Source organism: Impatiens glandulifera, chromosome 1 (assembly GCF_907164915.1).
Source record: "Impatiens glandulifera chromosome 1, dImpGla2.1, whole genome shotgun sequence".
In the NCBI taxonomy this organism is placed as follows: Eukaryota; Viridiplantae; Streptophyta; class Magnoliopsida; order Ericales; family Balsaminaceae; genus Impatiens; species Impatiens glandulifera.
In genome coordinates this window covers 81,582,579-81,654,667 of record NC_061862.1, presented here as the reverse complement: position 1 = coordinate 81,654,667, position 72,089 = coordinate 81,582,579, and the positions used below count along the sequence as shown (strand labels likewise).

Genomic DNA, 72,089 nt, shown 5'->3' with positions numbered 1-72,089 from the left:
GTCAAAATCGAAGGTTTATTTGAAAATCTTCGGTTTTTACCCTTCCCCATACTTAGAAAAAAATCTAATTTTTTTAATGTAAGGTCAAAACCGAAGGTTTATTTGAAAACCTTCGGTTTTTACCCTTCCCCATACTTAGAAAAAAATCTAATTTTTTTAATGTAAGGTCAAAACCGAAGGTTTATTTGAAAACCTTCGGTTTTTACCCTTCCCCATACTTAGAAAAAAATCTAATTTGAAATAATGTAAGGACAAAACCGAAGGGTTATTTGAAAACCTTCGGTTTTTACCTCAATATTTAAAAAATAAGGGTCAAAATCGAAGGTTTTCAAATAAACTTTCGGTTTTGGCAATGCGGTTTTTTTTTTATAAAAAATATGAAAAGTCAACAAAAACATATTAAACCAATCCAAACAAACATAATAACAATAATTCATAAATATTAAAACATAACTGTCATAAACCAATAATAAATCCATAATAAATCTACAAATTAATTATTAGATGGGGTGGAAGGAGCGGGTGGTTGATTCAGTCGACTCCTCAACAAGACAAGTTCTTGTTCGAGATTCTCTAATCTCTGAGACATTTCGGCCCGGTCCGCTTTGATTTCACTGAGCAAACGACCTCTTTCGGCATCCCTTAGTCGGATTTGTTCCATTTCCAGCGTCATCTTTCTGACCTCTTCCTCACGTGCCGCAATTTCTGATTGTGTTATCAGATTCTGGTAACACGGATGCAGTTTCTCCGGTGTACGCCGAAGTCTCTTCCATGTCGAATCATCACCGATATCCTAAATGCATTTCAGATATATGTATATATATATATTCATCAAACAAAAAAACGTAAACTAACATAAATCTAGATCTATAATATATGTATATACAAACTTAAGAAAAATCTAAATCTTACAATAAACAAAACAAAAAAACCAAATCAAACAAATTACCTGAAGAGAGGAGAAGAACCCGCGGCTTGGAGGAGGCAGGCGGCGGTGAAGGCGGAAGAGAGAGAAAGGAGAGAAGCGGAATGAAAAAGAGAAGGGTTATGGTTTGTATTTATAGAGGTTGAGGCCGAAGGTTTTCATAAAACTTTCGGTTTTGATATTAGTCAAAACCGAGGGTTTATTATAAAACCTTCGGAAAAACCAATTTCAAAAATTTGAATATTTTTTAATGAGCAAAACCGAAGGTTCTTTGTAAAACTTTCGGAAATGAAATTTTCAAAAAAGGCAAAACAGAAGGGTCTTTGAACAACCTTCGCAATTAAAAAACCAAGGGATTTCAAAACCGAAGGTTTTTCCTAAAACCTTCGCAAATAACCCACACCCAACACTTAGATTTTTTTTGGGTTTTTTGGGAAGGTAAAAACCGAAAGTTCTTTGTAGAACTTTCGGTAATAATTAATTAACCCGAAGGTTTTACACCCCACTCGGAATCTATTTTTAATCCCGAAGGATTTGTTCCTCTCGGGAGTATTTAGGAGAGGTTTACAAAACCGTCGGGAATAACCGTCGGTAAAGGTCCTTTTTTTACCAGTGTAATTTAATCCAATTATTTTAGGAGTCGTAGTGCTTTGCTAGAAGCCAACTATGATTAATAGGGTAATACCTACAGCTATTATAATTGGGTCCTACGAGGTCACACATATATGGTTTACCAATAGATGAAATGAGAATGATTATATTACTAATATATTAGATATTAGTAATATATATTATTCCTTTTATTTTGAAATAAAAGAGTAACTTTGTGGATAAACAATATATTAGATATTGTTAAAGACGTTTAAGCAAGAAAGAAATAAATATATATATTGAGGATATATTTATGAAAGATAAAATTATAACATATTTTATTGTCATAAATATGTTACGGTTTATCAAAAAGGAAGGTGGAAGGTTTCTTACATGACAATTAAAAGGGAAATAAATTTTCCTAGGTGAGAAGGGCATTTAAAAGGATGATTATTCGATAATCAATAAAAAAAAAAAACTTCCCCATCCCCCTTTTTTCTATAGCTGGAGAGAAGTTCTTTAGAACAAAGGGTGCTCTTGATTCTGAAAGCAAGCAATCAGATTGTTTCCTTTGATTATCCTACGATCTAGCAATCGACGGTAACCGGATCTATTGGAACTCGTGTGGACCAAATAGAGGAGCAACAAGTGGGGCTCTGATCCTGATCCAGTCAACCAGATCTGTCAAATTCACGCATCAAAGGTATACCATTTCAAGCTGTATGTTTATTCTATCAGTTATGCTTTTATATCAATGATTAGTTATTTTAGATTAGATCTAAAATTTCCGCACATATACCTAATCAAAAACAACAATGGTATCAGAGCGAGGTTGCATAAACTGATAGAACTATTTGATGCAATCTGAATAATAATTTAACAAGTTAATGATTAATTATAATATGATGATATTATTCGTAATATACAGTTAATTGATCTTGTTATGAAATATAATAAGTTTTGTTTAGAATTAAAATATATAAATATGATTTATATTATTTACTTTTTCTCAAAAGTTAAGAAAAGAAAATGCAAGTTCAAGATTAATACTCTTGAAAGTTACTACATGTTGAACCTTGAAGGATAGTGATCCGTAGAAAAGATTACATGTTTTAATATACATTGTTTTGGTTTTATTTATAACTATTTTTTTTCACTTTTAAAATAAAACCAATGAAAGATTTTAGTTCCTAAAGAAATTGGGAAAATACCTTTCCACATCATAACCCAAGCAGTTTACGGTATTATTTTGGTTAGATGGGTTTCGCAAAAGCGATTGTGTCTTTCCTCTACTGTATACTCTTGAGGGTGAATCTATATAAGGGATTCATAAACATTGATATGGTTGTACCCAACAAGAGACCAATACCAAGTCTTGGATCTTGAGGTATAGGGATGACTCTAAATTGGATTTAGATTATCAACCAAGAATTATAAAGAAGTTATGATTAGTAAATATTGTTTACTTACCCTGAATATACAAGGTCTAAGGCAGTGCAAAAGTACGTTAGACTTTTATCAAATGGGATCTTGGAATCATTTTGTTCGGAAAGGAACTATAATAATTTGAATAAAATGCGCATTCACTCCTGTTAAATTGTTTATCACAAGTGTTTGCATTGTCAATACATAAACTAATTAAGTTGTATTTAAATAACATATTGTAGATAATGGCAAACGATAATTTGAAATTCTCCCTGCGCTCCATTATTGAGAAAAACAAGTTAAATGGGACTAATTTACTAGATTGGGAAAGGAATCTGAGGATAATTCTGAGGTCCGAGGGACGTGAGGACGTTCTTACTACCCCTATTCCAAAAGTGACTGATACCTCGTCTGACGAGGAGAAGGCAACAGCAACCCAATTGAAAACTGAGGCTTTACCTGTCACTTGCTTAATGCTTGCTGCAATGGAACCTGATTTGCAGAAGAGGTTTTTGAGTTCCGATGCTTATACCATCACAACTGAGCTGAAAACTCTGTTTCAGGATCAGGCAAGGATTGAACGATATGAAACTCACAAGTCTATACTTGATAGCAGACTTGTGAAAGGGAAACCCGTAAGTCCTCATGTGATTAGTCTAACTGGGCTGTTCAAGAGGATGGAAGATTTGGGGACCCCTTATGACCAAGAGTTGGCCACGGATATCGTTCTTAGATCCTTACACGATGGTTTTGCACCTTTTAGAATGCAATACCATATGAATGGACTAAAGCATGATCTAAATGAACTCCACAACCTGCTTAAAAATGCAGAAGGCAATATCACTGATGACAAGAGGAAGGAAGTTCTGAATGTCAATAGTGGGAAGGGTTTTAAGAAAATGGCTAAGAATAAAAACAATTACCAAAGAAAAGGTAAACAAGTTGCAAAACCCAAGGGTGATGAGAAGCCAAGAGTAGCTTCTGAACATGATTGTTTTTATTGTAAGGTCAAGGGTCACTGGAAGAGAAACTGTCCCAAATATCTTGAAGATAAGAAGAACGGAACTGTGAGTTCCACTTCAGGTATTTATGTTATTGATATAATGACAACCAATGTCCATACATTAGATAATGGTCCCACTTGGGTATTTGATACAACATGTGGTGTTCACATTATTTCAAATGTGCAGGGACTAAGAAATAGAAGGCGGGTGAAGAAAGGGGAGATAGACTTGCGCGTTGCAAATGGAGCAAGTGTTGCTGCACTTACTGTAGGAGTTTTTTGTCTGTCTCTACCTTCCGGTTTAACATTTGAACTTAATAATTGTTATCATGTTCCGTGTATTACCAAGAACCTTGTTTCGGTTGGTGCATTGCATTATGATGGTTTTGATTTTAACCTTAAGAATGGGTGTATTTCTGTTTCTAAGAATAATATTTTCTATGCAACTGCTCATATGAATAATGGGATTTTTGAAATAGATCTTAAATCAGAATTATATAACATAAATAACAAAAGACAAAAACCAAATAATTTGAGTGAAACCTATCTATGGCATTGTCGATTAGGTCACATTAGTATGAATCGCATGAAGAAGCTCCATAGAGATGGAATTTTAAAAGATATGGATTATGAATCCATTATAACATGTGAATCGTGTCTGATGGGTAAAATGACAAGGTCACCTTTCAAAAGAAATTTTGAAAGGGCTACTGAACTATTGAATATAATACATACTGATGTATGTGGGCCAATGAGTACAGAAGCTAAAGGTGGTTATAAGTACTTCATCACATTTACTGATGACATGAGTAGATATGGGTATGTTTACCTTATGTCACATAAATCAGAATCTTTTGAAAAGTTCAAAGAATTTCAATATGAAGTAGAGACTCAATGTGGCAAGAAAATCAAAGCACTTCGATCTGATCGTGGTGGTGAATACATGAGCCATGATTTTGATCATCATTTGAAAAATTGTGGTATAGTAACACAATTGTCAACCCCAGGAACACCACAGCTAAATGGTGTATCTGAAAGGAGAAACAGGACCTTGTTAGACATGGTCCGATCAATGATGAGTTTTGTCAATCTTCCGATTTCCTTCTGGGGATATGCCCTTACTACCGATGTACTGACACTAAATAGGACTCCGTCAAAAACTATAGACAAAACTCCATATGAGATATGGACTGGAAAAGTTCCAAAGTTGTCTTTTCTGAAAATATGGGGATGTGAAGCTTATGTAAAACGTTTACAGACAGATAAACTTGCCCCCAAGTCAGATAAATGTTTCTTTATAGGGTATCCAAAAGGAAGTTTTGGATATTATTTCTACAATCCAACACAGCAAAAGATATTCGTTGCAAGGGATAGTGTCTTTTTGGAAAGAGAGTTTCTTTCCAACAAGTCAAGTGGGAGAAATATTCATCTTGAATCATGTCAAAATGATGATGAGCAACAAACTCAACAACAAGATGACATGGATGATGTCATGGATGATGTCAATGATGAGATAAATACTTATGAAGGGATAAGGACTTAGATCATCCAAGAACCTGAACAAGAGGATCTACAAACTGTTGTGGATCATATTCCGGATTCAGTCGTTGAACAAGTTGAACCCACTCGTAGATCGGAAAGGCCAAGGGTTATGCCAAGACGTTATAATGATTTCATCTTAAATGCAAGCCTTGATGTTCTTATGTTAGAACATAATGAGCCTTCCACCTATAATCAAGCAATGATGGGTCCAGACTCCAATAAATGGCTTGAAGCCATGAGGTCCGAAATGGTTTCGATGTTTGAAAATCAAGTATGGGACTTGATAGATTTGCCAAATGGGGTCAAACCCATAGGGTGCAAATGGATCTTCAAACTCAAAAATGACAAAGATGGAAATAAATCTATTCACAAGGCAAGATTAGTTGCCAAAGGTTATAGACAAATTCATGGTATAGACTATGATGAGACATTTTCACCAGTTGTTATGATTAGATCCATTAGGATAATCCTAGCTATTGCTGCATATTATGACTAAGAGATATGGCAAATGGATGTCAAAACAGCCTTTCTAAATGGTTTTTTGGAAGAGGATGTGTACATGACACAACCTGAAGGTTTTGTAGATCCGAATTATGCTGGGAAGTATGTAAGCTCAAGAAGTCAATTTATGGACTTAAGCAAGCATCCAGGAGTTGGAACTTTCGATTTGATGAAAAGATCAAAGAGTTTGAATTCATTAGATGCGAAGAGGATCCTTGGTTCACAAAAGGTTTAGTGGGAGTAAGATAAATTTCCTAGTATTATATGTGGATTACATACTACTTATTGGGAATGACATTCCGATGCTAGAGTCCGTCAAAGAATGGCTGATGAAATGCTTCTCAATGAAAGACTTAGGAAATGCTGAGTACATTCTTGGAATCAAGATCTATAGAGATAGATCTAAAAGGCTACTTGGACTGAGTCAAGGAATTTATATTGATAAGATTCTTAAAAGATTCAAGATGCAAGATTCTAAAAAGGGATTTTTACCCGTTCAACATGGTGTATATCTCAGCAAGACGCAGTGTCCTAAAACATCTGATGAACTTGAGAAAATGAGCAAGATCCCTTATGCCTCTGCCATAGGATCTATCATGTATGCCATGGTATGTACACGTCCAGATGTTGCATATGCATTGAGCATGTGTAGCAGATACCAATCAAGTCCTGGAGAAGCACATTGGAGTGCAGCTAAGAATATCCTGAAGTACTTGAGAAGGACCAAGGATGATTTCTTAATATATGGGGGAGATGAAAAATTAATCGTATATGGCTATACTGATGCAAGTTTTCAGACTGACCGAGATGGCTTTGAGTCACAATCGGGTTATGTCTTCATCCTTAATGGAGGAGCTGTGAGCTGGAGAAGCTCCAAACAGGATACAGTAGCAGATTCTACAACAGAAGCTGAGTATATTGCTGCTAGTGAAGCAGCAAAAGAAGCTGTTTGGATAAGGAAATTTTTGGATGAACTCGGTGTTGTTCCTAGCATTTCAATGCCTATTGATATCTATTGTGACAACAATGGTGCCATAGCCCAGGCTAAGGAACCAAGTTCGAGCTCAAAATCCAGACATGTTATGAGGAAGTATCACCTTATTCGACACATCATTAATATGGGTGATATTAGGATGTATAAAGTGCATACAAATGACAACATTGCTGATCCATTGACCAAACCTATGCCTCGGCCCAAGCATGAGAGTCACACTAGGGCTAAGGGCCTCAAACATATTGGAGAATGGCTTTAAATTTTTTTTGTTTATGAGTATTAAACACTTGTTTAAGTTTGACTTGATGATTTTGAGATATATGATATTTCATATTTATTTATACATTGTTCTTAACAAATATTAAATAATATGTCCAAATAATTCATTATTAACAAATGGGATCACCTTAAGTGTTCTGGTGAATGAAACCCCATTAAGTGAAATGAAGTTTTGAATTATTAAAAGTCTATAGTTCGAAATCATCAAATGGACATAGATGATTTTATATGTTACTATATTGTATGCTGACTGATAGCATCAGGTTTCATGAGCTATAAGGACATAGAGATGTCTAGTCATATACATATATGTGTATAGATGATACATATAAGACTGACCTGCTTTAATACTCTTCAATATTATAGAGTTTTAAAATTAAACCATATTTAGTAGATTCCTCAGACATGAGTATGTTATGGTCTCACTGGATAATTAGTATTTCTTTGACATTGTTAAACGCTTTCCGTAAAAGGGAGTTATAAAGGCAATTGTTAGGATTGCTAAAAGTTGAGTGGGAGCCATAGTCATACAAGACTGGAATAGTCCTCCTATTTCGTGTATACTCCGATACATTGAAAAGGGAATGGTGTCTCGGCCACTTGAAGAGTGAGAACTGAAAATGCATGGCCATGCTCGGATGGATTATTTGAATCATCCGTTTTATTTACAGTTCGAACTCAGAGTTCAAGAAACATATTTGATAAAGGATATGGATGTCATCATATCATCGAATAAGACATTAAGAGACAAGGTATCTTATATTGCACACTTGTTTAAGGACAAGTGGGAGATTGAAGGAATTATGTCCTTTAATTCAATGTGCAATGACTAAATGTGAATAGGACAATTAAGAAAATTAATTTAATCCAATTATTTTAGGAGTCGTAGTGCTTTGCTAGAAGCCAACTATGATTAATAGGGTAATACCTACAGCTATTATAATTGGGTCCTACGAGGTCACACATATAGGGTTTACCAATAGATGAAATGAGAATGATTATATTACTAATATATTAGATATTAGTAATATATATTATTCCTTTTATTTTGAAATAAAAGAGTAACTTTGTGGATAAACAATATATTAGATATTGTTAAAGACGTTTAAGCAAGAAAGAAATAAATATATATATTGAGGATATATTTATGAAAGATAAAATTATAACATATTTTATTGTCATAAATATGTTACGGTTTATCAAAAAGGAAGGTGGAAGGTTTCTTACATGACAATTAAAAGGGAAATAAATTTTCCTAGGTGAGAAGGGCATTTAAAAGGATATGATTATTCGATAATCAATAAAAAAAAAAACTTCCCCATCCCCTTTTTTCTATAGCTGGAGAGAAGTTCTTTAGAACAAAGGGTGCTCTTGATTCTGAAAGCAAGCAATCAGATTGTTTCCTTTGGTTATCCTACGATCTAGCAATCGACGGTAACCGGATCTATTGGAACTCGTGTGGACCAAATAGAGGAGCAACAAGTGGGGCTCTGATCCTGATCCAGTCAACCAGATCTGTCAAATTCACGCATCAAAGGTATACCATTTCAAGCTGTATGTTTATTCTATCAGTTATGCTTTTATATCAATGATTAGGTATTTTAGATTAGATCTAAAATTTCCGCACATATACCTAATCAAAAACAACATATTAATATAAAAAAGAACGTGATGTTTGTGATTTGATGTGCGCGAATGAACATTAGAAACATTATTAATATAAAAGAGAACGCGATGTTTGTGATTTGATAGTAGGTATTTATTCTAGGAAATTTCTTAAGATAGTTTTATATATTTCTCGAGAAGGCAATACAATGCAAATGTAAAGATTAAATTAGAGTACAAGTCACGATCAATCTTCATAATCCTAGAATGTTAACGAAATGTCATTGTTCTATAAATAAATTATAAACGATAAATCTTGTTATAATTATTATCAAAGATTATGAGTTGTTGATAATAGTTTAAATGTTAATTTTAGCACATTTAATATATATATATATATATATATATATATATATATATATATATATATATATGCTTTTAAAATAAAAAAATATTGAGCCTAACTTGATTTTATAGGTATAATTTTAAATGTTTTAAAATCTAATATATATAGAAATATATTTGTTTAATATATTTTGAATTGCTTAATTTATAATTTAGTAAAAATTATGTTAAAAATATTATATTAAAATTTTAATATGTTTCTGCATTTTTTTTTATATAAAACCAAAACTATTAAAACAATTTATATCAACTATATTTTATATATAGAATCACATAATGGATGATTATGTACTTAGAAATTTCAATTTGATTGAGTATGCATTTTTGGATGTGATTTTTGAATATGGTCTAGGAACCCAACTTTTATCTTTTCTAATTTTGTTTTATTTTTATATAGAATTTATGTAAAATAATCATATAATAATGTTTACGAATTGATGAATATGTGAAGGTCTATCAAGATCGAGATAAAACTGTGTAAGAATGTGAAATTTAAATTTATAATAATAATAATAAAATCATTCATGCATCTTATATAAGTTAGACCAAAATAATTATTGTGACTGAGAGAATTAATGTATTGAAAAAATTAATCAAACTTTGTTAGTAAAAATTGAATGATTGTATGAATGGTATAATTGTCTTTCATTTTGATAAAATTTATAAAAATAAATAAATATTTTTTAAAAGATTAAAATAACTCTATCTAATAGGACTAGAATGATTTTTTTCATCCATCCACAAATTATTTGATTTCTCTCTCATAATATTTATTATATTTATTAGTTTCTATCTCCTAATTAATTTATATATTATTTTCTCTCAAACCAAATTTTTATAGCTAATTCATATATATATATATATATATATATATATATATATATATATATATATATATATATATATATATATATTTATTGAAATAATCAATAAATTTTAAAAATAGAAATTTAATTTAAATATATTAAAATAATATGTATTTATTAAATATTTTAAAAATACAATTATCTTATATATAATAATAAGTATTTTTAATTATCAGTTATATAAATTATATATGTATACACCAAATTACAAATATATATTAAAGTGGTATAGTGGTTAAAGTGTTTATGGTACATAATTCAAGTCCGAATGAAATGGTTTAGAGTTTGTTAATTTGACTGAAGTAAAAGTGTAAAGTCACGAGATTAAAGATCAATTTAGGTGAATACATATATAATGAGATGGTTAGTTAGTTGAAGTGAGGATAAGTAAGTCGGGTTGTTTAATATAAAATGTGTGAGAAGATGAGTTGTTAGACCGAAGTGAAAGTAAAGTCTCGAAAGGAGAGGTCGATTGAGATTGATGGATAAAAATGTGGAATGCGATGATTGGTTAATCGAAGTAAGTAAGGTCATGCAATGAGAGGTCGATTGGGGGATTGATGGACCAAAATGGGAATAAACGAGATTTATAATATTGGTGATGGTTGATTTGGACCGAAATGAAAGTGTAAGGTATGAGAGATCGATTAGGGTGGATAAATGTGGAATAAGATGATTAGTTTATCGAATTGAGGATAAAATGACTAGGTTGTATATTATAAAATATGTGAGGAGATGGGTCATGAGATAAAAGGTCAGTTGAAGATTGATGGAAAAGTGTTGGAGATGGTTGATTTGACCGAAGTGAAAGTGTAAGGTCACAGATGAAAGGTCGATTATTGGGGTAGATAAATGTGAAATGAGATGATGGTTAGCCGAAGTGAGGATAAGAAGGTTGTGTTGTATATTGTAAAATATGTTAGGAAATTGGTTGTTCGACGAAGTTAAAATAAGGTCTTGAAATGAAAGGTTGATTGTGAATTGGAGGATAAATGTGGAATGAGATGGTTAATTAGTCAAAGTTAAAGTAAGGTAATGAGATGAGATGTCGATTTGGGTGGATAAATGTGCAATGAGATGTATTGTTAGCCGAAGTGAGGATAAGAATGTTGAGTTGTATATTATAAAATATGTGAGAAAATAAGTTATTTGACAAAGTGAAAGTAAGATTTATTAAGAATTTTAAACATTGAATAAATATTTTAATATTATTATAATTTTATTTATTTAAATTTTTTTTGTTTATATTTGTATCAATGTGCATCGCACGGGAATCCTCCTCGTTAGGGACAGACCCAGGATTTAGAACTGGGTGGGCTTGAAAAACAATTATGATGGTGTAACCCTCAGAAATAGGCTCCCATTCGTAGCTTAGCAGGTGTCGCGGACACATGACATTACGAGGGAATACATTGCGGGGTGACTCGAGGTTCAATGCGTTTCAACCTTTGTTTGCGTGTCAAACTTCTTTTAAAAGAAAAAATTATTTTAAAAGATTTTTAAATGATGTCTAGGAGTTGTGGAATTAATTATGTAAAAAAAAATTAATTTTATTCAAATTTTAATAATCTAGGGGACAAATAACAATTTGATTGAACCCGGTTTAAATTAATATAACTAATTTAAAAGATTATTTATTTGAAATCAGAGTCGCCAAATGATTTTATGAAAATTAATAAAATGATACTTGTATAAACTTATTTATATCAAAATTTATGTAAGGGGTTCGTATTTTGGTTACGCTTGGGAAAGAGCTTTCGCACTATGTCCTCCGCGCCCGTTAAATGATGGTTTTAAAATTTTTAAAATAAGCAAAGTCTGGCTATTTAAAATTTATTTATAACATTCAATTTCTTTAATTAGTAGTCTAGGGGTCCTAAACAAGGATATATTTAGATTGCGTAAATAATTGTACAAAATTATTTAGAAGGGCGTTACTACGATTGCGTTGATATATTACTAAGTAAAAACCCTGAAAAATATTAAAAAAAGTGTTAGAATTTAAAAATAAATTCCAAACATAGCCTTAGCCAAAATATTGGTTTAAGAAATATCCCAAAAATAATTTAATATCATTTTCTGACCTTTTGGAATTATTTGAAAATGGATTCGAGGTTCAAAATTACAAAAATAATTTTGGATTTTAAAAAGTGGAACCAAACAGGCTTAATGACCGGAGTCCTAGGGTCTGGGTTCTCTTTTAAGGATCTGGGCTCGGACGGGCTCGGTCTAGACCGGGGTGGTCTGGACTAAGGCTTGGGCGCATGGATCTTTGGATCCGAAGGGCTCGTTCCTAGGTTTGGGAGGCTCGGTACCAAACTCGGACTACTCAATCCTAGGCTTGGGCTAGGTAGTTCTCGGTCCTAGGGTTAAAGGTACTCGGTCCTAGGTTATGATACAACTTGTTCATAGATTAGAAAAATTGGTCCTAGGCTAGTTCTCGGTCCTAGGTCTATGATATCAATCTTAAGGCTCGATCCTTTCTCAAGAACACCGGTCATCGTCCCCGGTCCTAGTTCAAGAACATCGGTCCTTAGTCTCGATCTTGACTCAAGAACACTGTTCCTTGGTGTCGGTTCAGACCGAAGATTCTCGGTCCTATTTCTCGGTCCCAGTCCAGAACCGAGTGTTCTTCATTTGGTATGAATAAATTGCAGGTCTCAAAACTTTTGATTCAAGTTATGGAATCATGATTTGTAAGCTACAGTTAGTTCATATGATTATGAAGAACAAAAGCCCTAACATAAATCACGATCATTGGATCTTTACAAAGATCAATTTTTAAAAATCATTTTTTTGGTAAAAATTTAGGATCTTTCAAATTATGTCATTTCAAAGTCTGATTTTTGTTCCATTAACTTTAAAATGATGAATATAGTTAAACACAACCAAAATAAGAACATCATTTCAACAATTTTTGAAGATGAAATCAAAACTTAAAAATTTTAAAAACACAATTTGATCAAACATGTTCAAAATGATGTTATAGTCATTGGGAATTCATCCCAATATGTTTATAAAACATGTTAGTAACTATTTGAATAAAATTCAAAATTAAAACTTAAGAACATGAATTTTTAAAAATTCAATTTTTCAAATTGGTTTTTTAAAATATTTGATTCAAGTTGATTTAATCTGATTTCTTTCAACAGAAAGTTCAAATATGATACAGGGAATGATTATAAACAAAGAAATCGTATAACCAAGCCCTATAACAGATCAAACCGATCAAACTTGAAAATTTTGAAAAAATTCAAATTTTCAATCACAAGTTGAATTATAGATGTTCTGGATTCATACCAACAGCTAGAGAACACTCCTTAGATGTGTTGGAAGCTTTCTAGAAGCCTGGATCAAAGCGAGGACCGCCGAAGATGATTTTCACAAAAACCACTTCTTGGCTGAATTTGATAACTTTAATTCAGTGTGTATTATTCGTGAATTGTTTGATGATTTGATATAGGGGAGTAAGAGAGTATTTACATTCGAACTATGGCGGCTAAGGTGATCGAATTCAAGTCGAATTTGATCTTTGTCACCCAAAATCCTATCCAAATCATGGTAGCCTAGTTCTAAGGCGAGGTGTTCAACCTAGCTATAGCTATAGGCTATTGTAGACGATGACGAGGGGACGATAAAAGAGAAAAAAAATCAAGGGATAAGGTGGAGAAATGAATGCGTTAGCCCTTCTAGAAGAATGGCGCCGACGAGTCGCAATTCCGGCGAAGAAGACGACCCAAAACAACGTTGTTTCGTGGCGTTGTTAGGCGTTCCGTCAGGTTTGTTAGCGATTAGGCTAACGGGGTTAGCTTATCCCGTTAGTTGATCCGGTGGAGTAGCCACGCACTAACTTCGTTACAGCGGGCTGTGTGGCGCGCTTCTTGGCGTAGAATGATGTCTGGGTGCTCATCTGATGGATGTTGATGCAAAAATTAAACATAATTTCTACTACACTGGATTATAAGATTTATTTTTTATTTTTATATAAAAGGGTTATTTGTAATCTATTTTTAATCCCTTTCTTTTGTTTTTCTTCACCAAAAAATTTACAAAAAATATTTCTAGAATTATAATAAAAATCATGTTCATATTTTTATTTTTATTGGTATTTTGGGAATTTTGAAGTATTTATTTATTGTTTGAAGTCATGAACTATACATAATTCATGATTAAATTCTAATCAAATAATTTTAACCCCTTCTTGAGTTTAATTTGGGTAAAATAAATATAATATTTTAACCTCAAATTTTTTGATTTTTTGAATAATTTTCCTAATTAGGGTTTAATCATCACAACAATTAACCCTTAATTTGGTTTAATTCTTTCTTTGGGTTATTTTGAATTTAAAATTTTAAAATATTATTTTAATATTATTAAAAATAATAATATTATTTATAAAATACGGTAAGTCAAATTTTCATGCTTATCTATAAATTTAAAAAAATAACAAAAACATTTTAGATAGAGCAAGTAGAGAAAAATAAATTTTACTATATTTTAATAATTAAATAAATAAATTATGAATTATATTGATTTTTTTTTAAAAAATGATTGTGATGTCACATTTTAACATTAAATAATAATAATAATAATAATAATAATAAAAACTGGAGTCCATCAGAGTATATTTATATGTTTTGGAATGATAAGTACCATAAAACGTAATTTTAATTAAAAAAGAGAAAAAAATAATTAATTAAATTAAAAATATATATATATATATATATTATACAATTTTAAAATATATACTAAAGAGTATATTCTATTTATTATATAATCCATATATTTCACAATTATATATATAACGTTTTTAAAATTCTGCATATAATGTTCCTTTATTTAAAAAATATAACATGTTTTAATATAATAAGTATTCAATATAATATAATATATATATATATATATATATATATTACCCATTAATTTAAGTAATTTTATTTCTTTTTCCATTATAAATTAAAATAATATCTAATAATAAAAGATAATGGTATGTCTTCTATATTTATCATTCCAACATATATTATATATTACGAAACAACCTTTGAACTTTTAGATATTATTTATGCCACGTTATCATCATCTTTTGTTTTGTTCAACCTTATTATTATAGGGCACGGACAAACATATTTAGAGCTTGTTTGATTTTGTGTTCATAAAGATTTTTTTTTTTTTTAAATAATAAAAATTAATAGTTTATTTGAGAACTTTATGATAATTTTTAAAATTACAATTTTAAAAGAATAATGTAAAAACATTTTAATTAATAATAATATTACAGATAAATGTTTTAGAAAAAAAAATCTTAACAAAACTCATTATTATATATTTTTTTTTTTGGGTATCAAAAGAGCTCTAAACCGCTCTAATTCAGCAATGATATTGTATTCCTTGTCAGAAGCGGCGGTGCTTTAGCAATTGAATAGCTATCATATGTAAATTGTATTTCTCTTCTGACACATTAAAATAATATATTTCTTTTTATCTTATCCTCTAAGAAATAGCTAGCTAGCACTATTTCATGTACAGTTTCAATCCACAATCCTCATCATTTTCTCATATTCTTTGATCTAAAGTTGAAAACGAAGTGATGGAATATGAAACTGGAGATCATGATCAGTATCGAGTGAAGATGGAATGGGAAGTAGGTCTTCCCACCACTCACGACGAGCTAATACCTTTATCTCAGTGCTTGATTTCTTCAGAGCTGGCGTCGGCTTCCGGCATAGTACCAGAGCCGTCGCAAGATACCTTGGCGAGTCTCCGGTCACAGTCACAACCGTTGTCTCCGTCGTCGAATAATTTCGATTTCATACTCTTAGAGGATCAAAGGACGTCAAAGAATTGCGTAACTGTGGGAGGAGACGACGAGGACGACGACGACGACGTGGATTTTCCATGGGAGGATGATTCGGAGTTGATGAAACGGAGGAAGATGAGGAATATCAACGACGCCCGTTTGCGACTAGTTTGGACCTCAGAGCTTCACAAGAGATTCATAGACGTGGTGACTCATTTAGGTATAAAAGAGGCAGTTCCAAAGACTATTATGAAGTTAATGAATGTGAAAAGTTTAACTTGCGAGAATGTCTCGATTCATCTTCTAAAGTATAGATTGTTTATGGTAAAGATGAATGGACTTTCCAACAAGATGAAAAGGCTATCCATCCACGAGTCTTCTTCTTCAGATCATTTGTTTGGTTTAGTGCCACGGGAGTCCAGTGGACAGGAGAAATTGAATGTTACAAGTCTACAGCAAATGATGTCAATGACTAAGTTATGCTTAGGACATGCTCATGGAAATCTTTGAATGCACAAGAAATAATCCCTAATTAAAAAGGGTTTAAATATATAGTATCCATACTGTAATACCACTTTAAGACAGTCACTTAATTAGTTAAGTTTGTATTATCTATGTTATAATTGTTATATTTACAGAAAACTATTTTATTTTTTTATGATATCACAAATTCACATTTTCTGAATTGTTTTTCCTTTTTCATACAGTTGAAATTGTCCTTCCATCAGCCTCTTATTATTGATATAAAAACTTTAATTATTTTACTTAAAAACTATAGTGCTTGTACGAATGTAGAGGCGGTTGCATATGGTCATCAACTTTAGAGCAAGAATTTTTGCCAAAAACATCTTTAAGAGTTGTTGAATCAATTGTAACTCGTTTCCAATAACCATCTTATTCTCCAATTACCTACCTACTAGTCCAACCATTTGTTATGATTTATCTTTTAGTTTATGATTAATTATAACATACACCAACAAGTTTTAAACAACTTTATAACCGAATAAATCCAATTTTGATCCTAGTGAAAATGGAACAATTTAATGTCTAGAAATGTTTGATTATAAACTCCTTAATTAATGGATTATAATATTATTTTCATGTGAATTAAAGACTAAAAAATGTCTTCCAAATTTCTTTGGGCAGTTTTAAATATGAATTCATAATGCAAGGCAGAAAAGTATAAATTTTCAATAATAAGCATAAATACTCGTAAAGGCAATGGTTGCGGAATCGGCCCATAAAGAAGTGAGAGCTAGCTTTCAACATTTTTTTTTAATAAAACCAAATATTCAATTTGGTATTATTAATTTATTATATACGTTGTTTATTAGAATATTAATTAATTTATTTAAAAGGAGATAAATAGAGTTGATACAAACATTGTGAATGATAGAAATTAAAGAGAAACATAGCTCATAATAAACAACAATAGGGGTAAAACTCTATAGAATCGTACATGAGATTTTTCATGTCATACGGCTCCTCGTTCTATTCTTTCGAAGTCATCGGATCCTTTTTTCAAATAAGATCTTCTGCTACCAAATCCTCTATTCCCCTATTTGGACCAATCATAATGTAACATTATTATTTTATTATTAAATCAAACTTTGAGTTAAAATGAAGAGAGAGATTCGAACCCGGATTTAATTCCGGTTTTCAATGTAAAATTGAATGAAGCGAGGCATTGTTTAATGAAGCTTGTTTCATTTGACTCCGTAAATAAAACACATTAATTATTTTATATTCTATATAATTATATATTAAATATAATTATAATATAAAAACATATTTATAATTTTATTTATGATGTATTTAAATTAAGAGGAGTGATAGAGAGAGGAATTTTATAAGGGAATTTGGTGAGGGAATGACTTGGCATCACCTTCATTGGTTGGAAAATATAAAAGTGGGAGGAAAGAGAAAAAATAGTGAAATTATTTGATTTTTTCAGATAAGATTATGGCAAGTCATTCCCTCCTCTAATCATTTTCTTTAAATTATTTTGTATTATTTTTGTTATAATTTATATAATTATATATATACAAATATAAAAACATAATTATTTTGTGAGATAATTAAATTAATTTTTATTAATTATTAATTATTAATTATTTTATTTGTGATATAACATACTAATTATTTTATAATTTATATAGTTATAAATTTATTTGTGATATATTTAAATTAATTTATAAAAATCATTTCATAATTTATATAATTATATATTAAATATATATATATATCTTTAAATTTATATTTAAGATATTTAAATTAATTTATTTAAATTAATTTATAATTTATATAATTATATATTAAATATATATAAAAACATAAAACCATTAACACGTTAATGCAAAACTGTAAAAACATTCATGTCTTCTACTAAATAATTAAAAAGGGTGAAACAAACGCTAACTAGTTAAGCAAACTTCACTAGGTATTTATAGGCTTTTGAGTGAAACAAGCGCTACCTAGTGAAGAGTGAAACAAGCGCTACCTAGTGAAGTTTTCTTCACTACGTTTTTACAGCGCATATATGAGTGAAACAAACGCTACCTAGTGATGTTTGCTTTATTTCTATTTACATAACTAATAGGAGTAAAACAAGCGCTACCTAATGATCCTTGCTTCATTTCTATTTACAACACTAAAGTAATAATTTAAATAAATAGAATTTTTTGATGCACTCCCACTATTTACTTTATCTCTCATCGATTTTCAAACCCTAGCACGGATCTTCTCCACTACAATCTTCTCGCAAAATGGCATTTGATGGGGGTGGCGTCGAATGTTCTTTGTGGTATTGGGATGATGTTAATGGAACATTGGATCCCTTAAAGTGTGTAGCAATTTGTTGTTGTGCATATGCGATTTCTCTATTAGAAATCGTCCGTCGAGTTTTTGTCTTTTTTTGCAGATCCGGGTTAACTAGATCTGCAAGAGAGTGTTCATCTTTTTTTAATTGTCTTCTCAAAGTGTCTGGATGTAGCCGTCTATTAATCATGTAAAACCCTAAATGATCTTTTCGTATTTCTTAACAGGTACAATGTCGACTTTATTTAACAAATATTGCGATAAAAACACTTCATATCATTCATTATTCATCAACAATTATTACTACTGATAACGAATAATAATATATTTGGACCCTTGAATCCCTTGAAGCGGGTAGCTAATTGCTGTTGGATATCTACGATTTCTCTGATACAAATTATTCGTCAAGTTTTTGTATTCTTTCTACAAATTTGTTTACAATATAGACGATTTTTTTCCAGTTTTACCTAGGATTGTGCAAAAAAAAAACGGAAAAACGGAAAACCGGTAACCCAACCGAACCGATAGTTAACCAGTTTCATTTTAACGGTTTATTGGTTAACTGGTTTTAGCGGTTTTGGTTAACCGGTTTTTTACCGGTTAAACGGTTCGGTTTTTAGTTTACCTATTTTTTAACGGTTTAACCGGTAATAATTTAATTATATATATATTTTATAATTTGTATTAGTTATTTTAAAAATAATATTTAATAATCTATAATTTTTTTTATTTTAAAATTTTAAATTATAATTTTTAATGAATTATTTTTTAAAAACACTATAATTTATATAAAAAAATTTACAAATATAAATTAAAAACAATATAAAATAATTTCATTAAAATATGTAAAATTGTTTTTATAACTATACAATAACTTAAAATTATAAGTTAATTCAAAATCAAAATAACTATAAAATATATTATATTATTACAATAAAATAATTTATTATAACATATTTCTAAATATATTAATAAAATATATTATAATAATAATATAATATATTATAATATAGACAAAAAAGAATAGAGAATAATATAATAGGAAAATGCAAATAATAATTTAAAAAAAAAATCATTTCAAAATTTATTACTTAACTTAAAAAATTGAATTATCGGTTCATGGTTAACCGGTTAACCGGCCGGTTAAACACCCTAGTTTTACCGATAGTTGACCGGGGATGGGACATGGATTATATTTGTGTCCCCGCCCGAACACTAAAAACACAATTAAATATATAACATTACTATTATATTTATTTATTCATCATATTTTATAAAAAAATTTAAGTCTATTTTTTATAATAATATAAATATTTAATATATATAATATAAAAAATTTAGTTATATAATTTTATTAATGATTTGTTTTTAAGAATATGATATAACGATGCTCAAATCGAACGAGACGAGTATGATAGTAAAAATAAATCTTCAAAATAGAATGAGGCGGGGATGATAAACGCAATCCCGCACAATCCGCCCAATTGTTATCCCTATCATCGAATCTTTCAACTCATGTCTAAATTACTAAAATAACCTTTTCATAATTTTCTTTAAGGGGAGTCTTTTCACACACCAAAATAACAACTCTCACTGTTTAGTTTTTTTTTTTTTTGGTTATTTTTAAAATCATTTTTTCTAAACACGAACTTTATAAAATAAGTATATAATAATCTAAAGTTTACATAAGTTAATAAACTTATACTAACAACTTATAATAACTAAATAACCGCCTATTTATTTTTCTTCGTCCTCTCCACTAAAGAAAAACACAGTAAATTAAACAAATTTCACCTTGACAATTGCGTCGAACTGATATATAGCCCAATATTTGAGTCATTTACTTATTTCAACAATCAACCATCATTTTTGCTCGCTCTTCATCAACTCAATCATCCAATAAACTAATACTAAAGAAACTTAGCCCATCAGATTTATTATTAATTGAGCATGTAATTTTTCAGACAGTCTATTTGTGTTCATCAACATCTCAACTTAATGCAACTGATCCCTTGGCAGAGGTCTGCTTCCTGCAGCTTTATGAGAAGAAGTGTTAACTGATGATTCATATAGGTTTGCAGAATGAACATATTCATAAAAATAAACAAAATTTATTTTCTAAATATACTATTAACATAGTTTCCTCAGCCAATTCATTATTTAGAAAGGTGGTACATAAAACATATTCACACCAAAAAGGAATAACCACATTATTAATTCCCATCTACACTCTTTAGAAACACACAAGCTAGTTGATCTCTTAATGGGGAGATCTCCTCAAAGATAGGAAGCCGCCTCCACCTGAAACTCGCAGAGTACTTATCAACTATATCTCCACCTACAAAGCCCAATTCGCTAGTCAACAAATCCGTGGCTTGAGCCGAATCGATCTCCAACAGCAACTCCTCAGCCCGACTTCTAATCTTGATTAAATCACTACCAGCCAACCTTCCAATGACAACATCTTCAAGAATGGACCGAGCTTCGTCAAACCGCGCTTTCTTGATCAAGCAATGAGCCAAGATGCATGCCTTACTGGAATCAGGATCAACCATCTGGGTTTTCTTGTACACAACCTCAGCTACTATGTAATTCCCTTTTTGCATGTATGCCCATCCTAAATTTCCCTGAAAACTTAACAAAATCAGATTGAATTTTTACTTTGAAAAGTAAAAATTGTCCTATGTACTTTTACCAATAATCTTGAAGTCTCTTGCTTGACTGAAACCTGGATTCTCTTGCCATGAGATTTAGCAGATTTTGTGGGTTTTCCATTGAAAGTCTCACCATTATAAATCATCCTATGTTTATGTCTCAACATGGCTATTTGCTCATCAACTTTCCCACATTTCTGCATTATTATATATATAGTTTAGGTATAAATGAAGGCATTAAAGATTGTATATAATTAATTAATTACGTACCTTGTACAAATCAATGAGGACATTGCCAATTGAATGTTGGGATTGTTTGGGGCAAAGAAGTCTAAAGGACTTTACAGCTTCAATGGCTTCTTCAGTTCGATCCAATTGATTCATCACAACTGCCATATCTTTTAGTGCACTTTCCACTTTGTCTCCTTCATTTATTACCTTCCAAAACCATACTATTGCTCCTTCTAAGTCCTTCTCCACCACCTATGCAAATTGCAAACAAAACCCAATTAAGTGAAGTATATATATTCAAATCCCGGCAAAGTTGTAAACGAAACAAATTCGATAAACATCATCTTAACAGAATATTTAAGATTTGCATTCAATTGAATAACACTTACTAAACCATAAAATTGTTAGAATAGAGAGCTTAGTCACCAACATATGAGTTCTTTTACCCAAAAACTTTTCAACCACTCAATAAAAAAGAATAAAATTGTTATTGGTGAATGTTAAAAATAATAATGACAATTTACATAAGAATCAAAGGATTAATTTAAAAATTACAATAAAAATATAAATTAAAATTTTCTAATGTTAAAGTTGTTATATAGATTGTATCACCTCAAGTTGTGCACATAACACTTGAAATGAAACCGAAAACATTAAATATTATCTATGAAATATAAATAATGATTTTTTTTTACATAATTATCTTACGAGTTAGCTTTATATTGACACTGACACGAATTATGGTAAACTATCGGTAAAATATTTTTTTAAAAGTAAAATACCTGTAAAATTAAGATTTTAAGCAACATAATTAACTATTATGATTGACCCTATTGTTGTTTGTGAATGAATTATATATACTGTAATAATCTTAGAGATTAAGAACTTTATGTCAAAATAGTGTCGAGAATGATGTGTCAACACGTGATTAATCTTGAAAAATTAAATTTCTCTCATATTGTTGTTGCAATGTAATCACCCACAATAACTCCTTACCAGCTTCAGTTGCTGCAATGTATTCTGTTTCTGTTGTTGACAAAGCCACACATTTCTGCAACTTGGATTGCCATGACACGGCTCCCCCTACAAAAGTAAACACATAACCCAAAGTGGATTTTCTGTGATCTAGATCTCCAGCCATATCAGCATCTGTGTAACCTTCTAACACAGTTTAACCATTTCCAAAACTCAAACACAAATTGTAAGTGCCTCTTAGATATCTAAGAATCCACTTCACTGCTTCCCAATATTGTTTTCCTGGATTAGAGAGGAACCTACTTACCACACCGACTGCATGCGCTATATCTGGCCTAGTGCAAACCATTGCATACATCAAACTCCCTATAGTTGAGGAGTATGGAACACTAGACATTTTATCATTTTATTTCTCTGTTGATGGACACATCTTCTTGCTCAATTTAAAATGGATAGGAAGTGGACAACTTACTTCCTTTGTTTCTTGCATGTTGAATCTTTCAAGCACCCTTTCAATGTACTTCTCTTGTGACAACCAAAGTCTCATAGCCTTTCTATCACGAGTAATTTGTATTCCAATATCTGACGTGCTTGACCCATGTCCTTCATGTCAAATGTCTTGGACATCTCCTTCTTCAACATGGCTATTATCTGAGCATCATGTCCTACAATCAACATATCATCAACATAAAGTAAAAGGATTAGAAACTTTCCATTAGAAAATCTGTTGAAATAAACACACAGATCTACCTTGGTTCTCTGGTACCCATGACTCATCATAAAAGAGTCAAATTTCTTGTACCACTGTCTCGGAGCTTGTTTCAAACCGTATAGACTCTTCTTCAATTTGTAAACCATGTTCTCCTTTTCTTTCACTTCAAATCCCTCTAGTTGCACCATGTAGATCTCTTCTTCCAAGTTACCATGAAGAACTGCAGTTTTTACATCAAGTTGCTCAAGCTCAAGGTCTAAGTTAACTACTAGACCTAACAGTGTACGAATGGAAGTCATCTTTACCACTGGTGAGAAAATATCCTCAAAGTCGATGCCCTGTTTCTATCCAAAACCCTTTACAACAAGTCGAGCTTTGTACTTCACAATTTCTCCATTTTCATCTCTCTTTAGCTTGAATACCCATTTGTTTCTCAATGCCTTTCGGCCCTTAGGAAGTTCCACCAGCTCATATATGCCCATCTCTTGCAATGACTTTATCTCATCTTTCATTGCATTCTGCCACTTAACTTTGTCTTTATGAACTTGTGCCTCCTGAAAACTTTTTGGCTTTCCTTCTTCTGTCAATAGTGTATACTCTGAAGAAGGGTACCTTTTAGAAGGTTGGTGCTCTCTTTCAGACCTTCTTAATGGGGGCTCTTCTGGCTCCTCTTGATGATGTTGCCCCCTGCTCAGGAACATCATAAACAGTCTCATCATCATTACTACCATTCATGTCAGTGGTTTCCTCAATGACTTCTTCATTATGTTCATCTTCATCGGTTACTGTTGACTGTACATGTAAAGGAATTGATATGAGTTCTATGGACTTATCAACTTTCTCTAACTTCTCAATGATTTCTGGATTTATCCCAATCCGACCCTCGAAGAACACAACATCTCTGCATCTAACAATTCTTTTCTTTTCTGGATCCCATAATCTGTACCCAAATTCCTCATTTCCATACCCAAGGAAAATACATGGAATTACTTTATCATCTAACTTGGATCTTTGCTCATTTGAAATATGCACATATGCTTTGCATCCAAACACCCTTAGATGCGAGTATGAAATATTTTTCTTAGACCATACTCTTTCTGGTATTTCAAACTTTAAAGGAACAGAGGGTGACCTGTTTATGAGACAGCAAGTTGTGCAAACTGTTTCTGCCCAAAACTGTTTTGGCAACTTTGTCATTTTCAGCATGCATCTCACCTTTTTCTACAATTGTGCGATCCATTCTCTCAGCCACACCATTGTGTTGTGGAGTTTCAGGCACTGTTTTCTCATGTCGAATTCCATATTTTACACAATATGCTTTAAACTCCTTGGAGGTATACTCTCCCCCGTTATCAAAGCGAAGACATTTCAGTTTATTGTCTGTCTCTCTTTCTACCATGACATGGAACTCTTGAAAGTTATTAAATACCTGGTCTTTCGTTCTCATGACATAAACCCACACCTTTCTAGATGCATCATCAATAAATGCTAGAAAATATCGATTGTCACCCAATGACTCCTCCTCAAAAGGACCACACACATCAGAATAAATCAAGTCTGTTGGGTTGAAATTTTTAATTGATTTAAAAATAACTTAACAATTTTGATTTAATGATTGATGAAATAGTTTTTGGATAAAACTAAGTTCAATAATTGTTAGTTATATCAAATATATAAATATATATTTAGATATCAACATCTTATATTGTGTAGTGGTAAGCATGCCTGCCTGTCATACAAGTGACCTGGGTTCGAATTTCACCAGGTGCAGAATTAATAATTAGAGTTTTGTTAATTTGCAGGCACAACTGAAAGTCAACGCGGAGTTAGACCGATTTTATGAAAAACGTCTAATGTTAGACGTGAGGGTCTAACCAAAGGAATTAGATGTGGAGTCTAATAGATGCAAGGCATTAGACGTGGAGTCTAATAGATGCAAGGAATTAGACGTGGAGTCTAATAGATGAAAGGAATTAGACGTGGAGTCTAATAGATGAAAGGAATTAGACGTAAGTCTAATATACTTGAGGAATTAGACGTAAGTCTAATATATTTAGATAATTAGACGGGCAGTCTAATTAGTGAAAGTTAGACGTGAGTCTAACTCCTTCAAACAAGTCTGAGGTAGAACTAGAATTAGACGTGCCGTCTAACTCAGTGGAGTTAGACGTGCAGTCTAATGGTTATTGGATAATTAGATGGGTAGTCTAATTAGTGAAAGTTAGACGTGAGTCTAACTCCTTCAAACAAGTCTGAGGTAGAACCGGAATTAGACGTACAGTCTAACTTAGTGGAGTTAGACGTCTAATGATTATTGTATAATTAGACGGATAGTCTAATTAGTGAAAGTTAGACGTGAGTCTAACTCCTTCAGACAAGTCTGAGGTAGAACTGGAATTAGACGTGCAGTCTAACTCAGTAGAGTTAGACGTGCAGTCTAATGGTTATTGTAATTAGACATAAGTCTAATTCTATTAGACCAGGCGGTTTCTTGAATCAACTTACTCTCTCTTTAGATATTTTATTCTCAAGTGTATTTTGTAAATCACTACGTGAAGTTGAGAGATAAGTTACTGGACTATTTGATAGTCATTAACAGTGTGTTGTAAGTTAAACAGAGACTGTTCTGTTCAACAGAGTATTAGCTAGCCAACTAACTGTATTTGATTGAAAAGTATAGTGAATCCTTCTGGTGGTTGGAAGAAGGGGTGATGTAGGAGAGTTTGTTCCGAACATCCATAAACAATCTGCTGTCTTATTTATATTCTGTCATCTTCTCCTTCTTTGGTTCTTAGCTTCAAACCTAAGCAAACGTTTCCGCACTTGAATAGTTCAAGAGTTTGCAAGGGTTTGTGAAGAATAAAAAGTGATATTAATCCCTAACAGGATTTCTATCAAATCGTTTATCCAAAGCCGTCATCAATAGCCAGACCCCCATCTCTATAAGTGCCGCTGATCCTATTAATTGGTATCAGAGCCTCGTTTTCTATTCTCAAGCTTCTAAAGAATCTGAATCATGTCTATGATTGTCATCAACAATGTTCCCATGTTCTCAGAGGAAAACTATGTCGTGTGGAAGGTGAGAATCCACGCTCATCTAGCTGCCATAGATGATGACATGTGGTTTGTCATCACCGACGGTTCGATAAAGATTGAGAAGGCTAGATCTGAGTGGACTAGTGAAGATAAAAGAAAGAACAACCTCCATAATATAGCAAAAGACATCCTCTACAAGACATTGGATGACAACATGGCATATAAGATCATTACATGTCCCACTGCCAAAGATATTTGGGAGAAGCTGACTAAAATGTGTGAGGGCAACGAGCAAACAAAAGAAAACAGACTCATGGTTGCCACTCAACAGTTCGATAACTTCAAGATGCGTCCTGGAGAGACGATGACTGAGTTCGATGAGAGATTCAGTAAGGTTATCACTTCTCTATCCACTCTGAGCAAGACTTACAGCAACAGAGAGGTTGCGATCAAAGTCATGCGTGCTTTGCCCAGAGAGTGGGATATTAAGACGATGGCGATGAGGGAGTCTAAAGACCTCAATAAGATGGAGCTCTTTGACTTGCTGTCCGATCTAAAGGCCTATGAGTTCGAGTTGAACTATAGAAATGAAGAGAAGCACCCCACATCCACCATCATAACAAAGACATTGGTGACTTTTGAGGAGCCATCTACTGTCACTGTTGTGAAGGTTGCTGCTATGCAGATTAACAGCAATGCCATGGCTCTTTTCATGAAGAAAATCTGCAAATTCATGAAGAAGAGACACTTCAAGGAAGGAAACAGCAAGTCGAAGCGTGATGAGAAAAAGAAAGATGAGAAAAAGAACAAGAAAGAGCTGAAGACTCTCATGGCGGCTGAAAACAAAGCCAAGTGGGCCGACATCGACTCAGATGATTCATCATCCAACGTCAGTGATGATGAAAAGGTCACTTGCTTCATGGAAAAAGAAGAAGTTGATTCTGAGGTATTTGATTTCTCCTCTGAAAAATTCTCAAGAGATGAGTTAATTACTATACTCAATTACATGGTCATTGAGTACAAGAAACTGTCAAACTCTTTTGATGAACTAAATTTGAAAAACAAATCTGTCAGCTCTTCTTCATCTCAAAACAATGATTCTGAAGTTTTTGAAAACAAAATGGCTGAGCTCTCATCTGAGAATGAGAAGCTCAAGGAAAATGTTCAAACTCTGTTTTCTGAAAACCAACGTTTGACATATGTGGTCGGTTCCTGGACAAAGTCTGAAGATGCAGTCAGACAGCAGATAAGTATGTTGAGGCCTGCCGGATGCAAATCCGGTTTAGGATTTGATGGCAATGACTCAGACAAGTCTTGTGAAAAGTTAAACCTAGAAATTGACAAGTTTAAGTCTATAAACTTTGTCAAAGGGAGCTTAACTGGGAATGGAACTGATCCAAGCTGTGATGAGTTAACCTTAAAGGATGAGATTACTTATGTTCCGCCAACTGTTAACTGGCTGAAACTTAAGATGGAAGCAGCCAGCAAGTCTGACATATTAAAACTTGACAGGAAGTCAATGAGTTTTAGACAAAAACCATCCTCTAAGATTAATTGTTCAGCTGCTAGTAGAAAGACGTCTGCTAAGCGTAAATCATACGCACCGATCACAACGCAACATGGAAAATGCATAAAAATAATCAAAGTATGGATTCCCAAGGGACTAATAAGCCATGGACCCAAAGAAAAATAGGTACTAGATTCGTTATTGTCTTTGAATGCAGGTAAAACAGGAAAGCAGCTTGGAAGAGCCAGACGGCATTTGGACAGCCGACTACTCGGACATAGCATATGACAATCAGCAGCCTGAAGTGGCTGACATCTTCTCAAAGCCACTTCTCGAGTCTAAGTTTTCTTACCTTAGAAATATTTTTAGGATTGTTAGATTATGATAATGTCTAGATTATGTTTAAATCATGAACTCAACTAGTTTTAATAATTTAATTTAAATAATCAATAAGGGGGAAATTGTTGGGTTGAAATTTGTAATGAACTCAATAGGTTTTGATAATTTAATTTAAATAATCAAAAAGGGGGAAATTGTTGGGTTGAAATTTTTAATTGATTTAAAAATAACTTAACAATTTTGATTTAATGATTGATGAAATCGTTTTTGGATAAAACTAAGTTCAATAATTGTTAGTCATATCAAATATATAAATATATATTTAGATATCAACATCTTAAGTGGTGTAGTGGTAAGAATGCCCGCCTGTCATACAAGTCAACGAGGAGTTAGACTGATTTTATGAAAAACGTCTAATGTTAAACGTGGGGGTCTAACCAAAGGAATTAGACGCGGAGTCTAATAGATTCAAGGAATTAGACGTGGAGTCTAATAGATGCAAGGAATTAGACGTGGAGTCTAATAGATGCAACGAATTAGACGTAAGTCTAATATATTTGCGGAATTAGACGTAAGTCTAATATACTCGAGGAATTAGACGTAAGTCTAATATACTTGAGGAATTAGACGTAAGTCTAATATACTTGCGGAATTAGACGTAAGTCTAATATACTTGCGGAATTAGACGTAAGTCTAATATACTTGAGGAATTAGACGTAAGTCTAATATACTTGTGGAATTAGACGTAAGTCTAATATAATTGAGGAATTAGACGTAAGTCTAATATATTTGCGGAATTAGACGTAAGTCTAATATATTTGGATAATTAGACGGGCAGTCTAATTAGTGAAAGTTAGACATGAGTCTAACTCTTTCAGACAAGTCTGAGGTAGAACCAGAATTAAACGTGTCATCTAACTCAGTGGAGTTAGACGTGCAGTCTAATGGTTATTGGATAATTAGACGGGTAGTCTAATTAGTGAAAGTTAGACGTGAGTCTAACTCTTTCAGACAAGTCTGAGGTAGAACCGGAATTAGACGTGCAGTCTAACTCAGTGGAGTTAGACGTGCAGTCTAATGGTTATTGTATAATTAGACGGGTAGTCTAATTATTGAAAGTTAGACGTGAGTCTAACTCCTTCAGACAAGTCCGAGGTAGAACCGGAATTAGACGTGCAGTCTAACTCAGTGGAGTTAGACGTGCAGTCTAATGGTTATTGTAATTAGACGTAAGTCTAATTCTATTAGACTAGGCGGTCTAATAGACGTTTTTATTAGAAGGAGATGTTTGATTTCATTAGACTGATTTTACAATCCGTCTAACTGAAATACATCTAATGCTCAGCTTAAGCAGTATGCTTGAAGCTAGCATTTCACCTAACCACGTGCAATAGCTGTATCCTACTCCTACTCCACTTTCTAGTGAAGATTAGTACGACAGCCAGATGTAACCAATTGATGAATGCCACGTAAGTAAATATTCTTCCCACTACTTGTTCTGTGCAGGACAATTTCAGAAGAATATTTGGCCACTACTAGATTGGTACAGCCACGTTCCATATGCACAGTGCCTGCTGTACTTGTGTACTATGGGCGGCCTTCCAATGGATGTTTGCCACGTATCCAAAAAGAAGATTCGACTGTTGAAGTTTTTCAAAAATATATTGCTGCCTAAGGATGATGATGAAGAGAAGCAGAAAATATAAGACAGAAGCTGAAGCTTTCTCTCTCATTGAATCAACAGATTTCCTGAAGCTTGATTTCTTGAATCAACTTACTCTCTCTAGATATTTTATTCTCAAGTGTATTTTGTAAATCACTACGTGAAGTTGAGAGATAAGTTACTGGACTATTTGATAGTCATTAACAGTGTGTTATAAGTTGAAAAGAGACTGTTCTGTTCAACAGAGTATTAGCTAGTCAGCTAACTGTATTTGATTGAAAAGTATAGTGAATCCTTCCGGTGGTTAGAAGAAGGGGTGACGTAGGAGAGTTTGCTCCGAACATCCATAAAAAATCTGCTGTGTTATTTACATTCTGTCATCTTCTCATTCTTTGGTTCTTAACTTCAAACCTAAGCAAACGTTTCCGCACTTGAATCGTTCAATAGTTTGCAAGGGTTTGTGAAGAATAAAAAGTGATATTAATCCCTAACAGGATTTCTATCAAATTGTTTATTCGAAGTCGTCATCAATAGCCAGACCCCCGTCTCTATTGGTGTCGCCGATCCTATCAAAGTCCAACACATTCTATTTCCTTTTTGATGTTTGACTAAAAGAGACTCTATGATTCTTACCAAATGGGCAGTAGTCGCATAGATCCAGAACCTCATCTTTGGTTGAGGGGATGTGAAGCTTCCTCACCAGAATTCGTAATCCTTTCTCACTTATGTGGCCGAGAGGTTGATGCCACATATTTAAAGAGCTTTCAGCTTGTACTGCATTCAATCCATTCTTGAGTATCTTCACATGGGTTCTGTATAAGGAGTTCCACGACTTCCCTTTTGTTACAATCATTGATCCCTTGCTGAGCTTTCATTCTCTACTACCAAGGTAATGCTTGAATCCATCATTGTCCAATGCATCACCTGATATCAAGTTTAGACGCAAATCAGGAATATGTCGCACATCTTTCAGTGTTAACTGATGTCCCAACTCTGTCCGTAAACAAATATCACCAATACTCACAATGCTCGAGTGACTAGTATTATCCATATTCCCTGTACCAAGATCTCCAGCCTTGTAAGTCATGAATAACTCTCTATTTGGTGTAGCATGATAGCAGGAACATGTATCAACTATCCACTGAACTCCTTGGTGACCTTCTACATGTAAATATTGTTCATTTTTATAAGAAAGAATCACTACATCATCTGTAGTTACTGTGGCTGTGGTATTTTTATTTTAATCATCTTTTTTCTGATTTTTGTCTTCATTCTGTAGTCTTTTCCAGGCTCTACAATTTTTCTTCATGTGACCTTCTTTACCACAGTGATAACATTGTCTTCCCTTAGATTTTGATCTGCCTCTGGATTTGCTATGGCCTCTTAATTGTTGTCGATATTCAGCTCTTCCCCTGTTCTATGTGACAAGGGCATGTGCACTATTTGTAAGAAGACTTCCTTCTTTTCTCCTCATTGAACAAGTTGTTATAACTATACTCATAGTAAGAACACCATTCGGAGCTGCATTACTGACTATCACAACCAATGTCTCTTAACTGTCGGGAATGATCCCAAAAGCAATAAGGCTTGCAACTCATCTTCTAAGGTCATCTCCATCACTACAATTGATTAATCAAACTCTAGAACTCATTTAAATGCTCAGCAACATCTACACCTTCTCTGAATTTCATTTATTAACTTTCGAATCAGAATTGCTTTATTACCTGTTTTTTCTGCTCATACAATGACTCCAACTTCTTCCACAACTCATGTGCAATCTTCTCAATTGCTACATGGTGGTACACGCTATCATCAAGTCACTGTCTGATTGTGCTGACTGCTTTCCAGTTCAATTTTTTCCAATCACTATCAGACATATATTTTGGCTTCGCACTATCTCCTTCAACCAGCTCATACAAGTCTTTACAATAAAGGATATCCTCCATCTTGGATTTTCAGATCTGCCCGTTATTATTTTTCAACCTGATCATTGTGCTATTGTCTTCCATCTCAACCTACAAAACAAGAAACAGATACAAATATTTTTCTCAACTTTAAACCTAATAGTTGAGGTATACAAACAGAGAAAACCAATTTCATTCAGACTCAAGCTAGTCTAGATATAAGACAACAAGAAATTGGAAGCTGAAGATGAAAATGTAAGAGATCTACTGTCTCCTTCTCTTCTTCTCCCTCTATTTTCTTCTCCTCTGTTTCTTCTCTTTTTTTGCAGAATGTCTTTTCTCTCTAGAAGTGATAGAATGAGCAACATTCTTAGGTTTTGTTCATTTAATTAAATGCCTGATTGGGCTGGACCTAAAGGTCCAACACTGAACACATTTCTACAGATAATACTCCGGTCAGAGGATAATCTCGTATAGTTGAAATAGTCGACCTGAAATGTGGAAAACCTGAGGGAACGTGGCCTGTCCGAATCACTACACGACTCAAGAAACTAGGCTTCATAAAATTGACGTCTTCTAAATCTGGAAAATAAGTTATTAGTCCCTTTGTATTAATGTTTGTTTTTGTTTGTTTATTTGACTGTTTAATAGTTATAGACATGATATGATATACATTTAAATCGAGATGTTTGCTAATTAATTAGAAATAAGATGTATGTTTCTTCATCAATTTTAAAAAATGAATATTGTTAAGAAAAAGGCAAACAAAAACATCACTTCTTTTTCCCAGCTTTTCCATCTTTTCTTCTAATGATTTCATCGGCATACTTGACTCCCTTACCCTTGTATGGTTCAGGCGGCCTCCATTTTCCGATGGAAGCTGCAAATTCGCCAATGGCGCTCTTATCATACCCGCTCACCACTATTCTAGTGTTTTCCTCCACCTTCACCTGCAGGCCATCTGGGATTTCAATCCAAACCGGATGAGAGAAACCTAGATTCAATACCAAGTCTTTTCCTTGATCAAGTATTGCACGGTACCCAACACCCACTAATTGGAGCCGTTTGTTGGGTAAACTTATGCCCGAAATTGTAGGGTGTTTGTTTGTTTTTTTATTCCTAAAAATAGAGTAGTGCTGGTAGTGGTAGCAGGAAGTTAGGAAGTGCTCACGGTTTTGCATCGTGGGTTTGTAAGTTTTTTTTAACATGTTTTGTTCTCTACTATAAATAATAAACCAAAAAGTTATTGATTAAGGTAGCACCAAAAATACTCTCTCTCTTCTTTTCTTTGGCAAGTTAAGTTTTTCCCTTCATTTGGTATCATAGCGGTTATTGTATGCCTAAGTATCCCCGATTCAACCTGATGTCTATCGTCACCGGAGAAGAAAGTTCTTGTAGCGGCAAGATTCAACGGGATACACTACGGTATGTGTATCCAGAACTCACCATGAAAAATTACACTTGCTGGAAGATTCGGGTACATGCATTGATGGAGGACCAGAAGGTTTGGGAAGCGATCTAGCCGGCTGCCGGAGTGGCCGTTGATGTCAAGAAAGACAAAAAGGCGAAATCGCATCTAATCCAGTACCTGCCGAAGATCTTCTAATGCAGGTGGCAAACAAGAATACGACGAAGGATATTTGAGACTGCCTCAAGACGAGGTTCGTCGGCGCCAATCACATTAGGGATGCGCGATTACAGACGTTGAAGAGTGAATTCGACGGTATGCGTATGAAGGAGGACGAATCTCTGGATCAGCGCGCTGGAAAATTGTCGGCTATGATGGTGAAGTATAGTAGCCTCGGTGGTTCTCTTAATGATGCTGCGCTTGTAAAGAAACTGTTTGACACAGTTCCTGAGCGTTTCATTACCATCATCGCCGGCATCGAACAATTCTACGACCTCTCTACTTTGGTATTTGAGGATGTCGTAAGTAGACTCAAGGCGTTCGAGGAGAGAACGTGTCGCCCCATAGCAGGTGCGAGAGGAGACGGGCAACTCCTCTACACTCAAACGGAGCGGGAGGCACGCTAGAAGAAAATGGGTAGCGAGGGCTCCGGAAAGGGCAAGATACCGGAAGCAAGTACTTGTGGAAGAGGGCGTGGCTGTGACCGTGGCACTAGCCGAGGGCGTGGCGGGCGCCCTAGTGGGCGTGGAAACTCAACGGGGAAAGAGGTAGCAGGTGGTGGCACACGTGACTACAGTAATATTCAGTGCTTCAACTTCCGAAACTTTGGCAATTTTGCCAGCCAGTGCAAAGAGAGGAAGAAGGGAGAAGAAGCACACCATGCCCGCATAGATATTGTGGAACAAGCACTGCTGCTCGCAGTATCGGAAGAGCCGACCTCGATCGAGCAGATGGAAGTAGCACAGTTGGAGACCGTATCTTTGATGGAAGAGAAGGTCTTCCCCGAACTATACTTAGCGAGAATAGACACAACCACCAGAGGCACGTGGTACCTTGACAACGACGCCAACAAGCACATGTCCGCGATAGAGAGAAATTTCAAGAGTTAGTTGAAGCAGTCACGGGCAAGGTGAGATTCGGTGATGGGCTTACTGTGCAAATTAAGGGAAGAGGATCCATTTTGTTTGAATGTAAAAATGGAGACCAGTGGGCTCTTAGAGATGTGTATTACATTCCACAGTTATGTAGCAATCTCATCAGTCTTGGACAAATGACCAAGATTGGTTACCGTGTGGTGCTGGACGAAGGCAAGCTAGAGGTGATTGAAAAACCCACGGGGCAGTTGCTCATGAATGTACTTCGGTCACCAAATAGGCTATACCATATTGAGCTAACAAGGGCGAGTCCGGTTTGCTTGCTCACTAAGATGGAAGATCCAGCATGGTTATGGCATGGTCGTCTCGGCCATGTCAACTTCAAGGCTTTAAAACGTCTAATCGACAAGAACATGGCTGCAGGATTGCCACCTATCTCACATCCGGATCAATTATGCCACAGATGCTTGGTGGGAAAGCAGACTCGGGGAACATTCCCGCAAAAGACGCCCCATCGGGCAGAGGAGCAGCTGGACTTGATTCATGTCGATCTTTGTGGGCCGATTACCCCATCGACGAGCAGGGGTAATAAGTATTTTATGTTACTTGTTGATGATTATTCAAGATGGATGCACGTGTCTTTTTTGGAGAAAAAGGATCAAGCATGTGTAGAGTTTGTGAAATACAAGGCCTTGGTGGAAAACTGGTGTGGACTACGCATCAAAACGCTGCGGTCTGATCGCGGAGGCGAGTTCCTAAGTACAACATTCGAGGAAGTCTGCGATGAAGCAGGGATTCAACGAAACCTCATGGCGCCCTACACGCCACAACAAAACAGCGTTGTCGAGCGAAAAAACAGGACCGTGGTTGAGATGGCACGATCCATGTTGAAGAGCATGAAGGTTCCGGGTAAGCTTTGGGGAGAAGCGGTAAGGCATGCAATTTACTTACTGAACCGTTTGCCAATGAAAGCAATGGGGGAAAGAACTCCATTTGAAGCTTGGACAGGGAAGAAGCCACACTTAGGACACTTGCGAGTGTTCGGTTGTTTGGCACATGCAAGGGTGGCAACTTCACACTTGAAGAAGCTCGAAGACCGGAGTCAACAGTTAGTGTATCTCGGTGTCGAGGATGGGTGCAAAGCACATCGCCTACTCGATCCTCGCCGGGGTAAAGTAATTATAAGTCGTGATGTGAAGTTTGAAGAAAAAGTACCATGGCAGTGGGATGATGGTGCTGATATATGGGGATCAGCAAAGTTCCATGAAGAAGGAGGAGTTGGAGTTGTGTGGAGTATCGGAGAGGAGATAGAGGCCGCAAGAAGTAGATCAGAAGCAGTAGCAACAGAATTCATGAATTCGGTACAACAACAGTAGATACCAACTTTAGGCTCACCCGAACATGGTTTAACCGAATCCATGAGTTCGGTACAACAGCAGCAGATACCAACTTCAGGCTCACCCGAACATGGTTTAACCGAAGCCATGAGTCCGGCTCAACAGCGACTTACTATTGGTTCGGTTGGGTACGGCTTAAGGGGTACTCCAGTAATGCACGAGTCTCCAAGCGATCAACTCGACGCAACCATCGATCCAGCTCAACCACAAAGATATCACAGCCTCGTTGATATCTACAACACAACAATACCGATTGAAATAGAGGACCTCGAGGAGCTTCTCCTGACTTTGGCAAAGGAACCGTCAAGTTTTGCGGAAGCCAAGCAAGAGGTATGTTGGCGCAAGGCAATGTTGGAGGAGATGGACTCCATCATTAAGAGCAATACTTGGGAGATGGTTGATTCACCAGTAAGACATCGCCCAATTGGTCTCAAGTGGGTTTTCAAGGTAAAGCGAGATGAACGAGGTATGATTGTCAAACACAAGGAACGGTTGGTCGCAAAAGGATATGTTCATAAATAGGGTATTGATTTTGAGGAAGTATTTGCGCCTGTTGCTCGTCTCGAATCTGTGCGACTCTTGATTGCAATGGAAGCGCATGAGGGGTGGACTATGCATCACATGGATGTCAAGTCAGCGTTCCTCAATGGTGAACTAAATGAGGAGGTTTATGTGGCACAACCTCTCGGTTTTGTTGTCATCGGTCAAGAGCACAAAGTGTTGCGGCTCTGAAAGGCTTTGTATGGAATGCGACAAGCTCCAAGGGCGTGGAACGCCAAGCTAGATGCGAGTCTGGTAACCTTGGGGTTTGGGCGGAGCACGATGGAACATGGAATGTACACGAGGGGCTCTGGGACAGGATTGTTGATTGTGGGTGTATACGTCGACGATCTGGTTATCACTGGAGCAGACAAAGCTGCCATTGACAAGTTCAAAAAGGAAATGAAGAATTCGTTTAGTATGAGTGATCTAGGGCTCTTGTCATACTATCTCGGCATTGAACATGTTCAGTGGGTGGATGGTATCGGTATTAAGCAAGAGGCATATGCAAAAAAGCTGTTGGATCGGAACGGCATGAAGGAATGTAATCTGTGCCACGTTCCGATGTAGGAGCGGCTCAAGTTATCCAAGCCGGTACTACTCCGACCGTCGGTGTCACTGAGTACCAAAGCATTGTTGACTCCCTCCGGTATTTGGTGCACACTCGGCCCGATCTAGCTTACGCCGTTGGTTATGTAAGCAGGTTTATGCAGGAACCGCATGAAGAGCATTTTGCTGCGGTAAAGCACATCCTTCGGTACATAGCAGGGACTCAATCACTTGGATGTTTTTATGGGAGAAAAAATAAGGAAGTTCAGGCTACCCTAACTGGTTTTAGTGATAGTGATATGGCTGGTGATCCAGAAGACAGGAAGAGCACAACGAGAGTATTATTCTTTTTCGGTCTTGCCCAATCACATGACAGAGTCAAAAGCAGAAAGTGGTGGCTCTTTCATCCTGCGAGGCAGAGTATATTGCAGCCACAACAACAACATGCCAAGGTGTGTGGTTGTCTCGATTACTTAGTGATCTCATCGGCAAGGAGCCCAAGGCTGTCACGCTCAACATTGACAACAAGTCTGCAATCGCTCTTTGCAAGAACCCGATGTTCCACGATAGGAGCAAACATATCGAGACGAGATATCATTTTATACGGGAGTGCATTGAGGATGGCAAGATAGTAGTGGAGTACATGGCTACTTATAATCAACTAGTGGACATTCTGACCAAGGCGCTTGGTCGAGTCAAGTTTCTAGAACTTCGTGAGAAGATTGGCATGGTTGAGATCAAGGAAGGTCACAAGCTTAAGGGGTGATTGTTAGGTAAACTTGTGCCCGAAATTGTAGGGTGTTTGTTTGTTTTTTTATTCCTAAAAATAGAGTAGTGCTGGTAGTGATAGTAGGAAGTGCTCACGGTTTTGCATCGTGGGTTTGTATGTTTTTTTAGCATGTTTTGTTCTCTGCTATAAATAATAAACCAAAAAAGCTATTGATTAAGGTAGCACCAAAAATACTCTCTCTCTTCTTTTCTTTGGCAAGTTAAGTTTTTCTCTTCACCGTTTATCAAATCCTTTAGAGACACTCACCACCATGTTGTCAGTCAGAGTCCTGATAAAAATAACAAACCAAATTTCAATAACAATTCAGTAATGAAGAGAATAGTTCTCATTTCCATCAATTACCTCAACCTGAACCAGCCATGCATTTGGTTGGCCCTTCTGGTTTCTAATTCCTTTCTGACTCTAAGTTCCCCGGATTCCTCTTTCTCAACCTTAACTTCACGCACTTATCAGTGATGGAAAGCTGACCAAGAGGACCCTTTACACTCAAACCCTGTCCTTCCAATGAAAATGTCACATTGGATGGGATACCAATTGGTTGCTTTCCAATTCTAGATTCCTTACACTCAATATTGCTCTTGAAACCTAATAAATATAATTAATATAATATATTGAAAATATAATATAAAGATATCGGTATTATATTATATTATATTAGTTTTCTTACAAGTTTAATTTAATATCTATATAAGAGACATACACTATATAATTGAAACATCATTTGAATAAAATCTCTTTCTATATTCTTAGAAAATCAACACGAATTGCAGCAGTTCTAGTCTAGCAGAAATACAAATTCTACTCCTCTCACTCCACAAGGAAGAGCTCAAGTTGATGAGAATTAGAAGAAAATCAATGTAAATGGAAAACCAACCAACTCCCATTTTCTCATTCACATATATATTCATGTGGAAGACCAATTTGGAAAACATACACATTGACATAGCTACAACCCAAAATTGCAGCTTCCATATTGGAATTAATTAATCTCACAATTAAAACAACAAATTAAGAAGCAGATTTCCATACATCAACATATTAAACCGTAGCATAAAGCCTTAAAATTTGAGTCATTTCTTGATATTGACTATACAGTAGGAGGAGAAGTCTTACGCAGTCTGAAAGGAAGTAGAAGCCATGGGAATCAGCTTTGCGGCTTGCGCCGATGGGTGGATCGGAATGGTGGGATTGTGCAAGAAAGGCGGCTTCGGCTTTCACTTTTTTTCTTTTTTTTTTAACTTAGAAAAAGAAGACCTATCTAATTACAACGGACAACGGTTATCCGGCCATACGTTGTGTTTGATTAAGCTTATAAACTGGATTATGGGTGTTTTATAATAATCTGCTACAATAATAATAATAATAATAATAATAATAATAATAAAATATAAATTTAAACATATATATTTCCTTTTTCATTTTTTACACACAAATCCAAAGTTATATGATTAATTTATTTTATTTATATATTCTCTTTACTTTATTTTTATTTATTTTTAAAACTGGTATAATATTATTTTTTCAAATATTATAAATTTTTTAAATATAAAAAGAGGAATGATATAGGAAAGAAAGAGAGATAAATTACGTGATAATTTCATTTTGATTCAAATTCTCTCTTCCAAATTCCATTTTCAATCATTTCTCTTATAAAAGTTAATATATTTATATAATTTATTTTAAAATAAACTATTTTTTAATTTAAATAATTTATTATTAAATTAAAATATATATATATATTATTAATTATTAAATATTATAAAGATATATAAATAAATAAACGGGAGTATAAACTTAATAGGGTTTACATTGAGTAGACAAAATTATAAAGAGATAAAGTATGAGGCAAAAACGTTGTATTTATTCCTCTTCAAAATGAAATATGGTTGCAGTTGAAGTTGACGTAACTTATTTGAGCGAACCACTATAAATCTGTATTTTCTTGTCTTCTTCTTTTTTCGGTAAGGGTCGAGTTGATGATGTGATATGAATCTAGAAAAAGATGCGCTCTTTTGCGTTGGATCTCGAGATGACAACGGGTACTCTATCCGTCAGGTAGTGAAGTACCTATCCCCGAACCCAATTTTCATTATACTACTCGACCTCAACCCCGAACTCGATGAGTATCTGTATACTTCTATTCTCATTCCCGATTCATCGGGTAGCCGATACCCGACGAGTACCCCATTACGAACCCGATTAAATAACTTATAAAATTATAGAGATTGAAGAAAGAGAAACATAGTTTTAATATTTTTAAAATTATTAAAATAGAAATATTAAAATTATAAATAAAATTATTACTTATCTAATATTTTATAGATCTTGAAAAAGATAAACTAAAGTAGAGAAAAAGATAAACTAAAGTAGAGAAAATGTTAGAAAATAAATATGAAGAATTATGAGAGATAAACAATATTTTGTTATTAAAATAAAAGTTGAAGTTTAAGATTTATGTAAAGAAATAAGTTAAAATGTAATTTATTTATGATGATATTTGAAATGAAGCGTGAATAAAACTAAATTAAATGATGTATATTTAATGATATTTGTAATGATAACGAATTTGAAAAGTTACACATTAAACTAATAAAAAAATTGTTTTTAATATTAATATAGTCGGGTATCGGATTTAAGTTTCGCAGGCTCTCCATCCCCGACCGAGTACCTTCTTCTCCTCCTCATGTCCAACCTCGATTTAAAATATCTCAACCCGACCATTAGATACCTACTAATTGAGTATACGATATCCAATATACGGTATCCATTGCCATCACTAGTTGGATAATGGTCGGGCCTGGCCAGGCGAGCCTAACTTAACTTTGGCCTTGTCTAGAATAAGAAAAATATATTTTTATATAGTTTTCCAAATCGTCTGTTATCTTTAAATAATAATTAATTGTCAATATTTTATAACAATACACTAAGGTAGCGTTCGGTAAGTTAAACAAATTATGTAGGGTATAAGTTGTATAGGGATATAAATTATAACGATGTATAAATAATATAGGGTGGTATAACTTATATAGATTATTGATGTTTGGTATGAATTATAAGGAATGGTATAAATTGTATATGGTTTATAATTTTGTGTTTGGTATATATTACAAGAATATAGTATAACTTGTATAGATATTAATTTAAAAATATTTTTATTGTTAATATTTTTATTTATATTATAAATAATATTGTTTATTATTATTATAAATTATTGCAGTGCTATTATTTAATAATTAACATAATTTAAATTAAAATATAAAAAATTAATTATAATATAAATGATAAATTATGTTTATTTAATTTAAATATGATTGATAATTGTAATAAAATAAATTAAAATTAAAATTAAAATATTATTTATAATATAAGTAAATATAGAAAATAATAATTAATAAAATTATTGTTATAAAAATAAATAAATATTTTTTAATTAAAATATTGAAATATTTTAAAAATATTTATATTAAAAATAATTATATATAATAAAATATTTAAATTAAATAAAACATATTTAATATATTATATAATAATTATTATTATATATTGTATAACGAGAAATTAAAAATTAAATGATATATATAAGAATAGTGTTGTAACTAGGGACTTAGTTACTATTTTATATCAGTATAAATTATTTATATTAAACATGAAGTATAAATTATATAGGGTATAAATTAATATCAATAGTAAAAATATAAAAAAACATCATATTAAAATACTATTGCTATAGTTTAGCATACCAAGGTGGTGTTTGATAATGGGTATTACACTGTTAAGATGATATAACTATCCTAATAGTAAATTATATAGGTATTTGGTTATATTAGTTTTATACTAATAGTAAAATCATTGATATAACTTATACTTTCAAAAGGGGTATAAAATAGTATTACCCTATACAATAAGTATTAAAATTTTAATTTTTTTAATCATATTTTTTAAATATTAACTTTATTAGTTTATAATTTAATCTCTTATTAAATTTTAATTATTAAGCTTTATTAATTATAATTATCATCTCTTATATTAAATACTTATTAGTTTATTATTTTTCATATTTTAAACTAAATTATGAAATAATTATTATTATATATTTTTAAAAAATTGTTTTTTATAGTATCTCTAGCAAATAAATAAAATGAAAGGCTTAAGCAAGTGATTCATTTTCATTAATTAATTTATGATTTTATGATTATATATTTATTAATATTAATTATTGATAAATATTTATTTAATTTTAGGAATTTAAATATAATAAATCATATATTTATAAAAATTATATAATCATATAGCATTATTATTTCTTTTTAAAAATATTTATATGATAATTAAATATATTTTTATTAGTTTAAATATAATTAATAATAAAAATTAAATAAGATAAATATTAAAATATTTTATTCTTTTTATTATTTTCTTATACCATTAACCAAACACAAAATTATAAAACTTATATAATTTATACCCTTTTTATCATTCTAACCAAACACTAATAATATATATAATTTATACATGTTAATACCATATACAATTTATCCTTCTTTACAACTTACTTATATTTATATAAATAGTATAATGTACCAAACGCCACCCAATACCCAATAGTATAATACTCCTTTATACCCCCAACCAAACATGGCATAAATTGAGTAAAAAGCCCATATTTTGAATTTTAAAAACTTTGGACTGTTCTATGATGTTTGCTGGGTTTACCCATAGCCTGCTATGTGTTGGATTGCCTAGGAAGCCGGGACACTCTAGATTGTGCTTGCCTGTATTTATTATTATTATTTTTATTCTCTTTTTTATTTTTTATTTTTATATTTTATAAATATTTTTAATTAATAATTTTTTCAATTAATCTAGCTATTGTTAGTCGTGTAGTATTTAGAAACTTACATCTATTTATTTTTCAAAAAAGATTAGTTTTATTTTTCTTTAATTTAAATAGTAACAATTATTTTTAAAAATAAATCTATTATAATTTGTTGGGATAAAGATAAATGTATACATTGACTAAGCAACTATAATGACTATCTTTAATTTGTGTATTATGAAGTTGTACATGGAGTTAGTGTTTTTTATCTAAAAATTGTCTTTTAAAAAAATGTTGTCCTGTTTTCTAAGTAATTTTGAAGTCACCAAATGAATTGTCTTTTAAAAAAAATTAAAATTATTGGAATGCTGAAATAAAAGATATTAATATTCAATTGGATTATTATAGTTTATTTAAAAATATGCTACAATAATTCACATTAAACAAGTACAAAATAGGCTAGTATAGTACAAAAGCTTATCCATAAGTAAAAGAAAAAAAACAAGGAGGAAGGTATGGGTATTGAGCAGTCAAATTTGAGGGTGACAATTATTTTTTTAATAAGATTGTGGTTCAAAGCATTTATTCAAGAGTCTGTTTGATGTTCATTTATTTGGTGTGTTTTATTAAAAGAAATATTATTTGATTTAAATTCGGGTTATTTAGATTTTTAATCGATTTGAATTATTATTATATTGTTTATTTAAAATTAAAATTAAATAAGAAATTTTAATATTTTAGTTAATATATATTGAATAATTAATATATATATATATATATATATATATATATATATGATATGTATAATTTTTTTTGATAAAAAAAAACATTACAAACTTAAAATCAAGCAAACTCTTGGTAGTTGTATCTTTTTAGTTTGACGGTCTTATCTCCAAATATATAAATAATATAATAAATTAAGTAATTAAAATAAGATTTTATTTAATTTATTAATTAAAATATTTTATTTTTATTAATTTTAAATATAGAAAGATATTTTAATAATTAATTTTAAATAAATATTTTTTAAAATATAATTTATTTTTCAATAAAATTATGATATTTTTTTAAGCACACAAAAATTAAATATGACATAAATTTTTTTTTTTACAAAACATGATAAAAAATACAAATGTCCTAACAAATAAAAGACTATTTTTTTTGTTTATATATTATTTTATTTTTCTTTAACTATAATAAAATATATTTATCAGCCTTCTTATTTATTATTTTATTCAATTTATTAATTAAAATATTATATTTTTTATTTATTTATTATTATATATTAATACTTTTTTACTAAACAAATAAAAATACATAAGTTAAAATTACTTCTATTTAATATTTTTAAAATAAATTCATATTTATTTAAATAATTCATATATAATGCATATATAACTGCACAAGTTCCAAAAAAAATCCATAAAAAAAACTGAATAGATGAAACGAACAAATAAAAAATAGATAGGTATTTGACTCATTAAAGTATATTATAATGATACAACTTCACATTCCGATTTGATTAAGTAATAATTAATGTACTAAATATACTATATATATTTATATTTAAGAACTTTCTCGATTTGGTTTATTAAAAAACTCAACATAGTAAAACATTAATTAATTAGGTCTTCAAAATCAAGCATAAACATATTTAGAATGTCCGTGTTAGTGAAATGAATCTCCATATATATTAATTGGGTCGCAAACAAGAATCTTAATCTTATCTTTAGATATGGTTCTTTTCGTTTTTGTAAAAAACTTGTTAAAATAAAATTTTCAATATATTACTTATTAACAATTATATCACTCATTACATTAACTAAAATATTAAAATATCCTATATTTTAAATTATTATTTTTTTATTTTATTCATATATATCAATACTTCAAGTTTTTTTTACCAAAAATAATTATCACATCTTCAAAATCATCACCGATCATTATTTTTTTTCTGTCTTTAAATTTTTTCAAAAACCACAATCCGAAGAAGGCCTTACATCTTACATCGAGAAGTGCGAGTCTTATCATCATCTTGCCTGTCCCAACTACCTATCAAAATCGGTCTTCTTCAACCGCCATCTCCCATTCTTCTCCTATATACTCAAATTACTAGCTAGTATCATCACCATTCCCGGACAAAGAAAAAAAAACAAAAAGAGAATATAATCATTTTTTTTAGGCAGAAAGAGGAAATGGGTGAGGAGTCGACCACCGATCAGTTTTCAACTACTAATTGTACTATGGGGGCGGGGATTCCTGATGATCAAAGTCGACATCAGTACAATTAGTAGTTCAAAACTGATCGGTGGTCGACTCCTCACCCATTTCCTCTTTCTACCTAAAAAAAATGATTATATTCTCTTTTTGTTTTTTTTTCTTTGTCCGGGAATGGTAATGATACTAGCTAGTAATTTGAGTATATAGGAGAAGAATGGGAGATGGCGGTTGAAGAAGACCGATTTTGATAGGTAGTTGGGACAGGTAGGATGATAATGATGATAAGACCCACACTTCTCTCACGATCTAAAGATAAGATTCTTGTTTGTGACCCAATTAATATGTATGGAGATTCATTTCACTAATACCGACATTCTAAATATGTTTATGCTTGATTTTGAAGACCTAATTAATTAATGTTTGACTGTGTTGAGTTTTTAAATAAACCAAATCGAGAAAGTTCTCATTGCGCCGGTCTTCTTTGGGATCGTTTGTCCGGTTTGTGCTCGGCCAGACCGTGTTAACATTGCATGGTTTGAGCAGCAGCGGCGGCTTGACGTTGTACAAGGACCTGCGACCGAATCGCAACAAGAGATCTTTTCTTCAACACATCCCAGGACAATGCTTCCTTTTGGTTGCGATTCTGCAAATATGATTCATGCCACGTTCTTGCCTCTTTTGAGAAGTGAGTGCGGACAATGTCTAGTTTTGTGGCCTCATTCGTCTTGCCCACCCTAAAGACTTGCTCGGAAAATAAGAGTCAGCCCTCCAAATCAGTCCCATCAAATTCAGGAATATTAACATTTGTAAGCCGGGTTGGAGGAAGGTAGCAAGAAGCATTAACATAGGGTCGGGTACGAAATCTTGACCATTATTAAACGCACATCTTTCAATGGCTGTCAAGCTTTTTCCAGTAGCATACCTTTTGTCCATATTATTGCTCAGTTCGACCATCTGCTGTTTAAGGGCCGCATGCATAGTAGCCGATTCGGTCATGTGTAGTTGCAGTGCAACTTGCATGGAGGCATATTGTTGGGACAACCCTTCGAGTAGGGTCTTAAGAGCGTCCATCTTTGTTTGCTACCGGGTTTCTTTCATTTGAGGATCGTCTTGCTCTGATACCAAGAATGTTACGACTTGTTTCGTAAGATGTGTTTATGGGTTCAAGAATCAAGTTCTTGATCTTAGGACCGGTGGAAATTCTATAATCAAAGGGCAGTAGAAGGTTTTGATAGAGAATTTGGGGGAAGGGATAGAAGAACCAAGGGTGCGAAGAGAAATACTGTTGGTCTATACCAAACAGTCTATAGTAAATAATAATAGACGAACGGGGTCGAAGTTCATATCTTCATTATTCCATTTCATGGGTCCTTGGGGAAGAAAGATCAGCCTTATATAGGTGATGTCTTGCCCCAAAATATTCGGTTACAACAACTACTAGAAAATAACAGAATTCGGTTTGTAAAATAGAAAAGGAAAACAAAACAAAATATTAATACAACAAAACAGAAATCTGGCCCATATGCACCATAAGACCGAGAACGGGTGCCGAGAAAGGTTGCTGGAATTATTTTAGGACCGAGGCCTTGATTTTAGCTATTTCTTCCTTGGTTTGAGAACAGAGAGTACGGCAGAGTACACGATGATGGCAAAAATGAGGAGTATACTAATGACAATGATGATGCATTTTCTCGACCGTTTCTACGACTGCGCGATTTGCCGTTTGGAGAACTTGTGCACCCATGTTCCACAACATTTGTCACCTATTTATTGTTTATAATCATCATAATATATCAACCATAATAAATAAATGTATCAACCACAATGCGCCTGAAGTTTAATGTCATCTTAATCATATGTTGTATAAACAATTTTATCAATTAATTATATCAATATAGAACCAAAGAGCTCGTCGTTGTATTTAAGCACAACTAGACCCAACAATGATCACATAAATCAATACAATTAACTGACAAATCATATCATGAATGTGTGGAATGAAAATTGCATTCAAGGTGATCTTTTCATGTCAATTTTCAACTGGTCCTACTTGACTTTAGTGAGATCATACTTTAAACATAATTATACAAAGTGTAATTAATTGAATAATACTTAATTTCTAATCATAATAAAAAAACCTCATAAATATCTATAAAATAACTAAACTGAAAGACAATCAAACTACAAACTCCCACTGAAGTTAGAGATTATTGATCTCTACAACACCAGGTGTCACGTCCCAAAATTCTATCTTTTCCCAACCGAGAGCGTTCGGTCCTAGCTAAGACTTAGGACCGAGTGTTCCGACCGAAGATCCTACAGATGAAGGATTTTAAGGAAAGTACTTTTCTAAACGTTTTATAAACCCACACAGTACTATTTATTCATGTATTTTATATAAACGATGCATATGGTTTCAAAACATGTTTTCATTGCAAGTCCATTGTTTTCTAAAGAAGAATGATTTTAAGTTAAGGGTTATGGAATCTAAGAGATAACCATGGAAGAATTGACGGATACGAGAGGATGGCTACCAAGATGAGCTCTGGTGGTCCGATGCTCTCAAAATATGGCTAGAGGAATTGATGAATGGATGCCTATCCTGGAGGATCATCTCTCTGGGCTAAGGGTCCCAATATGTGCTCAAGTATGCAACTATACATGATTGACTGATGAGATACCCTTAAAAACCCTCATGTATGCAATGTCATAAAAAGTGTTCTTATAAATGCTTGCTGGATCCCTAAACTCACTATGCTTGTGTGGTGTAGGAATCCAGCCAACGGATTTTATGACAAGTGAAGGAAAAGTTGGAGCGGAAGTGTGGTGCCAGAGATGTGTGTCGGAGGAAGGACCGAGACCGTAGGACCGACTTTTATATCAACATTTTCAATGATCTTGTCCAATATGCACCATAGAGCTTCCGCATTTATGTTCAAAATCACGTTGCAGGATGTAACCCACCAAACCAGCAAACCTTGCTAGTTTGTCCTTCCGCACTTGTAATCTTTGTAAGAAGGCTCATGTAGGGAAATGCGTTTAGGGATCTATGAAATATACCTAGAGTTTTTGTTAAGTTTAATTTCGAGGTCAAAATTCCTTTTTAGTGGGGTGGAGTTGTCACACCCTAAAATTCATATTTGACCGAATGTCTTCGGTCCTGGCCAAGACCAAGCACTCTTGTGATTGGAAATTAGGACCGAGGCAAATCTAAGATTTAGAACCGAGTAAATATGTGTTAGGATCAAGAAATATGTGTCGAGGCTAAAGAAATATGTCTTAGGACCGAGGAGACCGAGAGAAATCTATGTCACGGTCGATAGGGTCCGACCGATAGGGCCCGACCGAGGGGGTTCGACTGAGGGGGTACGACTGATTATATTTTCCAGCCCATATTTATCCACCTCATGCTTAGCCACCTCATGCTTAGCCACATCATGCTTAGCCACCTCATGCTTAGCCACATCATGCTTAGCCACCTCATGCTTAGCCACCTCATGCTTAGCCACCTCATGCTTATCCACCTCATACTTAGCCACCTCAAGCTTAGCCACATCATGCTTCAAACCCATACTTATTCAACAAGCTGATGACAAGCAGGTGACCAACATAGTTATCCATTCCATGCTTATGACCAGTAGGTGACAAGCAGGTGACCAACCTAGTTATTCATCCCATGCTTATGACCAGCAGGTGACAAGTCCTTTTATTATAAAATAGTATTCTGCCCATACTTGTCAAGCCAATGACCAGCCCTTTTCCTCAACCGACCTTGACCCTTTGTATTTATATACTTCACCATGGATTGATTAATATCAATCCATTTTCCCTCTTCTCTAAAAATCAGAAGACATCCGTTAGAATTCTTGAAGAACAGCCAACCTTCATAGCAAGATCAAACCTTAGTAGTTTCAAAGTATAAGGCAAGAAAACCTTTATATATCACTCTTTAGAAACCCACACATGCTTATATAATTCATGTATATTCTATAAATTATGCATACTGTTTTTATAACATGAGTTCATTGTATATCCATATCTTTAATGATGAACAACTGTTTTTTAAAGAACAATCTGTTTTCCAAAAGATAATCTGTTTTTCAAAGGACAAACTGTTTTCCAAAGTACCACCTCTTTTCTAAACAAGGATCTGTTTTCAAAAGAAGGATCTGTTTTCCAAAGTATGAAACGTTTTATGGAATCATTGTGAACAATGATGTATAGGAATTGACAAAATGGGGGGAGGGTTATTCAGGATGAGCTCTTGTAGTCTGATTCCAAAATATGTGCTGATGTTTCTATTGGGACTGGACTTCGGGGATGAGCTCTGGAAGATCCTACCCACACAGGCAAGTGTCGAACCAGGTTGTGGGTTTTAGGGATAGACTCCGAAGAGTGCATATCCAAATATGTGTTCAAACCAGATTCCTAACTTTTATGATCAACTCTGAATTGTAAAGGGCTAATATGTGCTTAAGACCTTACTGTACTTTCATAAATGATGATATACTTTACAAACCAGCATGTGGATCCAAAGAAGCTTTTAAAATATCTTTTCTAAAATCTGTTTTATAACTTGCTGGGTCTTTAGACTCACTATGTTTGTGTGGTGTAGGTACACATCCATAGTCTTTTTATGACAAGTAAAGGGAGGCTTGGAGTGGGGCAAGGTGCAGGGATGTGTATGAAAGGAGGGACCAAGGCAGAAGACCGAGCCCTTTGTTGGGTCTATTATTAAAAGTTTGTATTTTATAAGTAAAGGACCGTCTCTTGATTTTGTAAACCGAAATTTTGTAGCACCACTTTTTATACTTAACAAACGCTTCTGCACATGTTTCTGTTTTTCGTTATTTATGTTCATGTTTCAAACATCCCTCACTCGGTCTAAGTAAATTAGGAGTTAGGGGTGTTACACTAGGGCTGCAAATGAGTCAAGCCACTCGTGAGCCGCTCGTAAGCTGCTTGGTCAAAGCTCGACTTGAGCTTGACTTTAACCGAGTTCGAGTCGAGCTCGAGCCGACTTGTTTATTATTCGAGTCGAACTCGAGCTCATATAAAGCTTGCTCGATGGCTTGTCGAGCTTTTTGAGTCTCAAAATAATTAAATATTTTTTATTTATTTAATATTAAAATTTTACACAATATTTTTTTATTTCCCTCTCTCTTCAAAGCCCAATATGAAGGCCCATAATTATTAAAGTAAAACTTTAATTTCTAATATATAATTCATTCATCATATTCTACCATCACTCTTCATCAGTTACTCTTCATCTTCTTTATCAATTACTCTTCTTTTCTTCAATTATTCATCTTCTTCTTCAATTAACTCTTATCTCTTCTTCTTTAATATTTCTTATTCTTCTTTAGTTTTTTTTCCTTCTTCTTTAGTTATTATATTTTTTATTCTTTAGTTATTATTCTTCTTCGATCACTCTTATCTCTTCTTCTTTAGTTTTTATATACTTCTTATTCAGTTTTCACAATTTCTTTTACTCTTTTTTTTTTCTTCTTTCTTCTTTCTTCTTCAATCTTCACATCTCATTAATTCACAAAATTCTATTGGTAATTAAATTTCTTTTAACTTCTTTTATAGTTATTGTTTTTTGCTTTTAGATAATTTCTTCATGTATTAGGAGAAACTTATATTTATATAGATAGAGTTGAATAAATATAAAAAACATTAATTTTCAATTGATTTAGGATAGATAAAAAAAGTCAAGACAAATAATATTAGCGATTTATGATAAAAAAAAGGTTAATATATTATATACATATAATAAAAGTATATTATAAATAATAATGAAAGAGATAAATAAAGATTAATATATTATATATAATAAAAATAAATAGTAGGGATATAATAACTAGAGGAGTGATAGAGTGAGGGAATTTAGTGAGGGAATTTGGTGAGGGAATGACGTGGCATCAACTTCATTGGTTGGAGAGGAAAGAGAGAAAAGAGAGAAATTATTTAATTTTTTCAGCTAATAAGATTATGCCACGTCATTCCCTCACCTAATCATTTCTCTAATAACTAATATGTTATTTATAATATTAAAAAAATAAAAAAATATTAATATAATATTTATAATAAAAATAAATACTAAGGATGTAATAATGAGTATAGTGTATAAAATATTGAAAATGATAAAAAAATGTTAATATATTATATATAATAAAAGTATATAATATATATAATATTAAAAAATATAAAAAAATTAATTTATTATATATAATTCAATTTTGGTTCAAGCTTTCGAGTCGAATCGAGTTTTTGGGTAATATAGTCGAGTCGAACTCGAGCTCAAAATTTTTAAGCTCGTTCGAGCTCGAGTTCGAGTTGAGCTAATAAATACTTAATCGAGTCGAGCTCGAGCTTCAACAAGCTTGAGTTTGGCTCGGCTCATTTGCAGCCCTACACGACACTCATACGAGCAATATTCTTATGAAGAACACAAGACGATAAACTCATTATCAAGAGGTTCATAACCATAGAGTTTGTACATAAATATTTTATAGAAATTTATCCACTTTGTATCATTTATTTCATAACAATAAAACTTGATGTCAATATCACTTAATTTGATGCCTAGTAATATGTCTTAAAATCTACTGCAATAGTGGATGATGCCATAAGTGTTTGTTTGACACTTCTTCAAGAAACGACAAAACCACCTAGCGAAAAATATAATTCGAAGTGAATTTCATACTATTTTGGCATCCCGTAAGATCAGAGTCAGAATACTCAATGATCTCAAGACTTTCCAACTTTCTATATGTGAACATTTAATTCTTAGTTCTTTTCAAATATCTCGTTATTATTGGCTACTTAATGTCAAGCAAAATTTGTGACAAATAAAATGTCACCCATATATAAAACCATACATAGACGTTTACTCCCACTGAACTTGTGATACACAAATAATCAATTAAATTTACCTCAAAACCAAAAGAGAAAATTGTTATTTTGTGAAATTTATGGTATCACTAACGAGATGCTTCTTTAAGTCTATAGATGAATTTCTTTAATTTGCAAACCATATTAATTTGGTCTCTCGACACAAAGTTTCCTCATTGCACCAAATTGTTTTTCAACGTCTCTATTGAAAACCCCTTAACATCTATTATGGTAAAGCTCTCTATATCAAAATATGCAACAAGTACTTGTCCTTAAAGAGTAATTCAATTAAACTGGATTATCATAAAGACACTTGATTTTGAGGTTGTTGAGTTTGTACTTAATGAATTTGATCAATATTGTCTTGTTACTCTTGATTTTTTTAACATTATCATAATATCAATAAAATCCTTATCAATGTCAAAAATACTTGAGATATAAATCAAATATTCCACAATAGAAATTATTGATCTAATTCATTTTTAAAGACAAAATTATTTCTCCCTCCAACTCAATATCCTCAAAAACAATATTGCAGTCTCGTCTAAAAAAAACTATCTTTAACTTGACATAATAAAAATTATAGCCCTTAATCACTTAGAATATTCTATAAAATAGTTGTTCACATTTATTATAAATTTAAGTAACAAATAAATTAAAATAATAATTTATCCCATCTCAAAATACTTAATGCAACATTAATATAAGTCTTTGGACAATAATATTAATTGATAATAGTATTTTGGTGTGATGATCAAACATTAATAATAAGACATGTCAAATAATCAATTTATCTTTAAATGAATTAATTATTCACATAAATAAGACTTTATAATTATTACATATTTATCATCTCAAGTATTAATGCAATTCTGTCAATTAATTACCAGTCTTTTTGGCCAAATAATATAATCAAATGAATTACACAATACTACCATTCAAAATTGTCTTGAATTAATTTTAACAAACATTGTCACTTTGGTGATTATTTGTATCAATCAATACAATTCAAATAATGAACAATAATATCATTATTTTAAATTTAAATATCATATTATTCTATAAATATCCAAATCAATAATATACAATTTTCCAAGAAACATCTAATTTATTTTATTATAAAAAATAAAATTATACCGTGAGTCAAATCATACTTCTTAAATTTGAAATTTGTAATGTGTCATATTAATTAAATTAAATAATAAACCATCAAGATTTATTTGACCAAATTTCAAATATTCTTATTACATAAATCCAATTATTCATTAATTTTTTAATAATCATCAACCTTAATCTTTTAATACTAAAATAAAGGATATAATTAAAATTTTATTATATATACTTAACAATAAAATTATTCCTTAATTCTCTCTTTAAATATATTATATTATATTATATTATATTATATTATATTATATTATATTATATTATATTATATTATATTATATTATATTATATCCTTTAACAACAAATATCCAATGATATTTAATTAATCCTCAATTTAAAACCATCCATAAATCTAGTAAACATTATTAAACAACATTGTAAATCTTTATATTCTTTACTTAATTATTCCATATTATCAAAAATCAATATATCCATATATTTCGATTAAAATATTCATTTTAGAATGTTATCATAATGAGGATAGAATTCACAAATATCCCTTAATCTATAGTCAATATTTCATGATAGATTTAAATTTCATGATAGATTCAAATATTCATTAATCTATTGTCAATCTTTCACCTAGGGTTGTAAACGAATCGAAGCAAATATTTGGTTCATATTTGTGAAACTATTCGAATATTCGTATTCGAAATTTTTTCGAATAATTAATGTGATTCGTATTCGATTTGAAATTGATATTCGTATTATTCGATCCGATTCGAGTATTCGATTCGATTTTTTTAAAACATATTTTATACAATTTATTTGAAAATTTGAAAATTAATATTTTTACATAATATATAACAATATTCAATAAAATTACCTGATAAAAATTAAATAATAATATTCAAATTACTATTTCAATATTCAACTCCCAATACAATGCAATGCAAGTCATTAATTAAAACTTCGCGTAACATAACATAAACAATAATTATTAAAAGAACATTTCATTAAAGTGGTTTGTAAATGAATAACAAATATGTAATTAGAGCTTAAAATGTTAAAAAAAATATATGTATATTCTAAATGATATACAATATTTAATAGTTATATTAGATATGGGTTACAGCGGGTCAAGAAATACATGGCCGGAGAAGAAAAAGACTCACCAGAGAAATCACTAGAGTAGTGTCGAGTGGAGAAGAAGACGAGCGGAGAAGAGAACTACATGTAGGAGGCGGCGGCGACTGAAGTAACGCCGACTAGAGAAGAGAAGAGATGAGATGGAGGCGGTGGTAGATTTTGAATGATTAGCAGCAAAATGACTAAAATGTGGGTTCAAGTTTTCAACTGAAGAAATGTATATATGTACAAGGATTTTAGAATAAATAATATTTATAAAATTAAAATTAATAAAACTATATATATATATATATATATATATATATATAATCGAAGAATATTAGCGAATACCCAATCAAATATCTTTATTTTGTATTTGTATTCGTTTATTAGTTTGAATGTATTCGTTTATTAGTTAGAATCGAATATTTTTATTCGAATTCGAATCACAAAATTCGAATACGAATACCGAATCGAATTAAAAGTATTTGATTCATTTACAACCCTACTTTCAATTTCATAAAACTTAATTTTAATTCAGAATATATGAATCTTAAAAGATAAATATATATCTTTCCGATTAAAATTTTCAAATCTAATATATATATAATCTTCATCAAATTGATTGACAAAACCAATATATATTCCTAATATTATGGTTTGAAATTATCAAAAACAATATATATATAATTCAAATTGATTGACAAAACCAATATATATTCCTAATATTATGGTTTGAAATTATCCAAAACAATATATATATAATTTGATCATTTGAAAAAAATCTAAATATATCTAGGAATATTATGAGATAATTCATGATACATTGTACAATCTTAATATAAACTTATATATATATATTAATATTAATATTAATATTAATGAAATGTATATATATATATATATTAATATTAATGAAATATATATATATAATCCGATTTAAAATTGCAAATCTAAAATATATATTCTTAATAATATATATATATATATATATATATATATTCCTAATTGCATGCATATTAATTTCATATAATTTTCTCACATATTAAATTTGGAAATATGATACCAATGGTTAGAATTATCCTAATTAGATTCTAATTTAATGAGTGAGAAATTAAAATCTGAATGTTGCTTAAGCTTACCTTAAATTTGATGAATCATGAATCTTCTCTTTCTTAAATTTTGCATAGATGGAATGATTCTTTAATCTTCTCTTTCCTTAGACTTTATTTACGTGGAATGGTTCTTCCATTTCATGAGTACCACAATAGATTCCTCTCTGTTAATAGGGACGCAAAAGAGAATTGACTTACATTAAATGGGGGACCATTACCGTTTCATATAACCAACAATAAGTTAGTTATTATGGTTTGACAATTTCTAATTTAGCTCCTTCATAAAATTAGAAATGTCACTTAGATATCCTCACTTTATATTCATGACAAATACACCCATAAGTCATAAACTTAATTTCACATTAGATCAAATTATTTTGACTTATATTAAATATGATATATGCACAATTATTTATAAAAGTGACCCTAAAAATTCTAATACTGTAATAATATATATATATATATATATAAAATTGTCTAGTAGTAAAATTCAAATTAATAATATCACGTGTAGTTAGCTAGGTAGCGCACCTGCCCTCTTCCTTGTTGATGCATAGCTTAATTTCTTGAAAATCTCTTTGCTGCTTCCGATTTCTCTTAGATCATCAATTGTCTACAAATCCAAATCTGAACATATATAATTAGCTAGCTAGTTAGTACGTATTGAAGAAAATACTTGTTCATTGATAATTGGTTGGCAAGTTCTCTCGTACAGGGGCGGAGCTAGGATTTGAAACATACCCGGACTAATTTAAAATATCCAATAACGACGGTAATTTACCGTCGTTATTGATAAAATACATACAGGTTGTTTAAGGCTACCTGGGCCGGCTTGTACTTGGCTCTGCCCCTGCTCTCGTACCTTTTCATCCGGTCTGATATCCCTGTAACTGATGATCACATAATTAATTAATGGAATTAATTCGTTCGATCTTCTTCTACGTACTTACGTATGTACTACAAGAAAATTAATTATATAAGAATTATGTACATAGTACCTGTCATAACCCTAATTCTTTCAACCACCTCACGATATTCTTCACGATATTCTTTTCGTATTCGTTGTCTCATCATCTAACACGCACAACATATATATAGATTATTAATTCATCACAATATTCCTAAACTATAATTAATTAGGCTAGCTTTTCATGTTCTTTTTATATATAGAGAGTATGTATACCTGGAATTCGGTTAACTTTTTGGTCACCACGCTGCATGCATGCATTATTTATATGTAAAAAAGGAATCGAAACAGAGATTTTGTTTTTTGACAAGAAAAGGAGAGTTATATGTCACGTCCCATTTGTATGGGGTGCAAACATCAAACTACGAGGTGCACTTTCAGAATACAAGTCTATGCAATCTGTGCTCAAGGGGTTTGTACACAGATACGAGGGACCGTGTGGGGAATGTTTCAAGGAAGAGGTTGAAGATTATCAGGCCAAGGTCGAACCGAGGACGGCCACGACTAAGGTGGAGGAGTATGTCACGACCCATTAGAGTCACGACCCAATCTAGGGGATGTCGAGGCTCATTAAAGTCTTGGTCTGATAGTGCGCTAATCTTCTTAGCCCAAGGTGAGACCTAGTTGCCTACGTAGACCCAGTGAATCTTCTAATCAAGGAAGAGATTGGAAGATATTCTAATTAAGGAAGGGATTTAAAGATATATATTCTAATAAAGGAAGAGATTATAATATATATTCTAATTAAGGAAGAGACTACAAGAGATATTCTAAATTAGCTAGGGATATTCTTGTTATGGAAGGAATATCCTAAATTAGTGTAATTAAATTATAATTAAACGTAATTCCTAATTTAATACGTGTAAGTCTTATAAATACCCTAAAGATATTCTATTGTTATTATCAAGTATTCTTTCAATATAATTTTATTGTCAAGAGTTTTCTCTCTCTAAGTCCATTGTTTTCTTCTTGCATCGTTTAGAAAGGCTTTCTAAGCTAGAATTATGGTCGATTTAGCTTAGTGTCGCACGGGTCGAATTTTAGCCCATGACAAGTGGTATCAGAGCAAGGTTGTACTTCCGCATTCAAGCTGCAAGAAATGGATTCACAAACTACCGTCATTAAGGTTTCGACCAGCCAACATAAGGACAAGGGATCCAAGAGGGATAAGTCCGTCGAGAGAGGTGCTGCCATGGAAGCGCGGGTGACCCGGCTTGAAGAAGGTGTTGAGTTATGGAGTCTACACTTATAATAAACTCTACATTGTTAATTAGAGTTTATTGGTTTTGGGCTTGGGCCTGACTAAAGTTATTTAGGTTTATTACCTGAATGTTTACCCTATAAATATGTGATTATTAAGGGTTTACATTGTGTAAACAGAATTCTAGAGAGATAAAGTGTGGGGCAAAAACTCTATATTCCTTCTTCTTCTTCATAGTAAATCTGGTGGTGGCTGAAGTGGATGTATCTTAATTTGAGTGAACCACTATAAATCTGTGTGTTCTTCTTTCTTGTGTTTTTACAGATTGTTTTCAAGCAGGTCGGATTTGGGAGATACAAATCCTAATAACTGGTATCAGAGCAGCTAGGCTAGATTCGAGCATTGGAAACAATGGCAAGTGAGAATAGTATAGGACATGGGATTGGAAGATTTGATGTGACAGATAATGCCTTCTAGAGAATGTAGATTGAAGATTATCTCTATGGAAAGAAGCTTCATGTTCCTTTGAGTGAGAAACCAGAGAAGATGGATGAAGCTGAATAGAAACTCCTTGATAGACAGGTTTAGGGAGTTGTCCGATTGACGCTAGCCAAGACAGTTGCTCACAATGTAGCAAAGGAGAATACCTCCATGGGTCTGATGAAAGCTCTTTCTGATATTTATGCTAATAACAAGGTACACTTAATGAAAAGACTCTTTTACTTAAGAATGGTTGATGGTATTTCTGTCACTACACATTTAAATGAATTTAATACAATTGTGAATCAATTGTTATCTGTTGAGATTGATTTTGGGGATAAAGTTAGTACCCTGATTTTGTTAGCATCTCTACCAAATAGTTGGGAACCTATGAGGACAGCAATTAGTAATTCAGTTGGAAATGCTAAACTGAAATTTATTGAAGTTAGAGATCGTATTCTTGCTGAAGAGGTTCGTAAAATTGATTCTGGTGAAACATTCAAAGATTCTGCAAAGGGAAAATAGGGGAAAAGGTAATGATAGAAATTTCAACCGAGGTAAGAGTAGATCTATGTCAAGGAGTAGGAGGAGTCAGTCCAAGTCTGGGCGGACATTTGAGTGTTGGAATTGTGGTAAACAGGGTCATTTAAAGAGGAACTGCAAAGCACCGAAGAAAAATGGTGATGATAAAAATGATGCAGCCAACATTGTTACAGAATCTTACACTGATGCGTTACTTCTGTCTGTTGATAGCCCGATTGAATAATGGGTTTTGGACTCAGGAGAGTCTTTCCACACCACTTCCCACAAAGAATTAATAGAGAATTATGTGGCTGGAAACTATGGGAAAGTTTATCTCGCAGATGGTGAACCACTAGATATTGTTGGCATGGGGGACATCAAATTGAAGATGGCAAATGGTTATGTTTGGAAGATTAATAAGGTGAGACACATTCCAGGTTTAATGCGCAATTTGATCTCTGTTACACAACTTGATGAAGAAGGTCACAATTTCAGTTGTGGAAATGGTGCGTGGAAGGTGACTAAAGGAGCAATAGTTGTTGCTCGAGGTCACAAAACTAGAACGTTATACACGAATTCAACTTATAGAGAATCAGTTGATGCTGTAGTTGATGAGTCGAAGAACAGTGAGTTGTGGCATTGCAAGTTGGGCCATATGAGCGAAAAAGGGATGAAAATTCTTTTTAAGAATGGGCAGATTCAAGAAGTGAAGTCTGTTGAACATTAGTTATGTGAAACCTGCATTCTTGGAAAACAGAAACGGATGAGTTTCTTAAAAATTGGGAAGGAGCTCAAGAAAGAAAGGCTAGAGTTGGTACACATTGATGTGTGGGGACCTGCACCTGTTTCTTCTATTGGCGGATCACAATACTACGTGACATTTATAGATGATTCGACAAGAAAGGTATGTGTATATTTTATGAAGCACAAGTCTGAAGTATTTGTTATTTTCAAGAAATAGAAGGTTTGGTTGAAAATGAAACAAATCAGAAAGTTAAGTGTTTGAGATCCGTCAACGAAGGTAAATATATCAATTCAGATTTCAAAGAGTATTGTGCTGTGAATGGGACCAGTATGGTAAAGACTGTTCCCCGAATGCCTCAAAAGAATGGAGTAACTGAACGAATGAATCGAACATTGAACGAGCGTGCTAGAAGCATGAGATTGCATGCAGGACTGCCTAAAACCTTCTGGGTAGAAGCTATTAATATTGTTGCCTATTTGATAAATAGGGGATCCCCTGTTCCTCATGAATTCAGAATTCTTGAAGAAGTTTGGAGCAATAAAAAGGTAAACCTTTCTTATTTGAAAGTGTTTGGTTGTTTATCATATGTTCATATTAATGAATGTGATAGGAGCAAGCTTGATCCAAAGTCTAATAAATGTTTTTTCATTGATTATGGTGATATCGAGTTTGATTATCATTTCTGGGATAATTAAAATCGGAAGATCATTCGTAGCAGAAATGTTATCTTCAATGAATAGGTTCTCTACAAAGATTGTATTGGGAAGACATCAGATGGTGATTCCAAGTTGGAAGAGACTAATACAGTCGATTTGAGAGAATTTTCAGCTGAATATATACCAGTTGTCGAAGAAGAACAATATGTTGTTGAAGATGAAATAGTTGAGAACGTGGCCCTAGAGGTAAATCAGCAAACACCAGTTATACAGTTGAAAAGATCATCAAGGAATCGAAACCAGTTGAGAGGTGGTCTCCATCTCTAAACTATATCTTGTTGACAGATAAAGGTGAACCTGAATGCTATGAGGAAGCAATACAATCTGATGAATCAGTTAAGTGGGAGTCTACAATGAAGGATTTGGGTGCTACTAAACAAATCCTTAGGATGAGAAATTTTAGGGATGAAGAACTTCTCAAGCTTTCACAAGAAGAATATGTGAAGAAAGTTCTTAGCAGGTTCAACTTGTATGATGCAAAACCAGTTACTAACCCGTTAGCTAGTCACTTCAGACTATCTAAAGATCAGTCGCCTTCAACAGAAGAGGAGAAAAATTACATGGCCATTGTTCCGTATGCCTCTACCATTGGTTGTATTATGTATGCGATGATTTGCACAAGACCAGACATAGCACATGCAGTGGGAGTTGTTAGCAGATTTATGAGCAACCCGGGTAGACAACATTGGGAAGCAGTAAAGTGGATACTACGATACTTAAGAGGAAGTACGGGTCTCGCTTTGTGTTTTTGAAAGTCTAATATGGGTTTGGAAGGATATGTTGATGCTGACAATGGTGATGATGTTGATAGTAGGAAGAGCACAACATGGTACATTTATACTCTGGGAGGTACTGCAATCAGTTGGGTTTCAAAATTACAGAAGATTGTTGCTCTTTCTAGTTGTGAGGCAGAGTATGTTGCTGTGACAGAAGCTGCTAAGGAAATGATGTGGTTACAACCCTTTTTGCGAGAATTGGGTCAAGACTACGAGGAAAGTGTGTTGCGATGCGACAGTCAGAGTGCCATTTATTTGGCAAAGAATCCTGTTTATCATGGCAGGACGAAGCATATACAAGTTCGTTATCATTTCATCCGGTCAGCTTTAGAAGATGGAGTATTAGCTCTTGCGAAGATTCCCAGGAGTGAGAATCCAACTAATATGTTGACGAAAGCTGTGACAAATGAAAAACTGAAGTTGTGTGCAACTTCAGTTGGTCTTCTTCGTTAAGACACCGAATGGAAAGCCACTACCGATTGAGAGATGATGAAGTTAGTCTCCAAGTGGGAGATTGTTGAGTTATGGAGCCTACACTTATAATAAATTCTACATTGTTAATTAGAGTTTATTGGGTTTTCTTTTTTTGGTTTTGGGCTTGGGCCTGACCAAAGTTATTTAGATTTATTACTTGAATGTTTACCCTATAAATATGTGATTATTAAGGGTTTACATTGTGTAGACAGAATTCTAAAGAGATAAAGTGTGAGGAAAAAACTCTGTATTTCTTCTTCTTCTTTATAGTGAAATCTGGTGGTGGCTGAAGTGGATGTAGCTCAATTTGAGTGAACCTGTGTGTTCTTGTGTTCTTTTTTCTTGTGTTTTTACAGATTGTTTTCAAGCAGGTCGGATTTGGTGGAGGAGGCGAGAAGGAGATATTGAACGAGGGATCTTGAGGATGGAAACATGGGAAGACCTCAAGACCGAGTTCAAACGCCAGTTCTTCCCAAAGAATGCCGAGTACGAGGCTAGGAAAAAGTTGAGTCAACTTGTGCACAAAGGGACCATCAAGGAGTATGTGAAGGAATTCCAGGAGTTGATGCTCGAGTTACCCAGTCTAATGGAACAGGAGGCACTGTTCGCGTTTGTTAACGGCCTAAACACTTGGGCACAGTTGAAGCTGCAAAGGGCCAAGGTGCGGGACGTTTCCGAGGCAATAGCGGTTGTAGAAAGACTGATAGAGCTCAAAGTGTCTGTGGACAGGCCGAAGTTCATCAGGGATGATGAGGAAAAAGGTGGGGGAGACCGCCCACAAGACCAGGAGAAAGGTGGAGGAGACCGTCCATCTAAGAAGGGGCATGCACATAAAAACTCAGGGAGGCAAGCCGACGAGTCAGAGAAGCAAAGAGCCTGTTATATTTGTGGTGGTCATAATCACATAAAGTTTATGTACTCGTTTAAGGGGGAAAAGGTTGCAGCGGTTAAAGGAACTGAGTCCTCTAATGAGGAAGAAGAGACTCAAATAGGGTCCTTAAGACTGCTCAATGCTGTGAAGGCTAGTATTGCGAAGCCGAACAAGGGAACAATGAGAGGTTCTTTGTTTGTGGAAGCTTGGATCGGGGGAAAGCGCATCAAGACACTAGTGGACATAGGGGCTACGCACAACTTCATGCGAGAAGGAGTAGCCAAGGAGTTGGGTCTGCGGATCAGCCCGACGAAAGGGACGGTGAAGTTCTTCGATGTAGCCAAGCTGGTGAATGGTGAGGCAAATAGAGTGCACACTAGGATCGGAGGCTGGAATGGGACAGTCTCATTTACCTTGGTCCCAATGGAAGACTACGACGTAGTGTTGGGACTAGAATGGTGCGATCAGGTACGCGCTTGCATAATGCCTTATTCTAATTCCTTAATCATTTTGGATCACGGGAAGACTAGCGTGATTCCAACAAGGAGAGAATCAGATGGAATAAGCATGTTCTCGGCGATGCAATTCGTTCGAGGTCGCAAACGTGGTAAAGAGATATTTGCCACTTTTGCTAAGATGGATGATGGGTACGGGTCCAAAGGAAAAGAAGAAGTACCCGAGGAAGTCCAAATAGCGTGTGTCGAAGTCTTTGAGGGGCTCAAGGCCAAAGACAGCACACAACCATCAGATCCACAAGGTTTGGCCACAGGCAACATGGACCAAAGTCAATCTGCCTTCACTCGCACCAAGTCCGTGGGAAAGGAAGCAGGTCGTGCTCAGGCATATTCAGAGGGAGACACCGAGAATATGAAGAGAGGGGCAGATCTGAGAGGGTGTGCAGTTACGAAAGGGGACGATGGAAAGGGGGAAGTTGCCCTCGCAACTGTTGAAGTTTATGCGGTCTGTGCTCAAGGGGCTTGTGCGCAGATTCAAGGGACCGTGTTCAATCGAGAGACGTGTGGGAAAAATCTTATATCGGTTAAGGCTGTAGACAATAAGTGCACCCGATGCCGTGACGTGCAAAGGGGGAGGAAGAGCGCTCAAGGGACGCCAGAAAGAAGATCACCATGCACCGGTCTAGGGTCGTGCCGAGGACGACCACGACTTAGGTGGGGGAGTATGTCACATCCCATTTGTATGGGGTGCAAACATCAAGCTAGGAGGTGCACTTCCAGAATATTCCAGAATGCAAGTCTATGCAATCTGTGCTCAAGGGGCTTATGCACAGATACAAGGGACCGTGTGGAGAATGTTTCAAGGAAGAGGTTGAAGAGTATCAGGCCAAGGTCGAACCGAGGACGACCACGATTAAGGTGGGGGAGTATGTCACGGCCCATTAGAGTCACGACCCAATCTAGGGGATGTCGAGGCTCATTAAAGTCTTGGCATGATAGTGTGTTAATCTTCTTAGCCCAAGGGGAGGCCCAGTTGCCTACGTGGACCCAGTGAATCTTCTAATTAAGGAGAGATTAGAAAATATTCTAATTAAGGAAGGGATTGGAAGATATATTCTAATCAATGAAGGGATTATAATATATATTCTAATTAAGGAAGAGATTACAAGGATATTCTAAATTAGGTAGGGATATTCTTGTTTTGGAAGGAATATCCTAAATTAGTGTAATTAAATTGTAATTACACGTATTCCTAATTTAATACGTGTAAGTCTTATAAATACCTTAAAGGTATTCCATTGTAATTATTAAGTATTCTTTCAATATAATTTTATTGTTAAGAGTTTTCTCTCTCTAAGTCCGTTGTTTTCTTCTTGCATCGTTTAGAAAGGTTTTCTAAGCTAGAATCAGAGTCGATTTAGCTTAGTGCCGCACGGGTCGAATTTTAGCCCGTGACATATATATATATATATATATATATATATATATATATATATATATATATATATATATATATATATATATATATATATATATATATATATATATATATATCATATGCATGAGATACCTAGTCATATTCATCCTCAACCGATCAACCGCTGTTCCCTTTCCGCACCTGGCAATTGTCGGTTGGCTAAGTTCTGAAAAACGATTAATTAATAATAATATCACTATAGAGAGAGAGAATGGGTGAAATTAGCTATATATAACACCTCTTTGTTAACTGTTTCCAGCTTGGACTTGACATTACGCGCGCGCAACCTTCTGGACTTGATCAACATCTTTTTCCATCCGCTTTTTAATAGCTAGAGAAATTAATTAGATTGATTGATTCCTCATTTAGAAAAAAAAAAAAAAATGAAACACAAAAACCTTTCATGGCTGAGGCTTTTGTAATGGACATAATTGATTCCTCATTAGCATCCTGTCATAAAACATAAACTAACCGGATTATTATTTATTATTATATATAGATTTTGTAGTAACTGAGGCAGGCTCTCCATTTGTTTTTCTATTTCTTGTATCTATAACATTTTGACATAACATGCATCATGCATGCATTACGTACCAAGAAAAAATGTACGTATAAATAAACAAGATCAATTACGACTGATGATTAATTATTTAATGTTCAAGTTCTTGTTTTGAGAAACAGTACTAGTACCTGCTTATCAAAAGGTTCCATTGCGACATCTAAAACGGCCTGGTTACCCTTTTCAACATCGTGGCCTCTAGACGACCAATCTTTAATTAGAATCGGTAACAAAAAATGAATCCTGTCGACTCATCCAATTAAGATAATCTTATATTATAATGGCATGTTATTAAATTGTGACTGATTTCCAATGAACCTCACAGATCGAAGATGGTATAAAGACGAGCAAGATGGTCCAAACGTGCTTGGATGTATCGTACTTTGCCAACTGAACCCCAATCGAATGTGTGACAGAATTGTTTATCCACGTGATAATCTTCGAGTTATCGGCCTCCCAAATATCGAGCATTGTTGCATAAGTCTCTGCAGCCTTATCGGTAGGTGGCATTTTCGTACCCGTAACATAACCCCACATCGATTTTCCCTTCAAAAAATTTTTCATCACATAGCTCCAATACGAATAATTTTTCCCATCCAACTGTACACTCATAGACTGAAGAGAACCGTCTTTACGAACAGCCATAACGAACAAGCAAATGAGATTCAAGCAACAAAGGAACCAAACAAACAAAATCCCCAATTCACAAGCCAACAAACAAACCCTAGGAGCTGCAATCAATCAGTGCAGAAGCAAAACAAGAGACATACCGTAACAGATTAATCCTTCGGTGTAGAAGCATAAGAATCGTTGCAAAAACCTTCGATCCCAACAATCAAGCCCTATAAATGAATGGTGGCTCTGATACCATGATAGAAAACAGAGAAAAGAGAAACTAGGGTTTTATTATACATTGAATATATTAAAATAGAAAACAATAAAAGACTTATTTATAAGCCAACAAAGGGACTAAATAATAAAATATATAAAAGTAAAAGTCTAAAATACTAATATCCCCCGTCAAACTCATGATGCAGCAACAATGAGCATTGAGAGTTTGGTAACAAAAAAACGAAAACGAGAAAAGGATAGAGCTTTGGTGAACAAGTCGGCGATCTGCACAGAGGAAGAAACAAATGGCAATGTGATGGTACCGATTGCAAAGTGATGTCGAACAACATGACAATCAATCTCAATGTGTTTCGTCCTCTCATGGAACACCGAATTACGAGCAATCTGGATGGCACTCTTATTATCACAGAACAACGGAGTAGGCTCATGAAGAAAGACTCCCATGTCGGCAAGTAACCATCGTAACCAAACAGTCTCACAGGTCGTAGAGGCCATAGCACGATACTCAGCTTCCGTGGAAGATCTAGAGATCACATCTTGTTTCTTACTCTTCCATGAAATCAAAGAATCACCAAGAAAGATACAAAACCCTGTGGTGGACTTGCGATCGGAGGGATCACCAGCCCAATCAGCATCAGAGAACGCTCGAAGATCCAAGGAAGAAGAGGAAGAAAGGAGAAGGCTCTGAAACTGAGTTCCCCGAAGATACCGGAGAATACGAAGGACAGCACTCCAATGAACTGTAGTAGGCGCAGTAACAAACTGACTAACAATGTGTACAGCATGAGCAATATCAGGACGGGTGATGGTGAGGTAAACCAAGCTGCCAACAATAGTACGATACAAGGCTGGATCTGGCAAAGGTGAGCCATCAGTTAGAGAATATCGAGCATTGGTTTCAATTGGAGTATCCACAATCTTATTATCAGTAAGACGAGCACGATCAAATATATCACCTATATATTTTGACTGAGATAAAATATATCCCTTTGGAGATGAAGCAACCTCAATCCCAAGGAAATAACGTAACATCCCCAAATCTTTCATCGCAAAACTACGAGCCAACTCGGATTTCAAGAGCACAATCCCGTCAATATCATCACCTGTAATAATCATATAATCAACGTATAAAGATAGAAGAATACGACCTCGATCTGTACACTTGATGAACAATGCCGAATCATGATGACTACGATGAAATCCTATTGAAGTGATCACAGAAGAGAATTTATCAAACCAAGCGCGTGGTGCTTGTTTAAGCCCATAAAGAGCTTTCCGGAGCTTACAAACTTCACCAGGTTTGTGAGGGACACCAGGTGGAGGAACCATAAAAACCTCTTCTTGAAGATCTCCATTGAGGAAAGCATTCTTAACATCCATCTGAGTTATATTCCACTTACGAACGGAAGCAACAGCAATAAGAGTGCGAACTGTTGTCATTTTTGCAACTGGGGCAAAAGTTTCCTCGTAATCCATGCCATATTCCTGAGAAAAACCCCTCGCAACGACTCGGGCTTTATATCTCTCAATAGACCCATCAGACTTGGTTTTTATTTTGTATACCCATCGAGAACCAATAGGTCGTTTTCCTGATGGTAAAGAAACCAAATCCCAAGTATGTGTTTGATGTAGTGCTGCAAGTTCCTCAGCCATAGCAAACTGCCAAAGAGGATCAATAACAGCTTCTCGATAGGACGATGGCTCATACAAATAATGAATAGATGCTAAAAAGGAAGCAAAAGATGTAGAGTAACACGAATAAGAAAAATCAGGAAGTTTGGTTGACTTACGTATACGGGTTGACTGACGAGGTGGATGATCCAAATAATCGGGAGGAGATTGAGAGACCGTGGAGGGAGGAAGATATGTGTCAGGAACTGCAGTACTAGAGTCTGTAGTAGGAGGTGTCACCTCTGTAGTACTAGAATCTGTAGTAGGAGGTGTCACCTCATCATCAACCGTAAAAGGATCAATTCTAACAAAGTCTAGGTGAGTCATATCATGAGAATTTATAGGAATGGAAAAAAATGGAATATGCTCAAGAAACGAAACATGACGGGAGACATATAATTTTTGACTAACGGGATCAAAACAACGATAACCTTTCTGTCCTATCCCGTACCCCAAGAAAACACACATTACAGATCGTGAAGTCAATTTGTTACGCTCAACGTGTGGACGTTATACAAAACAAGCGGAACCAAAGACACGTAATGAGGAATAAGCAGGAGCATATCCTTGAAGCTTTTCAAACGGTGACAAACCTGAGTTGTGAGATGTTGGAATCATATTAATAAGATGTACAGCAGTGAGGATGGCTTCACCCCAAAAGACACTAGGAACATTGGCAGACAATAAGAGAGAGCGAGCTGTTTCAACAATATGTCGATGTTTTCTTTCTGCAACGCCATTTTGTTGAGGGGTGTCTGAACAAGAACTCTGATGAAGAGTTCCGTCAGAAGCAAGTAACCTAGAGAAATCATTAGAGGTGTATTCCCCACCCAAATCACAACGAAAATATTTGATGACAGACGAATACTAAGTTTTGACAAGAGCTCTAAAAGTATGAAATATACCTAAAAATTCAGAACGACGTTTCATAAGAAAAACCCAAGTATAACGAGTACAATCATCAATAAACGAAACATAATAGCGGGAACCCCCTTTTGTAGGTAAAGGAGAAGGTCCCCACACATCAGAATGAATTAGATCAAATGGAGCAAAAGATGAAGATAAACTTGTTTTAAAAGGCAAAGCCGAAAACTTAGCAAGTTTACAACCACTACAATCAAAAACATCATCAGTTTTCAAATCACCTAAAACTCCAGTAGAAGCCAAAAATTTTAAACGGGATCCCGAAATATGTCCTAAACGAGAATGCCATAAATAAAAGGTAGAAGAAGAGCGACTCAAATGAAAAGATGTCAAATCCACAGTAGAAGCAGCACTAGTAGCTATTTTTGGTACTTCGAGTTCATCCAACACATATAATCCTCCTCTCCTATGGTCTGTCCCAATCAGCTTCTGAGAATGTGGATCCTGCACATAACAAGTGGAATTAGAAAAGAAGACGGAATATCCCAAGTCACACAATTGACTAACTGAGACAAGATTTAAGGTAAGACTTGGAATGTAATAGACATCTGAAAGAGTTAAATTGTGTGTATTAATAGAACCGACTCCTACTAATGGCATATGGGTACCATCAGCTGTTGCAACCGAGATAGACGAGTTTGGTGACAAAGAATCAAAAGAATACAATTCAGGAGACATATGATGAGAGGCCCCAGAGTCTAGAACCCAAACAGAAGAATATATACCTGAGGGAGCAGAGGTACTGGAAGAAGACAAACTGACATGAGAAGACGCTGACATGGCATGAGGTTGCGAAGCAAGAAACCTTTGGAACTGCTCAATCATCGATGGATCTATAGGAGGTGGAGTCAATACACTACTAGCTTGGAATGCTTGACTTGTAGGTTTCCATGGGGGCAAATGAGATGATGATTGTGGAGGGCGTCTTTGTGATTGCTGTTGTGGTTGTGATTGTTGTTGTTGGTGCGGTTGTTTACCTTTATTGATTAACAAAGAACATTGGCCTTTCCAGTGACCCTTCTTTTTACAGAAAGCACATTCATCCATAGCCACTCGTGAGTTCAATCGATTCGGATGATTACTAGAGGGATTATGTGGAGTTGCAAGAACGAATGAAGTAGATGTTGGGTTATGCTCTTTGTCAAGTCGAGTCTTGATTCGTATCTCCTCAGCTATCAACTCATGGACAACCGAATCAACTGAAGGCAAAGGGTTCCGATGCAAGATTGATCCACGCAAAGTCTCAAAATCAGATCGAAGAGCAACCAAAAATTGAACTAAGCGTTGTTGCTCTCGATGTGTGATGTAAGGTGCCAATACCCGTAATTCCTCAGACTCGGTAAGAGCCAACTGATCCCACAAATCAGACATGGCGGAATAAAAATCTTGGATACACAAATCATTCTGCTTGAGTGCACGAATGTCCGTTTCCAACTGAAATTGTTGGGCAAAATTAGACTGTGTATAAAGACGAGCAAGATGGTCCCAAACGTGCTTGGATGTATCGTACTTTGCCAACTGAACCCCAATCGAATGTGTGACAGAATTGTTTATCCACGTGATAATCTTCGAGTTATCGGCCTCCCAAATATCGAGCATTGTTGCATAAGTCTCTGCAGCCTTATCGGTAGGTGGCATTTTCGTACCCGTAACATAACCCCACATCGATTTTCCCTTCAAAAAAATTTTCATTACATAGCTCCAATACGAATAATTTTTCCCATCCAACTGTACACTAATAGACTGAAGAGAATCGTCTTTACGAACAGCCATAACGAACAAGCAAATGAGATCCAAGCAACAAAGGAACCAAACAAACAAAATCCCCAATTCACAAGCCAACAAACAAACCCTAGGAGCTGCAATCAATCAGTGCAGAAGCAAAACAAGAGACATACCGTAACAGATTAATCCTTCGGTGTAGAAGCATAAGAATCGTTGCAAAAACCTTCGATCCCAACAATCAAGCCCTATAAATGAATGGTGGCTCTGATACCATGATAGAAAACAGAGAAAAGAGAAACTAGGGTTTTATTATACATTGAATATATTAAAATAGAAAACAATAAAAGACTTATTTATAAGCCAACAAAGGGACTAAATAATAAAATATATAAAAGTAAAAGTCTAAAATACTAATAGCGGCTAGATTAGAGGGTCTTAGACAATGGACTTGATTTATATTATTTTCAAGTGGATAATTTGGTTGGAGATCAGGAATTGTAAAATATTCAATAATTTCAAACGCCCATTACATCTTTATATTATATGAAGTTCGATATTAGAAACTGACAGCTTAAGTCGGAGATATCACTCTCCTTTCATATAAAAAAGGATCGATAAAGAAAACCTGGTGATATTTCATAAAAAAAAAATACAATATAGAGATAGCACATAGTACTAGCACATAGAATGCATTGGGTGGAATCTCACTAATTGCTCTAAGTATTGTTGACTAATAAGGATTAGTTATTTCTGTAATTAATGGTTGTGACAATTGGATTAGCTAACGTGGACGACCACACTCATGTAGATAATAAGTTAATTAAACAAGAGGTCATTCAAAAATTCAATCAATGGAATGTAAACAAACTGGAGTCATTCAACTAATCTATTGTATAATTAGTCTATTCACGCACCTAGATTAATGACCTAATCGATCGTTAACTGTTTTTAATCCTAACTTGTGACCTTTGATTTAAAGGGCCTCAAAACTTAAATTTGTATTGCCCCCAAATTCTCAAGGTCAATCCTGAACGTGATTATGAAACAACTGTATACATAAATAGTCAATATAAATAAATACAAATAGCCAAAAATTCCATTAAGAAAAACAATAATAAATAAGATAAATGATGATGATCTTATATATGAGGCACTTTTAACTGGTTACCACCAAAGGCACCGACTAATCATATGAAGATAAGATCTAGCTAGGTGTATCCAATAAATTGGGTCTATATAACTCCCACCCAAAAGAATAGCACATATTTAAATTATGGATCATACCAACTACTAATTGGTAGTAGCATGAAATAGAAAATAAAAACTCAATCTATAACAAATGTTTTATATTAAAAATAGCTCAACATGATTTATATATTATATGCGAGGGAGGTCGAGGTGACAAAAAAAAATTGTTTAAATAAAGGTTTGAACTCTTAACCTAGAGCACTAAGCTTTCAAACAAAAAAAACGAATTAACTAAACAAATTTATTGATATTAGATTTAATACTAAAATATTATATCTTAATTTATATTATATTTTAAAAATGTTATTTTTTTTGAAAATAAAATAAAATTGCAGAGTGCCCTCAACCATTTCTAAACCCTCAGGAGTACTCTTCACACAACCATAAAATGCAAGATTGAGACTAACAAAAAGAAAAACTTTTAAGAGCTAGTTTCTACAATTCATTAAAAGGTAACATATTTTTATTTAAGAACACTTTTAACCACAACACCATTTTCACCTAAAAGTCTCAAATGTTACTATAGAAACTTTTTCAACGCTTATTTCTACAAGTTTTGCAACTAATCTATATTTAGCCACCACTTTATAAAGTTTTATTCTTAATGAAATTTAGCTACAACGTTTTTTACAATTACTTTTTAGTTAGTTTTCATAAAATAAGGGTAAGTTTATAGGCGATTAAATCATTTATTGCTTAAAAAAAAGTAAAATTGTCATGTGTTTGGTTCAAAAGTGACTCTCCTAAGAAATATATCAAATTGTATACAGAAAACACAATTGAAGGCAAGTTGGGTTTCAACAAGATAAAGGAGATTGTTTACTTTAGATTTTTCTAAAAATGGAAACATATTATTACCAAATTGAGAGTAAGTTAATACAATAAGTTAGAATATGAGGAGGTAAAAAAATGGCCCATATACATACTACATAGATAGTATGTGAGCAGGTGAAACATCCCGAATTTCCCATTAAATATTTGCTTCAGATTATGAAGTAATAACATGAACATGACTAGGGACGGATCCAGATTCGATAGTGGGGTGGGTTTAAAATTTTTTTAGGGTGGGATAAAGTAAAAAACGATTTTTTTTGGATAAAACGGGTAATAAAAGTGAGTTTTACCATTTTTTTAATAATTAAATAAATAAAATAGTGAATTCTATTGAATTTTTTTAATAATTAAGAGATAATATCACATTTTAACCGTAAAAACAAAATAAAATTATAGGTAGGCTTCCGCCCACCCAAACCAATGTAGATTCGTCCCTGAACATGACCAACCTCCTAGCTAGGTTGGAATATTTGTAGATTTCATTATTAGGAGGGCCCAGGCTAGTTTAGGAGTTTCAGAGAAGGATCAAGAAATTCAGAAACTTTTATTTTTATCTCCTTAATTATCTTCCACATGAATTGGGAAATTTGAAGTTTACACGTTTCTATTTGTAGTCTTGTTATTTTAATTTGTTTTCTTGTCTTTCTATTGTCTTGTTTTGCAATTATTCGTCTTGTCCTCTTATTATTGATATAAAAACTTTAATTAAATTACTTAAGCGATTATTCTTTCGAGTGCTAAGTTACATATATTCAAAAAC

The 72,089-nt window shown here is 33.6% G+C and overlaps 2 protein-coding genes and 1 pseudogene across 2 annotated transcripts; 1 reads left to right on the top strand and 2 right to left on the bottom strand.

Moving 5' to 3' along the window:
- Window positions 1-15,723: 15,723 nt before the first annotated feature.
- On the top strand, window positions 15,724-16,443 carry LOC124934168 (transcription factor PCL1-like). Its single transcript, XM_047474654.1, has one exon. The coding sequence runs from the start codon at window positions 15,724-15,726 to the stop codon at window positions 16,441-16,443; it is 720 nt and encodes a 239-aa protein (XP_047330610.1).
- Window positions 16,444-20,963: 4,520 nt separating this feature from the next.
- Window positions 20,964-30,954, bottom strand: LOC124934158 (protein SULFUR DEFICIENCY-INDUCED 1-like). Its single transcript, XM_047474643.1, has 7 exons — window positions 30,832-30,954; window positions 26,971-27,081; window positions 23,965-24,114; window positions 23,172-23,369; window positions 21,675-21,887; window positions 21,446-21,601; window positions 20,964-21,377 (listed from the first exon to the last, which is right to left on the bottom strand). Exons 1-7 carry the CDS (start codon window positions 30,952-30,954, stop codon window positions 20,964-20,966), a joined length of 1,365 nt encoding a protein of 454 aa, XP_047330599.1.
- Window positions 30,955-32,544: 1,590 nt separating this feature from the next.
- Window positions 32,545-45,656, bottom strand: LOC124934149 (annotated as a pseudogene).
- Window positions 45,657-72,089: the final 26,433 nt, after the last annotated feature.

Bases quoted from the DNA above. Each gene is read 5' to 3' on its own strand.
- LOC124934158 (XM_047474643.1), bottom strand. From the start codon at position 30,954: ATGACTTACAAGGCTGGAGATCTTGGTACAGGGAATATGGATAATACT. The intron at 27,082-30,831 runs GTGCGACATATT...ATGAATTTGCAG, and splicing joins ATCAGTTAACACTGAAAGAT to ATTTTCTTCATGAAAAGAGC. The intron at 21,888-23,171 runs GTGATAGAAAGG...CAATTTGCATAG, and splicing joins TATTGGAATACAAATTACTC to GTGGTGGAGAAGGACTTAGA.
- LOC124934168 (XM_047474654.1), top strand. From the start codon at position 15,724: ATGGAATATGAAACTGGAGATCATGATCAGTATCGAGTGAAGATGGAA.